This window comes from Arachis hypogaea, chromosome 14 (assembly GCF_003086295.3).
Source record: "Arachis hypogaea cultivar Tifrunner chromosome 14, arahy.Tifrunner.gnm2.J5K5, whole genome shotgun sequence".
NCBI lineage: Eukaryota > Viridiplantae > Streptophyta > Magnoliopsida > Fabales > Fabaceae > Arachis > Arachis hypogaea.
This window is the reverse complement of record NC_092049.1, coordinates 97,353,641-97,425,729: the sequence shown is the minus strand read 5'-3', so window position 1 is coordinate 97,425,729 and position 72,089 is coordinate 97,353,641. Positions and strand designations below refer to the sequence as shown.

At 35.5% G+C, this 72,089-nt stretch overlaps 2 protein-coding genes across 5 annotated transcripts; both read right to left on the bottom strand.

Annotated features, from left to right (window-relative positions):
- Positions 1-15,247: 15,247 nt before the first annotated feature.
- On the bottom strand, positions 15,248-19,589 carry LOC112743538 (uncharacterized). 4 transcript variants are annotated; one of them, XR_003172016.3, is made up of 8 exons: positions 19,288-19,589; positions 19,098-19,153; positions 17,686-17,829; positions 16,954-17,027; positions 16,757-16,811; positions 16,619-16,681; positions 16,203-16,265; positions 15,248-15,599 (listed from the first exon to the last, which is right to left on the bottom strand). XR_003172016.3 is itself a non-coding variant. In XM_025792785.3 (8 exons), the coding sequence occupies exons 1-8, from the start codon at positions 19,334-19,336 to the stop codon at positions 15,521-15,523; spliced, it is 669 nt and encodes a 222-aa protein (XP_025648570.1). In that variant the 5' UTR covers positions 19,337-19,586; the 3' UTR covers positions 15,248-15,520. The 4 variants fall into 4 exon arrangements, 3 of the variants coding, with proteins under 3 accessions (XP_025648570.1, XP_025648571.1, XP_025648573.1); XM_025792785.3 differs by having other exon boundaries at positions 16,203-16,351; positions 19,288-19,586; XM_025792786.3 differs by having other exon boundaries at positions 16,224-16,351; positions 19,288-19,586.
- A 17,026-nt stretch (positions 19,590-36,615) lies between these two features.
- Positions 36,616-39,803, bottom strand: LOC112743537 (L-type lectin-domain containing receptor kinase IV.1). Its single transcript, XM_025792784.3, has 2 exons — positions 38,198-39,803; positions 36,616-37,650 (listed from the first exon to the last, which is right to left on the bottom strand). The coding sequence occupies exons 1-2, from the start codon at positions 39,582-39,584 to the stop codon at positions 36,971-36,973; spliced, it is 2,067 nt and encodes a 688-aa protein (XP_025648569.1). The 5' UTR covers positions 39,585-39,803; the 3' UTR covers positions 36,616-36,970.
- Positions 39,804-72,089: the final 32,286 nt, after the last annotated feature.

Genomic DNA, 72,089 nt, shown 5'->3' with positions numbered 1-72,089 from the left:
CCTCCCGACGGGAATCACGCTGAAAGCCCACAACGTTTCGAGTCTTCACTTTCTCTCCCTCTCCACGGCTGCGGTGCATCTCAGCTCTCATCCAAACAGCAAAGACACCAACCTCCTCCATCCAAGGCATGCTCACGGCGCTCCCTTATCGATAATCATCGGTCCTTAATGCCATTAGCGGTGCTACGATTCATCGTGGTGCAAGTTCTTCCTGAAAATGGTGCAATAATTCACTCTTCTTCTCATCAATTAACTGACCCTCTCCATCGAATCATTCAACCCGTGGCTCCCTCGTCGCTTCTCCCCGGTGCGTGCCGCCATTGGTCGTGACGTTCGTGATCGTGGTTCTCCCACAAAGACCATCACGCATAGCATTTCCTGCACAAAGAAGCTGCCGTCGCGATTCAAAGCTTTTGGCAAAGAGTAACGTCCATGGAGTTCTCAACCCCGGAAGGTAGATCGAATAGCACAATGATCAATTCAAACGAAAGGAATGAAGAATTGAGTGTGGGTGAAGTTGTTATTCAAGAAGGGTCTAAAGTATGTTGGATAGACTGGTTCTGCATTGTATGAAATTTAATGACAATGTGTGATGTGAAGGCTTATTATTCATGCTAATTAGATGTTTCTTGCGATAAAGTATACTTGACTCCCATGTGTGTTTGCACTATTTTTTTTATATGTTTTATTGGAGTGACCCATTATATAGTGATGATCTTAAGTTGATAAAAAATTTTTCGGTGTCTTTAATTGAAGGCCGACGAAATTACTGACGTCATTGTGATGAGAAAGGATGAGTTGGACTTGAGACACGAGGTTTGAATTATTTGTTATTATTTGTCATCGCATTATAGTTACTGTGTTAATGCTAGTTTTAATTTGCATTTGGTTTTGTGAATTGACATTATAGTTGCCGGATCATAGTGGGATCAGTGAAGAGAAAATCCCAGTCATAGGAATGAGTTTTGATTCGTTGCCTCTGGCACAAAAAATTTTATGCAAATTATACAGAGAAAGTTGGGTTCGTAACTAAAATCAGAAACACGAATTTCGACAAGACGTGGAAGGAATCAAAGATTATCGGGAGTCTCAGGTGAAGGCAGCAACTCGGGCAAATAGAATTACAGCCACGAGATGCAGAGCAAGGATGTATGTCATGTTGGACAGGGAGAAGGAAATTTGGGTTGTGTCTAGATTAGAATTGAGGCATTCTCACCCTTGTTCGGCTAAGAAAGTTGTCCACTATCATGAGTACAGGAAGTTGACCATGCATGCTAAGTACGTCATTACGGATAATGACGAGGTTGGCATAAGACCCAACAAGACGTATCTAGCATTGGCAAACGAGGTTGGTGGGTCTTCAAACCTGAGTTATTCAGAAAAAGATGTCAGAAATTACATCACAAGCAAACTTCGATGTGCCGATGACAATGCGGACTTTAAGGAGATGATGAATTATTTCATTCAAATGAAGGAGATCAATCCCAACTTCTTTTATGCCATAGATGTTGATGATGCAAATAAGTTCAAGAGCGCACTCTGGGTAGATGCAAGGTGCAGGGATTCGTATGAATATTACGGAGATGTAGTGTCGTTCGACACCACTTACAAAAGAAACAGGTCTGTTTTTACTTATGTGTCAATCGTAAAAGCAGTTATTTTTTTAATTTGTTATTGGGTCTATCATTTGTTGTTGGTGTTTTCGCAGGCATGGTCTACCATTTGCATCCTTTGTCGGTGTAAACCACCATAGAAAGTCTACTCTTCTTGGTTGTGCTTTACTTGGGAGCGAGGAGACCCCTAGTTTTGAGTGGATGTTCATCACTGACCAGTTCAAGGCCATGGCCGGTGCTATTAGGAAGGTCCTACCTGATACTGTCCACCAATGGTGCATCTGGCACATAATGAAGAAGTCACAATTCAAGGTTGGAGGTTGCACTAGGTACGGAGAATTGAATGCTAAGATGAATCACATTGTGCGGAATTCTCCTTCTACTGACTCTTTTGAAGCTAATTGGGCTGAATTCATCAAAGAATTTGACCTAGGTCAGAACAGATATTTAACAGGTCCGTTATCATTAACTTAACTCCCGTATATTGGTTGCATATTGCATATTTATTCACTATTAGTAATTCCACCGGTTTAAATTGGTTGTTGTGTTTTTTTAGGAGTGTAGTTGATATTTCTTTTTTACATAGTCAGTGGATGTTCTTTTCAATACACAAGCAGGTGGTTTCTTCCTTAGGAAATTTGATGTTTTTGTATTTGTTTTATCAGTTCTTTGGAAGCGGTCATCATGTTGTGTCTAAGCGACACTCTTATGCTCTGTTTTTTTATGTAGACATTTATGCCAATCAACGAAAATGGGTGCCAATATTCTTCAAGAGTGAATTTTGGGCTGGTATGAGGAGTATACAGCGGAGTGAAAGTATGCACGCATTTTGCTGGGGGTTCCTGCATTGCAAAAGTGGTTTGGTCCAGTTCGTCCATGAATACGACAATGTGCTTGGAAACAAGGAGCAGAAGGAGCTGGAAGATGATGTTGTGGACGCGAAAGGAGTCATCCCATGTATAGAGAGCACAGGCATTGAGAGACAATTTCAGCGGGAATACACCAGTAATATGTTCAGGAATTTTTAGCTGGAGGTAAGAAAAAAACCGATTGCGCGGTTCGGTCAAGTGAACAACAGGGAGATTCAATTTCTGTTAAAGTAGACAAGCAGAAGATAGTTTGGGAGAAGACTGTTTACCGTACTTTCACAGTATATTTTGACCCATTGAGTCAAGAGGTTCGGTGCGAGTACAACAAGTTTGAATCTACTGGTATATTTTGTTGCCACACCCTTACTGTGTGGTCATACTACAGAGTTGACAGAGTACTGAGCTGCTATGTTCTTCCTCGATTGAGTAAGAACGTCTTGCGCAAGCACACCTACATTAAGAGTGGGCATGATGTGGCTCAGACCAATGAAGGCCACAACCTGTTCAGGCGTTTTTGTTTAGAGTTCTATAACGTTGCTCAGGAGTTTGTTAATTGTGATGAGGAAGCAACCATCTTGCGATCTATCCTTTGGGACGCAAAGTCTAAGCTGACTGATTACCATGCCAGCATGCATTCGACTATTTTTTCTGCTACTCAGATTACCATGCCCACATAGAGCATAGGCGGTGTTGTTGTACATGACATACAAGGACCCTCAAGAGTTAAAACTAAAGGGCGGCCAAAGAGTAAGAGACTTGAAGTAGAGTTGGACAAGTCAATTAAGAAATTGATGCAAAAAAGGAAGAGAAAATCGCATCCGATATGTGCTAGAAGTGAGGTCTATTTCAATTTTATTTTTTTGGGATGGTGTTGTTGATTCACATAGGTTGTTCTTGTTTTTGTTTTTGTGTTGTGCATTTTGTAGGATGTTGTTGACCTTCAGACAGATAATGATTATGATGGTTCTGTAGAGAGAGGATTTGAGACCTCTGATACTTAGAATGCATCAAAGGTGGCGGATTCATGTCCCTGTTGAACTCTTTTGAGCATAGATAGTTATCCTTTCGTTTGGTTGTACATTTTTTCCTGTGGGTGATTTCTCATACTTAGCTAGATTTTGTGGTTCTTTTGACACAAATTAATAACCTCTTTCGTTTTTGCTTTGTCACTTGCATTGGTTCTGTTATGACACATTCAATAAAAGGCATAAAAGGACGACTGTGGATATCTTTTATCTAATTATTAGTTACTTTAGGTTGTGAGACTGTCATTGTTCTTAAGATCATGAAGTGCTACTTATTTGTTGCCAAAAACAAATGAATTATATCCTCCATGAAACCTGCTGAAGAATATTTAAGAAAATAAAAGTCATTCACTTCTCAATGAAGTACATGAATTCGCGAATGAGTAACACATAAAACTCGGAAAACATACCTAGAACCATCCAATTCGCAATGAAAAGAAACATCCAAATGCCTATCAAAAGCACCATCCACTTAAAAACTTGGATAAAGTCATCGGTGCCAATACAAAGGAACCTGCTGAGTATATTAATTATGATAGAAGGTCATGCAATTCTTAAAGTACCAGCAACTTCACAATTACAGCAATAGAAAATAAGGATAAAAAAAATAAACTTCCATTTAGTTAACATCATGCCGCTTAATGGAACGAAGTGCCACCTAAATGTAGTCATAAACAAATGGGGTATATATACCAAGCAGAGTAGACTGAATAGCATAATAAGGCAATGCATTACTTAATGAACTAGAGACATCCACAATGTGATAGGTAATTACTTGACTATCGCAAATTCTTAACACATGAAACCTGTTGAGAAATATCTAAAAAAATAAAAGCGATTCACTTTTCAATGAAGTACATGTATCCATAAATGCATTGCACGTGACAACTCAAAAAACATATCCAGAACCATCCAATTCGCAATGAAAAGAAACATCCTATTGCCTATCAGATGCACCATCCACTTAAAAGTTTTGCATAAAGTCACCAGCAACTTCACAATTTCAGCAATAGGAAATCATAAATCTGCAGTAAAACAGGATTTCTCAGACTCACACAAAATTGATGTAAGGCAGAAAATGCCATGTAAACGTCCACAACTCTAATATAGGGAAACTATAGAAATAGTACGGCAAGTGTACATTTTCATAATTTTTACCTAGGCATCTGTCTTCTTCCGTTGTCTTTCCCCCTTGCTTGGCTTTCTCATGGGTAACCCCGCACGCTGCAGCATGGTCTTCATGCTCGGTGCTGTGAAGGGTAATCTCACCGCCTTAGTCTTGTTTCTTGGCTGGTTGCGACGCACAGGATGTCTGTCCAATGCCTCTAGAGCCTTTCTAATGAGTGAATTATGAGGATCCATCATTATGTCTAGTATAATTTCCCTCCAGAACTCTTGCAGAATGCCCTGAATGACAAAATTGTGTGTGAGCGGGAAATTTTAGAAGCGAGAAAGAAATAAATCGAAAAGAGGTGCAAGTTAATTGTGATAGGATTTTTAAATTCACCTTGTCCCAAAATTGCAAGGGTTTATCTAGGCTCCAATACTGCATGAACTTGACCACGTATACACCACAATCATAGCAACATGTATAAATAGGAATATTATTTTTAACCATGAGACTAAGTATCATTATCAAGTGAATTGCTAGTAAGATTATTGATAGGTGGCAGACGCAGGGATAGAAACGAGTCAGGCCATTCTCCGTAGGCTCGTATGCGGGTATCGACACTTTAGCTATGTCTTCAAAAATTCTCTCCTGAAAACCAACTACACTTTAGCAATACTACATTTTTAACGACTAAGGATGTTGATGCACTAATTGGGTGATATATGCTTACCGCATAAGCATGTATTTTCGACCTGTCATTCATTATGCTATCCAGAATACATACTATCCAATACCCACAACCTCTTTTGAGGAATCTCAAAGGCATACAACCACCAATGACGATCGATACAGACGGAAAAAAATCACTACGTTGTAAACAAAAATATCAAAATAGTGACATGCAAGTATTAGTTCGTCTAATGGCATCAAACATCTAAAATAATAGGCAAGAACCATACAATTTTTTGTATAGTAAGGCAATGCCATGCTTAATGAACCAGAGACATCCACAATTTCATCACTAAATACAGATAGTCGCAAAATTCTTAACACATGGAGCCTGTTGCGGAATATCTAAGGAAACAAAAGCCAATCACATCTCAATTAAGTACACACAATCCCAAGTGCCTAAGACATGAAAACTCATAAACATATACAGAACCATCCAATTGGCAATGAAAAGAAACATCATAATGCCTATGATAAGCAACATCCAAGTAAAAACCACTGCGTTGTAAACAAAAATATCAAAAACAGTAACATGCAAGCATTAGTTCGTTCAATGGCATTAAACACCTAGAATAAGAGGCAAGAACCATACAGTGTTTAATATAATAAGGCAATGCAATGCTTAATGCACTAGAGACATCCACAATTTCATCATAATTACAGATAGTCGCAAAATTCTTAACACATAAAACCTATTGCAGAATATCTAAGGAAACAAAAGCCAATCACATCTCAATTAAGTACACGCAATGGCAAGTGCCTAAGACATGAAAACTCAGAAACATACACAGAACTATCCAATTGGCAATGAAAAGAAACATCCTAATGACTATCATAAGCAACATCCATGTAAAAAATCACTGCGTGGTAAACAACCGTATCTAAACAGTACCATGCACGCATTAGTTCGTTCCTATTTCCGTAGAATAAGAGGCAAGAACCATACAGTTTTTAGTCAACTAGCGCATCGAGTTACCCATTTTCTCATGGAAGCTACTACCTTGTCAAAATATCTGGAATCAGCACGAAGTGAGGACCTAGCCCCACATAACTCACGGTAGGGACCTCCCTGAAAGAATCCAGGTTCCTCTTTTGCAACATCGTTTCCTGTTAAAACAGCACTATTTTGTTTCATTACACAAATCTTAAACACTGAAAATCCACAAAATCATGCATACCAAAATTTCTGGAGGAATACAGTAGAAGTCATCCTTAAACCGTAATGATTCCGAGTCATTAAAGGTTAAACACATCCACTGAACGATCTGCATGGTCAATTTTAATTGAGTTAGGGTCATCTTTATGAGAGATAATATTGGTTAAGAACTCTGTTCATTCTAGCAAAGTGTTAGTATGATCTACTTACGTTACTGTTGTCCCAGCAACAGGGCAGCAGTGTGCACAGGTCCTCTCGGAGCAGTACTAGATGTAGCCTTCCTTCGTACGACGCCTTGGCCTACTCTTCCCCCAACGACGCATTGACAGCCCATTTTCACACTTGCTCCTTATCATCCTTGTCGAGCTTTCGCCCCTTTAGAAACTGATGCACCTTTATAGGAGTATACTGGGAAGGGTTCTTTTCCATCCGAGTCATTTCTGGTGAAATCTGGTGGCTCGGTGGAATAGGTGTCCTGCAAGATGGAGTGGTTGGCATCACAGTCTGCAGTGGCTCTGTGTACTACAGTTGGTCAAGGTATTTTCAAATTCTTTCACTTTCCGGGTCTCGTATCGACAAGAAATCAGGATTACTGTGTCAAAATCAACCAATGTTAGAAAAAAGTAAATTTTGTATGCATACATTTCCTAATTCCCTTATGAGCAAAATAGACCCAAAATGAAAGAGTTTTGCTGAGGAAACTTGCTCGTCGAACTCCCATTCTTGATGTTGCACTAGTGCTACGGAGAGTGTGCCTGCATCGAAAACTCTGGAGTCAGTTGTTTTGTGGGGTGTGTTTTCCTGATTGAGGTTGTCGTCGGGGGGTCTCGGTACTTGTTTTTTGTTGGTCAACTCCCCTGTTAAACAATCGGCGCGTCCTCTTAGCAAAAGGCTCATTGTCCTCATCATCACCTGTGCTCATTGGGATATCTTTTTCTTCATATGGTTTTGTGTTGGACCTACGTGATCGGTCCTTTTTAACCCCCACTTTTGTTGGTAGCTGCCCTGCTTAGCTATTTTATGCATATCGAATATGTTATTTAAAGAAACATCCAATTATATTGAAATCAACCTTCTGAAATTAGTTAAGATAGTCCAGAGTTTAATCCATACACAACCATTAACGTATACTCACTTTCGGGCTAGTTTTTTATCTCTCCGCACGCCGTGAATGTTTTCTAGTTGGATGCGGATTTGTTGTGCTTCCAGTTGGTCGTCTTTCCATTGCTTCCTGCTCGCTCTCTCCACTGATGGAGCTTCCTTGTTTAAAAAAATAGCGTGAATCAAATTAACAATAACGAAGTCAATTTTTTAACACGATAAGTCGTTAATATGTGCTTACTGATAAACTCTAATTTTGTGGTTTATCTTGTGTTGAATTTAGGGGATTTTATCAACTTTTCTCACATTTATTCAATGAAATAGCATGCTTTTGCAATTCTCCCGAATTTGTGCTTAAGAGTGAAAACATGCTTTTTAAGCCTTTAAATTGCTAATTTTAATTCACTTTAATTCCATTCGATGCCTTGATATGTTTGTTGAGTGATTTCAGGCTCATAAGGTAAGGATTGGATGGAAGAAGTGAAGAGAAAAGCATGCAAAGTGGAGAATTCATGAATAAATGTGGATTTGCTGAACTCAAGGGAACGTGCACGCATCATCCATGCGTACGCGTGAGGAGAAAATCTGCCAGCGATGCACATGCGTGACGTTGGTCACTTGACCTCATTAAAGTGAAGACGTTGGGGGCGACTTCTGAGCCTTCCAGGCCCAAGTCCAACTCATTTCTGAGGCTATTTAATGCAGAATTCAAGAGGGAATAAATGGGGAGCAATTAGATTAGCTTAGGACCATGCTTTAGGTAGTTTTCTAGAGAGAATCAGGGTAGAATTAGGTCAAACTCTCTTAGATTTAGATTTTATTTCTTGTTTTCATTTAGTTTTCTTTGCAATTTCTTGTTCCTATATCTTTGTTCTTCTTGTTAATTTCCCTTTCATGTCACTTTTATGTTTATGAGCACTCTTGTTGATTTTAATTTCCTTTAATGCAATTTGAGGTTTATTGTTTCTTTGATGTTTGTTTGAGTTGTTGTTATTATTCTCTTGCGATTGGTAGTTTTAGATTTTATTATTACACTTTTATGATGCTTTCCTTTAATGCCTTCCAAGTGTTTGACAAAATGCTTACTTAGATGTTAGAGTAGTTTTTGAGAGTTCTTGGTTTGGAAAGAGAAATTAGGTGCTCTTGAGACATTAATACCCAACTTATGTTGGTGATCTAGAGTTGTTAGTTAATATTGTTTCTATTGACTTTAATCTCTTGCTAATTCAATTATTAAGTTGATTAGGACTTTTGGATTGAGATTAACTAGTCCTATTTGACTTTCTTCCTATGTTGAAGATAACATTGTACATTCTTCTGATGTTGAAGATGACTTAATAGGATTAGCTCTTGTTAATCATTGTATGATACTATGATAATTAATGACTAGGATAGAAAACTTATATTCTCAATCCTTGCTATGAATGCCTCTTTTTAGTATTTGTTATCTTTAATTGTTTGCTTTATTTTCTTGTCATTTATTTTCTTGCCCTTTTATCAACCCAAATCGTGAAACTCATAACCAATAATTGAGCACTCGATTGTAATTTCCAGGGAGAACGACCCGGGACTAATACTCTCGGTTACTTTTATTGGGATGGACTTGTGACAACCAAAACTAAATTTTGATTGAGTATTATCTGTCGATTTGGAACTATACTTGCAACGAGTTTATTTCTCTTTCACCGAGAAAAAATTCTTAACCGACGGTAACGCTCTTTCACTTACCCTTGGTGCTACCGAAGCTTTTCATCAACGCTTTTGTGGTGCTTTCTTTGCTTTTTTTCTCCTTTCAGTTTGAGGTGTCCGGCCTTGCACGTTTTCACTTTTTTCCCTTTCTAGTCAAGAGGCGCCCCTGATTTAAGAAATTAAGAGAATAATTGATCTTAATCAAACGCCCAAGCATCACTAACAAAAAAACCAGAAACACAAAAAGAAAAGAACCCATTCACATCTTAAAGACACAGAGTCATCCCCAACTACCTAGCACATCTGAAATTGGAAAACATATTTAGAAACAACCATATAGCAAAGAAAATAAACATCATGGTTCCTCTCAGAAGCAGCATCCACTGACATACTGGCATAAATTAACTGATTACTAGAAAGAATTGAGTACCTCGGAAATAATATATTGTGCCTTCTTTTCTAGACTCTCAGAGGTCCACGCAGCGAGCCATGGCTCATGCTCATGACAGTTGTCGAGCTGACCGTATTGCAACTGCTGAAAATAGAGTACCTGCACAGAAGAAAACTGCTTGCTCAATTTACTAATAGTCATTGAATGCGTCCTACCAGCATGACGAACATGCAGCCCTCACAAGTTTTGTTCCCTTTGAGCTTATACTTCTCGACTGCCGTGTCGAACCACTTTAGAGTTGCAATGGCCAGTTGAATCTTCTGGGATCAAAAACATCCAACATGGGGCAAATGTGCCATGACGAAATTACCTGTTGAGTTGTGGGGTATAGGAACATTTTTTTACCACCAATAGGAAATATCTCCTGAACTCCATCCTATCTAATTATGTTTCCATATGACAGCTATAAATTAAATCCTGGAGTTCAGTTGTTGTCCGTCTTTGGAACCTCTTTTTGATGGCCACGTGGGACGGATTTTGGTCATCCAGGATTGGGAATGGATCGCCTACAACATGTCGATGCATTAGTGCATGGTAAGATATCTATACCCAATGATATTTGCCCGAATATGCCTATGACACACTAAGTAATTCGGAGAGTGAAACTTACCTTAAGATGGAATGCTGAAAACCCTCCCGATTAACTCGGCATTGAGGCGGATGTTGCTAACGTCGAGTATAAAATTTCTTGTCTTAACCTCATACGACTCGGGTAGGTGAACCATGATGGCCTGCTTCACCGACCGATTCGGAACAAGCCTCAAGAATCCAAATCCGATTTCATCAATCTCCACAAGCTTCTCAATGGCGTTGTTTTTAGTTAGCGTGCTCATCATGTCATGAATGTAGCTGGGCGAGCATTGCGACTCTAATAATTTTTGTCAATGGAAACACTAGCTGTAAGTCATAAATAGGATCATGTGGAATGACACATCGATAACGGTAAATATCATTGTCCCTTTTTTTCCATCTTGATTGGCTTTTCAGCAACACAATCCTGGTGCGTATTCACAAGAAACAGGTCCAAATCCTTTAATAAAACCTACATACAAAATCAGAAGCAACATAAAAAAAGTCCTCAATTATACATTGTTATTGCTGCTATACAAAACCCCAATCAACTACTACCATATAAAACCCAAATCAGAAGCAACATCTATCCATTCCTTAATTATACCCAAATCAGAAGCAACATCCAACAACTCGGATCAATGCTACTCAAACCCTACATCGATCAGCAACCTTTATTCAATACTAACCAAGTATCATCCGTTATTTGCTATTCACCCATCAAAAACATTCAAATGTAAGTTGGATTTGGTTTTAAAAAAAAAGAATGAGAAAGGTAATGATTAATAAATCAGAACATAGCCATGGAAATGGTAAATAGAAAAGTAGCTATCATAGTAAAAAATCCTTTGGAGAACTAAGATAAAAACTAATCTCAACCTACAATATGTTCAATTTGTAAAACTTACCTCAATGCTTATTATTTCATTTTGATTCATAAAAGAAATGTAAGACATGTATGATCAATTACTATAACCATAAAGTTGAATCAAAAGTTTGCTAAGAAGTACAAAACCATAACCTGAACTAAATTATCCATGTAAGAGTGCACATAGTTGATCAATTACCACACCTATTATTTGATCTTTAATTTTAAAAAAAAAAAACACCCCACCAATATCAGCAAGGTGTTTTTGTTGAACAATTAGAAAAAGAACAATGCACCTACTTACTAGCCAAACATACCTTGCAAATTAGAAAGCTACATAGACTTAGAGAGGAAATTAATGTATCTTGTGTTAACCTAATCACTGGGTGAATCCGATAGCACAATAAACAAAGAGTGACAGGGAATACTTGAGAACCAATTCATTCAAGATTCTTGTTCGAAATCATTTTATAAAAACATGCAGATTAAATTCAAAAGCAACATCTAACAATTCCTTAATTATACCTAAATCAAAGGCAACATCCAACAAGTATCATCCACGGTACTCAAATCCTACATCAATCAAAACAAACTATTAAATACTTACCAATTAGTTATGTGAAGGGAGGTTTTGAGGCTGGAGCAGGGGACGTCTACTGCGTTCGGCGGTGCAGAGTTGGGAGGCTTCAACAGAGCTGCCAAAACCGACATGCAGCAGCAGCAGCGCGCCCTTGGTGAGAAGGAGAAACACCTTGTTCCTCGCACCTGGGTGGAACGACGTTGCCGTGGCCGAGATTAGGGAAGCTCCGATTAACGCGCCAAGAAGCACGTCGATGAGATGGGAGCGTTGGGCGTTCTGGAGCGGTCTATGGAGGTCGACTGTTGCCCGCACGTGGTGGACAGAGGCGCGGCGTCCGATGAAGGGGAGGAGAAGTTTACCCGATGATCCTGGTACTCTGGCACGGCCGTGGATGGTTTTCAAATTCTGCTACGGTGAAACGGTGAAAGGAGAGGAGAAGGTTTGATGAGGGTTTGATTAGGGTGAATTTTGTTTATTTGGGTGAATTTTTGGATGTTGTTGAAGTGAGGTGGACTTCGGGGTCTCGGCCTAAGAGGAGTTGGCAAATTTTTGGCTTGACCCCCTCTTGGTTTCCTAGCATTATTGATAAATAAAAGGTTCCAATTAAAATGTTTCAATTTCTAAGGCACAAACAAATACATGGAGAGCTATATTACTAGACATTTGCAAATGAAATTAATGCTGACATGATCTTTCCTATAACATTATTTCTACTTTATGACGATTATTGACAAGCAAAGACAAAAAGAAAATAAATTAGGGTTTCGCTATTCTAAACTAATTAGTGAATGAGTTATCTATAGATAGTTGTGGTATTAGTGAAAACTTTTTTGGCACATTAGCAGCAAGGACCACACAGCGGCAGCAGAGATGACCAACCGGTAGGGTTGTATTAGGGTTTATTTTAAATAAATTGTAAAAAAATAATAGGGAGAGGGAATATGACAACCTATCTGAAAAAGAAGAAGAAGGCATCTCTAGCGACACAGGGAACAACAGTATCAGCAGTGGTAGGAGCAAGAAAAACGACAACGACAGTGTGATCAACACGACGAAAGGAGCACTAATCAAGTCCATGCAGTCTTTAATTTGGATGCTGTTGATGGTGGCTAATGGAAGGGTTATTGTATATATATCATGCTCTTTTTTAACCGTACATTAAAAACAAAAAAAGTATAATCCATATTTTATTATAAATATATCATGCTCTTTTTTATCCTTTTTCAGAAATTTATCTATTAGTAATTTTACATGCACTCCATGATTAGTAAAAATCTTGAATTCGGAATGCAATTTAGCAAGGTTCTGAGAATCGGACCGGTCAATAAACCGGTAGAAGTACTGGTTCAACGGTTTAATGGTTAACCGTGGTTAAACCGTGGTTGAACCGGTTTAATTAAATATTAAAATAAATATATTAAATTTTTTAACTTAGTGATCACTATCTCATTATTCCATCTTCAAAATAAAAAATTCCTAAATAATTTTACTCAGCAACAACTCAATAACAAATAAATTAATTCAGAATCAGCACAAATACCAGAAGTCAGAACAATAGTACTCCAAAAATCAGAACAATAACACAAAAATAACTCACAACATTATATGTAATCAACAATAATAGTCCAAAAGTCAGAACAAATACCAACAATCCAGCTCTCTTCACAACAACAATGAACAAGCATATAACCCAGAAAAAAACGATTCGCGATAAACATATCCAGAAAAACAGCAATCAACTCCCAGAAATCAAACTGAAGAAGCACTGGAGGAGCTTACCGTTGACGACGTCGAAGAAGCAAGCAACGAAAAACAGAGAGGCAACGATGGACAGAGAAACCCTAATCCCCAAATCAATTTGGTCACTCAACAGTGATCGAGGCGATCGTTCACCGCCGTTTATTGGATTTTTTTCCGCGACTGAGCGCCATCAATTCGAACCTTTCGTCTCGCCTGTAACCTAGTTTAGTTCGATCAATACCCTTTCTTCTTCACTGTCCAGTCGCCATCTCCAGTCCGCCACACTCCCAGAAGGCCAACACCGTCCTGTTCTGCAGAAGCCACCAGCGTCCAGTTCTTCTCTAGACTCCGCCGTCCTTTCTGTTCCGTCGTGATCGTCTCCCTCATCTCCGACGGTGCATGCGCTTCCTCTCCCAGAGATTGAAGCTGCGAGTTCCTTTGTCCCCCACTACGTGAGCTCTATCGTCGTCTTCTGCCTCTCGCCGCCTTCTCCTTCAGCGCGACTTTGGTGTGTGTTAGCAAGGATTTGGCTTTAGGGTTGGATTTTGGTGAGAGAGAGAGAGAGAAGGGAAAGAGGGTGGGGGGTGTCTGTCTCTGCCCGTTTGGGCTTTCTTTTCAGTTTCCCCAATTATTATTAATCAAAACGGTGCAGTTTTGATTAGAAATAGCTAACCGGCACTCCAAAAAATCGAACTGGTTCACCCGGTTCACCGGTTAACCACCGGTTTGACCGGTTTTTTGACCGGTTTTTTGCATATCGGTTTTTGGCATCAACCGGACCAGTAAAAGAGCCGGTTTCCGGTTAACCCGGTCGAACCGGCCGGTCCGGTCCGGTTCTCAGAACACTGCAATTTAGTCCATTAAAATTCACTTTCATTTTACTTGATTTAGTAACTAAGAATAAAGTATCATTTTTTGTCCTTCAAGATTTTTGTCCTATTTAAGTCCCAAACATTTCAAAATCGTCTCAATGTCGTCCTATCGTCAACTTTGTTAATAGATCACTAATGACAGGATAACATTGAGACGATTTTGAAATGTTAGGTACTTAAATATGATGATTTAAATATTAGGGACAACTCTGAAACTTACCCCAAACATTGAGGACAGAAACAATACTTTACTCGTATACAACTATCTTATTTAACTTAACATTTATAATTTCATATATATATATATATATATATATATATATATATATATATATATATATATATATATATATATATATATAGGTTTGATTTGGTAAAACTTTTTGAAGAACTACTTTTACTTGTAACTTTTAAAAGATAAAATTTTTTAAAAATCATCTAAGTAGAGCTTTTGAAGGAAGACTTATGCTTATTAAAATTAAAAAATCTAATATAATCTCATACATTTATTAATATCCAAATTTAATTTTTATATTAATATTTATTATAGTATTTTTAAATTTTAAAAACTATTTTACCAAACACACTTGTTACTTGTACTTATTAAAAGCTAGTTTTAATTTAATTTATCAAACATAGATATTATAATTGTTAAAACACTATCTTTTAAAAGCTAATTTTTATAAACTAATTAAAAAAAAATTACCAAAACAAATCTTATTATATCTAAAATTACTTATTTATTTCAGCAATAATCAATGCATACAAAATAAGAAACATTTAGGTGTTCAAACTTCATTCCCCATCTATAGGATATAAAATTTCAAAATAGCTGAATCTGAAAATAAAAAGGTAGTATAATCAACGTTGAAGTCACCAGGAAGAGGTAGTCGTATAAATTGGGGGATTCTAACATTTGATAATCTATTCATCCTTGATTTGTCATCATTATACAATAATATCAATAATGATAATAACAAGCTTGAATTTGTCATATTTTCATCACAACTTACATACAAAAATACAATCTTGTACTCTTGCATAGCCTTCCAGGTCGTCTTGTCAAATTGTCCAAACATTTAAGCAAGACTTAGTTGGATGCTGAACTTTTAAGTCTTTAACAATGTTATATATATGCCTTGAAACCTATTGCAACTCATACGATGGAAAACTGAAACCTGATCTCCCATCATTTGTGGATTTCAATTCAAGCTTCTGGAAAGGGCTGCAAAGAGTTCATGAATTTTTATATCACACTTTCATTTGTTGTAAGAGAATTAGGGTGCGTTTGTTTTAGCCATTTCTAACAAAAAACCAGCGTTTTGACAGAAAAAGAAAATAACTTTTTTACATGTTTGTATCAATTTTATTAAATAAAGAAGGATGTCATTGGTTTGCGTTTTTATTTTCTGTTATCATTTTCAATATTTTCTATTTTCAGGATTTTATTTAGGAAAAAAATAAAAACAATAAAATTTTATTTTCTGCTTTTACCTTCTATTTTCTCTTTTTTCTTAACAAAATCCAGAAAAAAAAAAACACTGAAAATGGAACCATAAATAAAAACGTGAACTAAATACACCGTAAAATTTCCAAGAAAAAAAAGTTTTCAGGATTTTTAGTTTATGATTAAGATCAATTTTTTTTTCAGCATTTTTTTAACTATATACAAAATTAACTTATAAAATCACTTTTTGAAACCAGAACCAAACATACCCTTAATTTACAGAAATAAGGAAGAATTCACATGTTTAACATAAACAAATAGAAGGATTAATATTTAATAAGAGCAGTGAAGGGCAAGCAGAACTGAGGCCACAAAATATACCAATAGGAAAAGGAAGAGAACCTGCTGTTGGGATCATAATAAAACCCGCTTATAGATCCATCACTGCAAGAGAAACAAACATAGTAAAAGCCAGCTATAGTTAACCCGCAGTCGGTTCCAACATTCACAAAATACTGCTCCTTCCATCTCTGCGACAAAAACCTCAATTAATGAATTTCGCAGAGGATTCATTGCAAAAACAAGTAGAGTTTTCCAAATTTTCATTTTAAAAATGCTATATGCATGCAAAAAATCAACCACTATGTATTTGTGTACAAATACATGTGTTTAATTCATTTTCAATGTTTATTTTGTATTTCAATATGTATTTATACAGGTGGCTAATTTAGAGGCTGATTTTTTGTATATACATAGCATGGTTGTTTCATTTTACACACAGCTAAAAATCAAGTTACCATGAATATGTAAGGATAGTTGCTTAGGTCCAAAGACTTGCCACCATCAACCTCTACTTGGCCCTGAAAAGATTGAAGGTCATTGATAACCAAACATATGCATATTATAGAAAACCATAGCAAATTATAGGTCATTACCATGAGGGGTGAAAATGATTGAAACTTAGTCCAGTGCCTTATATCATCTTCTGGTCTGGGAAAGTAGAAAAGGGGAAGAACAAACAAGCAAGCAAAAAAGCAAAAATTTGTCAATATAAATAGAGGTGTGTGGCATCATTTGTGTTATTCAAATTAGACTCATAGCTAAATTTAAAAGTTATTCCCTAATAACATACGTTGCTTCCCATTTGCCAGTGAAGAACGTATAATTTTTGGTATCCACAATCTCCCCTTCCCAGAATGTTACAACCTGATATGAGCCATTAAGACAACGTCAATACCAGAGCAATTTTTCTCTTTTGATAGCTGAATACACAACCAGGGCATATAAGGAAATATCTCACTAAAAGTGAATTTGGTTACAGAAACCTTAAGGTATATGATGGATGATTAGTAAGTGATAAAAGCAGACAGAAAACTAATGTCATTGCTCCAATATAAAATGAGACAAATGAAGCTTATTCAAGAAATCAACAAAAATTAAGACGACTGCCAGTAGGGGCGGAGGCTCTGACAGGAAAGGGAGTGTCATCCCCTCCCTTCTCTCTCTTTCTGAAATTTCAAGTTTTCTCACAATTTTTTAATTGCTCAATTATGTCCCCCCCCCTTTCTCTCTCTTCAAAATCTAAAAAATACTGTGTTTTGATTTTGGTGATTGACACTATGTTCTGATTTCATCTTTCGAACAAACATAATAATATCATGTCTTTGACTTGATTTTTGGATACAAGAACAGCAAGTATATGATAACAATTATTGCAGACTGAAGTCATAAATTAATAGATTATAAGTTTTGGCATAATAGTGATTAACATGATAAATAGCTCAAACTAAAGACGATGAATAGCATTTTCTTGATTTCTTATCCATTTTCACATTTTAGGAAGAACAAGGAATAAGCTGCATACTGGTGTGTCGGCCATAGGAACATTAAGAGCTTCCATGGTGCCACATAGATAGCCATGCTCAAGATCACATCCTTGTATACGAACATTTACTCTCCATGCTTCATCCTTTTGTAGGCTAGAAACGTTCTGTGTCCCAGAAAAGGCCTGTGAAACATAAACACTTGGAGTCAATACTGGGATTTCAAACTCATCTAGCGCGATATACCGGCTGAAATATGTGAAGTCTAATTCAAAGGTTTAGCTTAAGTTATTTTATCTAGGATACCACTGCTATACACTATCCAAGAACCACAAATAAGACTAACTAATAGGAAAATCTTCATCTTCTAGCCCCTATTCATTTGTACAAAATATAAATAGAGATGAAATGATGAATGGAAACAAACTTTCTAATTTCTGACAGATATAATCAGGGCATCTCATACATATTCTTTTGTCCAAGGACCTGCTTTGCAGCTCTTCCCATTTTTGTATTATATTGATATTTCATTCCCTAGAATTATTCATTTGTTCTAACAAGAAAAAACAAGTGAACTACGAACTGATTTATGGGCAAGAAATCATCTTACTGATTTGCTTTCTTCCTTCATCTAAGGAACCACCCAACATCCATGTGTTCTAAGAGTGTTATCCTCAACGATTTCCCCTTTGGGGAGACAGATTTTTTAGACTATGACCAGGTTTTCTTTATTAATATTCTTTAAGCAATATGGATCAGCAGTAAATACGGATTGATTTTCCAATAATATACTTAATCTCTCACAACGGTAGAAGAAAATAAAATAAAATTGAACATCATTTTAGAAGAAAAGAGAAATGAACATTTTATAGACAAGTACTGTACCATTTGTGTTTTCTCACTAGTTCCCTAGCAAGGTTTGAGAACTAATAACTCAACCAGATTGCGCCACAATCACAACTTAGAAATAAGGACACATATAGGCAACATACGTACATACATAAATACCTATCCTCAAATAGCATCTCCAATATCTATTTGGAAAGTAGAAAGTATGAACAAAATGAAAAACCGTGGCGAATCAATCAGACATATTTCCACCATGAATTGGAAATGTAACAAAAGCTTTAAAACACTAAATAAATACTCCCTCTTCTTCATTTATATCTGTCACTTTGGAATTTTGATACATTTATAATTCAATTATCTGTAAATAAATTATATCTAAATGCATTAAGTTTTGAATGTACTGAAATTTCAAAGTTACATATTAAGCCGCTTAAGTGTTTTCTATCTTCATTATCGAAAATTAAAAAAAAAAAAAGTGTGTTCTATCTCCACAACCCCCATTTTTTCAAAGGCTCAAACAAATGAAGCATCGAAGCCGAACATAAATCACAAAAAAACAAATTAATTAAAAAAAAAAAAAAACCGAAAAAGAAAGGAAACATACCTGGCCAATGCCTAGAAGTGTACAAGCTTGGAATGAAGTATGGCCAGAATTAGCGCCTAATCAAACAATCAAATTAAAAGGACGAACTATCAATTTTGGACAGTAATCTGCGAAAACTAACACATTCATAAATCGCAATTTGCGAAGCGAAAAAGAAAAAGAAGAAATAGGGTGAAGAAAAGTGGATTACCTGAAACCTGCGAAGGCGCGGAACTTTCAACCAATACTCTGACAGGCATCTCTCTAGTGCGTCAATGAATTTGTTGGAAGGTTTTAATTAGAAAAATGCAGAAATTGATTAATCTGGAGAGTGGAGGAGAGTTTTACGATCAAACACTGCTTAATTCTTCTCAATTCTCACTTCTTACTGTTAACTGTTTTAAGAAGGGCATTGAAATTACCGTGCAGCCCACAAGTCTTTTCCTTCCCCTTTTGGGTCAGGATCCCACTCCTATCTCCTAGCCCAACTTCAATTTTATTCATCTACAGACCTCCTTTTTATTTACCGAGTTATCTATTTAAAGATATATATTAAATCTATAAATTAAAACTTTTTTATTAAACATATAAAAAAATTAAGTTATCAATATATTTGTTTTATATTAGTTAAATTAAAATATTTAAATTTTTTATTAATATTAAATTTATCATATATCTTTAAAATATACGTTAATTAAATCTTCTATTTATATTAGAATAAATACTCAATTTATTTTTAAGGAATAATAGATTTTTATTCTCAAAAAGTCTTCAAAAATTATTTCTGTATAAATTGAACCTTACGTCATCTTAAAAGGGAATTAATTTACTTTAGAATATATTTTTGAGGACCAAATTGTCTTATAATAAAATTTAGGGTAAAATATATTTTTGAGTAAACATCCAATTCGATTCTTGTTCATTTTTACAAAGGACAAAGCAATTTCTATCTTAAAAAAAGGGACATTTCAAGTCTCAATCTTTTTATTTTGGGACAATACGATTTTTCTGTTAAAAAATTCATTAAATAATAACAAAAATTAGTTTTATGGGGTTTTATTTGTATTTTGTGGGGGTTTTAAATCTCCACAAACTATTAATAAGTTTGTTTTTTTTAAATTCTTTCATCAATGGTGGTAAAGTGAAGAAAAAGTAATTGTAGTACAAATATTTTTTAAAGAAAACAATAACATCGAATAAGAAATGAAAGAAGAGAACTTTAATGTTAATAATATTGGTATTGGTGATGATAACAGTAGAAGAGATAATGATAATGATAAAGTATGGTTACACAATAAAAATAATAGAGGTAGGAGTGATAATAATGAGGACAAAGAAGGTAGTGGTAGTAATTGGTTATATTGTTAAAAAGAATTTTGTAGGGGTTTAAAACCCCCTACAAAATACAAATAAAACCCCACAAAACTAATTTTAATTATTATTTAACAGATTTTTTAATAGAGGGATCGTATTGTCCCAAAATAATAAGATTGAGGGTCGAAGTGTCCCATTTTTTTGGACAAGGGTCGCTTTGTCCTTCATGAAAATAGACAAGAATTGGATTGAGTGTTTACTCTATATTTTTTGTCTTTAAAGTTTGTTAAAAATTCAAAAAATATCTCTAAATTTTATTTTATTTTAATTTTGTGTTAAAAGTTTTCAATTTATATTAAATATACTCCTGGGTCCCGATGACTAATTTTTAAAAAAATTTAGGACTAATTTAGCAACAATTTTATAGAAACAACTTTTAACACAAGCAAATTAGACATAATTGCTATGCATTATTATTGGATTGATAACGGATATATTTAACGCAAATCGAAAACTTTAAGAGGCAAAATTAAAACAAAATAAAATTTTGAGATATTTTTAAATTTTTTTATAAACATCAAAGACAATATACTTTACCCTAAAATTTATTAAGAACTTATTTATCCAACATATATATAAAAAAGGGTAAAGTATATTTTTTGTCCCTAAAGTTTGGCAAAAGTTTCAAAAATACCCCTAAATTTTATTTTGTTTAAATTTTGTCCCAAAAGTTTTCGATTTACATCAAATATACCCTTGACGGCTAAATTTTCAAAAAATCTAAGACCAATCTAACAATAATGCATGAAAATTATGCTTGATTTGCTTGTGTTGAGGGTTGTTCCTATGAAATTGTTGTTGAATTGGTCTTAAATTTTTTGAAAAGTTAGCTGTCAGATGTATATTTGATGCAAATTGAAAACTTATGGGACAAAATTGAAACAAAATAAAACTTAGAGATATTTTTAAAACTTTTGCCAAACTTTAGAGACAAAAAATATACTTTACCCTATAAAAAAACTGATTCAAAGTGACTTAAAAAATAATTTGTCTGATGAGAATAATTCTCAAAGAATTTTAGAAAATAAAAATTTATTGAAAAATAAAATATCCTATATAAAATTTTTAAAGACAAAAATAAATATTTACTCTGATTATTGTTTTTTCAATCCCACTAAGTAACCAACTACACGAGCAGCCAATTTTTTTTTCTTTTGAAGGAACGTGAATTCAAACTATCATAAGAAATATCTAAAATCTAAAAATATATATATATGAAATTTTTTAAACTTCCAAAATTTAAAAAGAAACATCTGAAATATACTAAAAAGAAATATCCAAAGCCTAAGAAAAAAGAAATATCCAAAATCATTTTAAAAATTTTAAAACCTAAAAAATGAAACATCCAAAAAATATTGGAAACAGAACATCCAAAAACTAAGCAAGAAATATCTAAAACTATTAAAAAATATCCAATACTAAAAAAGAAGAAACACCCAAAGCATAAGAAAAAGAAATATCCAAAACTTAGAAAGAAACATTCAAAACTAGTAAAAAGAATTATCCAAAACGAAGAACACAAAGCTTGTTGCATTTGAATGTGGCAGGACACGATGCCTAAGATGCAGGTTGTTGCATTCGAGAACGAAGGACTGCGGCGGTGATCGATAAATCTGCGCTCATGAGGTGAGGATAGTGGTGGTACTTGATGGCGCTACGTTCGTGAGGGAGAGGGCACTGCAGTGGTCGGTGGCGCAGCGAATCGTGTCGCAGGAATCATTGCGTGCGACTAAGGCTGGACGTAGATGGAACATCGCTACCGAGAGACGCCGTGGAGAGGGAGGACACAGGAGAGAGTGGCAAACGTGTGAAGGTGGAGAACGCATGGGCGAGTGGCACCCGCAATGGTGGGGGAGGTCGCGAGGGTGACTCACAAATGCGGGGGAGGAAGGATGATGCAGTGCCGAGTGACAAATGTGGTGGATGGAGAGGACATAGGGGATGAGGGAGGACACAGGGAGGACGCAGGTGGAGGGACAAGAATTATCGATTGAGGTCGCAACTTCAGAGAAGAGTGATTGGAGTGGGTGATTGATGAGCGGATAATTTTTACAATTTTTGGCATTGTTTTTACATAGTTTTTAGTATGATTTAATTACTTTTTATTAGTTTTTATTCAAAAATCATATTTCTGGACTTTACTATGAGTTTGTGTATTTTTCTGGGATTTCAGGTATTTTCTGGGTGAAATTGAGGGACATGAGCAAAAATATGATTCAGAGGCTGAAAAAGGACTGCAGATACTATTGGATTCTGACCCTCCTGCACTCAAAGTGGATTTTATGGAGCTACAAAGACCCAATTGGCGTGCTCTTAATTGCGTTGGAAAGTAGACATCTTGGGCTTTCCAGAAATATATAATAGTTTATACTTTGCTCGAGATTTGATGGCCCAAACTGGCGTCCAAAGCCAGCCTAAAACATCTTGGCATAAAACGCCCAAACTGGCACCATAATTGGAGTTAAACGCCCAAACTGGCACCAAAGCTGGCATTTAACTCTAGGAACAACCTATGCACGTGTAAAGCTCAATGCTCAACCCAAGAACATACCAAGTAGGCCCCGAAAGTGGATTTCTACACTATCTGCACTTAGTTATTCATTTTCTGTAAACCCTAGTTCCTAGTTTAGTATAAAAACTACTTTTAGAGATTTATTTTATATCTTTGATGATCTTTGGACGTTTAGTCCTTAGACCTTTGGCATGGAGGCTGGCCATTCGGCCATGCCTAGACCTTTTTCACTTATGTATTTTTTACGGTGGAGTTTCTACACCCCATAGATTAAGGTGTGGAGCTCTGCTATTCTTCATAAATTAATGCAATTACTACTGTTTTCTATTCAATTCACGCCTACTTCTTCTCCAAGATATACTCTCGTACTTAATTCAATTAAGTCAGAATGAAGGGGTGACCCGTGACAATCACCCAATCTTCGTTACTCGCTTGCCAAGATCGCATGCCTGACAACCACAAAGCGGTCTACATGATGTTCAACGTAGTCATTGGACGACAGCCGGAGTATATTCTCTTGGATATCTAATACATGGACCGAGTCCGTGAGATTAGTATCTTCGTGGTATAGGCTAGAATCATTGGCAGCATTCCTGGGATCCGGAAAGTCTAAACCTTGTCTGTGGTATTCCGAGTAGGATCCGGAAAGGAATGACTGTGACGAGCTTCAAACCTGCGAATGTTGGGCGCAAGTGACAGTGTGCAAAAGGATCAATGGATTCTATTCCAACGCTAGCGGGAACCGACAGATGATTAGCCATGCGGTAGCTGTACCTGGTATTTTTCATCCGAGACGAGAAATCCGACAGTTGATTAGCCGTGCAGAAACCGTAGAGGACCATTTTCACTGAGAGGATCTTACAACTTGCCATGGAAGGAAGTAACGCATGGTTGGAAGGAGGCAATAGGAAAGCAGAGGTTCAGAAGCAACAAAGCATCTCCAGACGCTTCTCTGAAATTCCCACCAATGAATTACATAAGTAACTTTTATTTTATTTTATGTTTTATTTATAATTTAATTATCAAAACCTCATAACCATTTGAATCCGCCTGACTGAGATTTACAAGATGACCATAGCTTGCTTCAAGCCGACGATCTCCGTGGGATCGACCCTTACTCATGTAAGGTTTATTACTTAGACGACCCAGTGCTGGTCAGTTGTGCGGAGATGTAAAAAGTGTGAATCACGATTTCCGTTCACCAAGTTTTTTGCGCTGTTGCCGGGGATTGTTCGAGTTTGGACAACTGACGGTTCATCTTGTTGCTTAGATTGGGTAATTTTATTTTATGTTTAAGCTTTTTATTTTTATTTTCGAAAAAACAAAAAAAATTAGTTTTAGAAAAATTCAAAAAAAAAAGTGTTCTTCAGAATTTTTAAGAATGAATTCTAGAGTTTCATGAGATATGGTGAAACCTGGCTGGCTGTTAAGCCATGTCTAATCTTTTGGACCGAGGTTTCCACCTTCCATTGTAAAAAGGACATGCTTATATGTGTTATGTTAAAGCTTGGCTGGCCACTTGGCCATGTCTAATTCTTTTGGACCGGAGCTTTAGAATCCATTGCATGAGCCTTTGGATTCTCATTCATAATTCTATGCTGAAGCTTGGCTGGCCATTGGCCATGTTTTGGACCGAAACTTTAGACTAACATTACAGGAATCCTGGAATTCTTATTAAAAATTTTGAATTTCTTTATTTTCTTTTTCTAAAATAATTTTTGAAAAAAAATACAAAAAAAATTAATAAATCATAAAAACCAGAAATTTTGTGTTTCTTGTTTAAGTCTAGTGTCAAATTTTAAGTTTGGTGTCAATTGCATGTTTTAATATCTCTTAAATTTTCGAAAATATATTCATTGTGTTCTTGTTTGATCTTCAAGTTGTTCTTGATGATTCTCTGTGTTTAATCTTGTGACTTTCTTGTTTTGTGTCTTTTCTTATTTTTCATATGCATTTTCAAATTCATAGTGTCTAAACATTAAAAATTTTTAAGTTTGGTGTCTTGCATGTGTTTCTTTTCTTAAAAATTTTCAAAAATATGTTCTTGATGTTCATCATTATCTTCAAAATGTTCTTGGTGTTCATCTTGACATTCAAAGTGTTCTTGCATGCATTATTTGTTTTGATCTTAATTCTTTATGTCTTGTGTCATTTTGGTGTTTTTCTCTCTCCTCATTAAAATTTCAAAAATAAAAAATAATATCTTTCCCTTATTTTGCTCTTAAATTTCAAAATTTTGGTTTGATTTAGTCAAAAAATTTTAAAATTTGATTGTTTCTTTTTATTCAAGTCAATATTTCAATTTAAAAATTCTATCTTTTCAAATCTTTTTCAAAAAAAAAATCAAATCTTTTTCATTTCTCTTCTTACTATTTTCGAAAATTTTAAAATTGATTTTCAAAATCTTTTCCTTATTCTTATTTCATATTTTCGAAATTAATTGCTAACATTTAATGTTTTGAGTCAAAAACTTTCAAGTTGTTACTTGCCTATTAAGAAAGGATCAATCTTTAAATTCTAGAATCATATCTTTTAGTTTCTTGTTAGTCAAGTAATCAACTTTAATTTCAAAAATCAAATCTTTTTAATTTCCTTTTCAAATCTTCTTCAAAATGATTTTCAATCATATCTTTTTCAAAATTTAATTTCAAAATCTTTTTCTAACTTCTTATCTTTTCAAAATTGATTTTCAAATCTTTTTCAATTAACTACTTGACTTTTTGTTTGATTTTAAAAGTTTTCTATTTCAATCATATCTTTTTCAAAACCGCCTAACTACTTTTCTCTCTCCAATTTTCGAAAACAACTAACCCCTTTTTCAAAATTCTTTTTTTAACTAATTGTTTTAAATTCTAATTTTATTTTATTTCTTTTAATAAATTCGAATTCTAACTAATAATTAAAATAAAAATAAAAATATTTTTCTTTTCTTTTGAATTAATTTTTGAAAACTCTCTCTCTCTCATCCCTTTCTTTTAACTAATTTATTTACTAACACTTCTCCTCTTCTTAAAAATTCGAACCCTCTCCCTCTCTTTGTGTTCGAATTCTCCTTCTTCTCCCTTCTTTATTCTATTCTTCTATTCTTCTACTCACATAAAGGAATCTCTATACTGTGACATAGAGGATTCCTATTCTTTCCTGTTCTCTTCTTTTTCATATGAGCAGGAACAAGGATAAGAACATTCTTGTTGAAGCTGATCCTGAACCTAAAAGGACTCTGAAGAGGAAGCTAAGAGAAGCTAAAACACAACACTCTGGAGAGGACCTAACAGAAATTTTTGAAAAAGAAGTAGTTATGGCAGCCGAAAATAACAACAATGGTGGAGATGCAAGGAAGATGCTTGGTGACTTTACTGCATCCACTTCTGACTTCTATGGAAGAAGCATCTCAATTCCTACAATTGGAGCAAACAACTTTGAGCTTAAGCCTCAATTAGTTTCTCTAATGCAGCAGAATTGCAAGTTTTATGAACTTCCATTGGAAGATCCTCATCAGTTTTTAGCTGAATTCTTGCAAACCTGTGACACTGTCAAGACCAATGGGGTTAATCCTGAGGTCTACAGACTTATGCTCTTTCCATTTGCTGTAAGAGACAGAGCTAGGACATGGTTGGACTCACAACCTAAAGAAAGCTTGAACTCTTGGGAAAAGCTGGTCAATGCCTTCTTGGCCAAATTCTTTCCACCTCAAAAGTTGAGCAAGCTTAGAGTGGAAGTCCAAACCTTCAGACAGAAGGAAGGTGAATCCCTATATGAAGCTTGGGAAAGATATAAGCAATTGATCAGAAGGTGTCCTTCTGACATGCTTTCAGAATGGAGCATCTTATGTATATTTTATGATGGTCTGTCTAAATTGTCTAAGATGTCATTGGACCACTCTGCTGGTGGATCTCTTCATCTGAAGAAGACGCCTGCAGAAGCCCAGGAACTCATTGAAATGGTTGCAAATAACCAATTCATGTACACTTCTGAAAGAAATCCTGTGAATAATGGGACAACTCAGAAGAAAGGAGTTTTTGAGATTGATACTTTGAATGTAATATTGACTCAGAATAAAATATTGACTCAGCAAGTCAATATGATTTCTCAAAGTCTGACTGAGATGCAAGCTGCATCCGGCAGTACTAAAGAAGCTTCCTCTGAAGAAGAAGCTTATGACCCTGAGAACCCTGCAATGGAAGAGGTGAATTACATGGGAAAATCCTATGGAAACACTTATAATCTTTCATGGAGGAATCATCCTAATTTCTCATGGAAGGATCAACAGAAGCCTTAACAAGGCTTCAATAATAATAATGGTGGAAGAAATAGGTTTGGCAATAGCAAGCCTTTCCCATCATCTTCTGAGCAACAGATAGAGAATTCTAAGCAGAGTCTCTCTGACTTAGCAATCATAATCTCTGATCTACGTAAGACCACTCACAGTTTCATGACTGAAACAAGGTCCTCCATTAGAAATTTGGAGGCACAAGTGGATCAACTGAGTAAAAGAGTTACTGAAATCCCTCCTAGTACTCTCCCAAGCAATACAAAAGAGAATCCAAAGAGAGAATGCAAGGCCATAAACACGTTCAACATGGCCGAACCTGTAGAGGAGGGAAAAGCAGTGATTTCCACTGAGGAAGACCTCAATGGACGTCCACTGGCCACTAAGGAGTTCCCTATTGAGGAACCAAAGGAATCTGAGGCTCATACAGAGACCATAGAGATTCCACTGAACTTACTGTTGCCATTCATGAGCTCGGATGAGTATTCTTCCTCTGAATAGGATGAAGATATTATTGAAGAGCAAGTTGCTCAGTATTTAGGAGCAATCATGAATCTGAATGCCAAGTTATTTGGTAATGAGACTTGGGAGGATGAACCTCCATTGCTCTTTAATGAACTGAATAACTTGGTTCAACAGAAATTACCTCTGAAGAAACCGGACCCCGGAAAGTTCTTAATACCTTGCATCATAGGCACCATGACCTTTAAGAAGGCTCTGTGTGACCTTGGTTCAAGTATAAACCTCATGCCACTCTCTGTAATGGAGAAACTAGGGATCTTTGAGGTACAAGCTGCAAGAATTTCACTAGAGATGGTAGACAATTCAAGGAAACAGGATTATGGACTTGTAGAGGATGTCTTAGTGAAGGTTGAAGGCTATTACATCCTTGCTGACTTCATAATCCTAGACACTGGGAAGGATGAAGATGAATGCATCATCCTTGGAAGACCCTTCATAGCCACAGCAAGAGCTGTGATTGATGTGGACAGAGGAGAGTTAGTCCTTCGATCAATTGAATGAGGACTACCTTGTGTTTAAGGCTCAAGGATCTTCTTCTGTAATCATGGAGAGGAAGCATGAGAAGCTTCTCTCAATACAGAGTCAAACAGAGCCCCCACACTCAACTTCTAAGTTTGGTGTTGGGAGGCTATCATCAAGCTCTGAGTCTCTGTGAAGCTCTCTAAAAGCTCACTGTCAAGCTATTGACATTAAAGAAGCGCTTGTTGGGAGGCAACCCAATGTTATTTAATTATATTTATTTATTTTTCATTGTTATTTTATGTTTTCTTTAGGTTGATGATCATGTGTGAAGTCATAAAAACTACTGGAAAATTAAAGCAAAATGAAAAACAGCATAAAAAACAACACACCCTGGAGGACAGGCTTACTGGCATTTAAACGCCAGTAAGGATAGCAGAATGGGCGTTTAACGCCCAGCCTGGCAGCATTCTGGGCGTTAAACGCCAGAATGGGCAGCACTCTGGGTGTTTAATGCCAGAAAAGAGTGTATGGCATCTGGCTGGCGTTAAACACCAGAAATGGGTAGCAGACTGGCGTTTAACGCCAGGAAAGGTAGCAGAGCTGGCGTTTAATGCCAGAATTGGCACAGAGAGGGCGTTTGAACGCCAGAATGATGCAGGGAGCAGAATTCCTTGACATCTCAGGATCTGTGAACCCCACAGGATCCCCACCTACCCTTCTCCTTCTTCTCTCCTCTTCACATATTTCCATAACACTCTTCCCCAAATACCCTTGACCAATCCCATCAATAACTCTTCCCCAAATACCCTTCACCTATCAAATCCTACCCTCTTCCCCATATCCTCTTTACCACTCACATCCATCCATCATAAACCCCACCTACCTCACCATTCAAATTCAAACCATTTCCCTCCTAAACCCACCCCTTCATGACCAAATCCCCTCTCTCTCCTACCTTATAAATACCCCTCCTCACTACCTTCCTTTTCACACATCATACACACTACTACCCCCTTGGCCGAAACCACTACTACCCTCCATCTCCTCCATTTCTTCTTCTTCTACTCCTTTCTTTCTTCTTTTGCTCGAGGACAAGCAAACCTTTTAAGTTTGGTGTGGAAAAAGCTATGCTTTTTATTTTTCCATAACCATTAATGGCACCTAAGGCTGGAGAAACCTCTAGAAAGAGGAAAGGAAAGGCAATTGCTTCCAACTCTGAGCCATGGGAGATGGAGAGATTCATCTCAAAAGCCCATCACTAAGAAAAGGATGGAGTAAACAAGAGAGCCCACTCATGGACCTCAACAAGAGCATAAGAAAATTCCTCATCAAGAAATCCCTGAGATGCCTCAAGGGATGCACTTTCCTCCAAAAAACTATTGGGAACAAATCAACACCTCCTTAGGAGAATCGAGTTCCAACATGAGGCAACTAAGGATGGAGCACCAAGAGCACTCCATTATCCTCAATGAAATTAGAGAGGACCAAAGAGCCATGAGGGAGGAGCAACAAAGGCAAGGAAGAGACATAGAGGAGCTCAAGCACTCCATAAGATTTCAAGAGGAAGAACTAGCCACCATCACTAAGGTAGACCTGTTCTTTAATTTCCTTGTTCTTATTTCTCTATTTTTCGAATTCTATGCTTTATGTTTTGTTTATATTTGTGTCTTTATTACATGATCATTAGTGTCTAGTGTCTATGTCTTAAAGCTATGAATGTCCTATGAATCCTTCACCTTTCTTAAATGAAAAATATTTTTAATTGCAAAAGAACAAGAGGTACATGGATTTCAAATTTTATCTTGAAATTAGCTTAATTATTTTGATGTAATGGCAATACTTTTTGTTTTCTGAATGAATGCTAGAACAGTGCATATTTTTGAATTTGTTGTTTATGAATGTTAAAATTGTTGGCTCTTGAAAGAATAAAGAAAAAAGAGAAATGCTATTGATAATCTGAAAAATCATAAAATTGATTCTTGAAGCAAGAAAAAGCAGTGAATAGACAAAGCTTGCGAAAAAAATTATGAAAAAAAAGAAAGAAAAAGAAAAAGCAAGCAGAAAAAGCCAATAGCCCTTTAAACCAAAAGGCAAGGGTAAAAAGGATCCAAGGCTTTGAGCATTAATGGATAGGAGGGCCCAAAGGAATAAAATCCTGGCCTAAGCGGCTAAATCAAGCTGTCCTTAACCATGTGCTTGTGGCGTGAAGGTGTCAAGTGAAAAGCTTGAGACTGAGCGGTTAAAGTCGTGGTCCAAAGCTAAAAGAGTGTGCTTAAGAACTCTGGGCACCTCTAACTGGGGACTCTAGCAAAGTTGAGTCACAATCTGAAAAGGTTCACCCAGTTATGTGTCTGTGGCATTTATGTATCCGGTGGTAATACTGGAAAACAAAATGCTTAGGGTCACGGCTAAGACTCATAAAGTAGTTGTGTTCAAGAATCAACATACTGAACTAGGAGAATAAATAACACTATCTGAATTCTGAGTTCCTATGGATGCCAATCATTTTGAACTTCAAAGGATAAAGTGAGATGCCAAAACTGTTCAGAAGCAAAAAAGCTACAAGTCCCGCTCATCTAATTGAAGCTAATCTTCATTGATATTTTTGGAATTTATTGTATTTTCTCTTTTTTTTATCCTATTTTGTTTTTAGTTGCTTGGGGACAAGCAACAATTTAAGTTTGGTGTTGTGATGAATGGATAATTTATACCCTTTTTGGCATTGTTTTTACATAGTTTTTAGTATGATTTAATTAATTTTTATTATATTTTTATTATTTTTTATTCAAAAATCACATTTCTGGACTTCTTTATGAGTTTGTGTATTTTTCTGTGATTTCAGGTATTTTCTGGCTGAAATTGAGGGACATGAGCAAAAATCTGATTCAGAGGCTGAAAAAAGACTGTAGATGCTGTTGGATTCTGACCCTCCTGCACTCGAAGTGGATTTTCTGGAGCTACCGAAGCCCCATTGGCGCGCTCTCAATTGCCCGAGATTTGATGGCCCAAACTGGCGTCCAAAGCCAGCCTAAAACATCTTGGCGTAAAACGCCCAAACTGGCACCAGAATTGGAGTTAAATGCCCAAACTGGCACCAAAGCTGGCGTTTAACTCCAGGAACAACCTATGCTCATGTAAAGCTCAATGCTCAGCCCAAGCACACACCAAGTAGGCTCCGGAAGTGGATTTCTGCACTATCTGCCCTTAGTTACTCATTTTCTGTAAACCTTAGTTACTAGTTTAGTATAAAAACTACTTTTAGAGATTTATTTTATATCTTTGATCATCTCTGGACGTTTAGTCCTTAGACCTTTGGCATGGAGGTTGGCCATTCGGCCATGCCTAGACCTTTTTTACTTATGTATTTTTTACGGTGGAGTTTCTACACCCCATAGATTAAGGTGTGGAGCTCTGCTGTTCTTCATGAATTAATGCAATTACTACTATTTTCTATTCAATTCACGCCTACTTCTTCTCCAAGATATACTCTCGTACTTAATTCAGTTAAGTCAGAATGAAGGGGTGACCCGTGACAATCACCCAATCTTCGTTACTCACTTAGCCAAGATCGCGTGCCTGACAACCACAAAGCGGTCTACATGATGTTCAACGTAGTCATTGGACGACAGCCGGAGTATATTCTCTTGGATATCTAATACACAGACCGAGTCCGTGAGATCAGTATCTTCATGGTATAGGCTATAATCATTGGCAGCATTCCTGGGATCCGGAAAGTCTAAACCTTGTCTGTGGTATTTCGAGTAGGATCCGGGAAGGAATGACTATGACGAGCTTCAAACCTGCGAATGTTGGGCGCAAGTGATAGTGTGCAAAAGGATCAATGGATTCTATTCCGACGCTAGCAAGAACCGACAGATGATTAGCCATGCGGTAGCTGTACCTGGTATTTTTCATCCGAGACGAGAAATCCGACAGTTGATTAGCCGTGCAGAAACCGTAGAGGATCATTTTCACTGAGAGGATCTTACAGCTTGCCATGGAAGGAAGTAACGCATGATTGGAAGGAGGCAATAGGAAAGCAGAGGTTCAAAAGCAACAAAGCATCTCCAGACGCTTATCTAAAATTCTCACCAATGAATTACATAAGTAACTTTTATTTTATTTTATGTTTTATTTATATTTTAATTATCAAAACCTCATAACCATTTGAATCTGCCTGATTGAGATTTACAAGATGGCCATAGCTTGCTTCAAACCAACAATCTCCGTGGGATTGACCCTTACTCACGTAAGGTTTATTACTTGGACGACCCAGTGCACTTGCTGGTCAGTTGTGCAGAGATATGAAAAGTGTGAATTACAATTTTCGTGCACCAGTGGTCAAAGTAGGGGTTGATTTTAGGTGGCACGTATTTCTTAACCTAATCCTAATTTTTTTAATTTCAAAATCTGAATTTTTTAAAGGTTATTCAAGTTGGCTGCACCTATAGTTAGTTGTAACATCCCAACTCTCGGCGGGTCTGGACAACTACCCATTGTTAGGCGTTACCATTTAGTTATCTCCAAAAATTCTAGACTCTGTATTATGTATATAGATATGAGCTTGTCGCAATTTTGTTATCGTGTAACTTAGTTGAATTTTATAAGTTTATTAATAACACCGTATGATCAAATAACAGAATACAAGGTAAAATAGTTATCATACATATAATGTCTGAAGGTTTAGTTCATACAGTGAATAGATGACACAAAGGTTTCATATCAAGTACTCAACACATATGACTCAAAAGTTAGTACTTAGTAGACCTATAATACACATACACACACACACGCATGCACACGCGTGCGTGCGCAGACTCACACACATATTCTATTACCTAGCCTAACAAATAAACAGTAAAGTCCTATTCCTAAGAAAATACAACAAGAAGAGAAAAACATATTCTAGAACGTATAAGTAGACTATCTAATGACTGTCTTCGAGATCTAAGCCTCAGGCAACCATCCTTTTGTTGGAATCATCACGAATAATCCTCGACCCATCTGTCGCAGCTTCGCCACTTGACAGGGAATCGGAGCCTTCATTAGTTGCTGACTGGTCCTTCCAAGCTAGGTCCTCCTCAAGATCCTCCTCCTCAGATTAACTATCAATGTATCCATCAGTACTCATTGCAGCGAATGCCTTTCTCAAAGGATGGAACTGAGTTTCTAGCAGATCATCCAGTATGGGATCGGGATAAGGCTCTGGTGGGACCTCTGGCTGTGGTTCTACGTGTGGTTCTGCTGGATGAAACTCTTCATGATAGTACTACAGAGGAGAAGCATAATGCGTACGTCCAAGATGTAAGTCAGCAAGTGGAAAGTCGCCTGGATAGTCTGGGTTGAACTCCGGACTAAATAGCGAATCAATAAAGGGACAATCGCGGAATATGTATATCCAGGTACACGGTTCTCCCCAGACGATAGTGCCCTCCCACATAATGTCCTATAAGAAAACACATGCCGCATCTCAACAAACAGAATTCTCGTGGCAGCGATCATTCTTGGAGGATTCATCTGTAGAAAAGGGGAGGAAAAGATTGAGAACCTAAAGTTCCAAGTAGGGTACTAACCTAAAAGAGGTAAACAATCCTATATCAGACCTGGGGAATGGCTCTAACATTTATCAGATCATTGTGAGATTTGGTAGGGTTATCCCTAGGTTCACTATCGATTAGCTATTCGTAAATCATAGTTCCAACTTTCCGTTAATTCTTTTCTAATCTACCTCAATAACTAATAGCAATAACAAGGAACAAATATAGAATAATCGTAGAACTCTAAAAAATAAAGAACCAGCAGCTAATACACACAGAGTATAGAAATAGAGAACAAACAGATCACTCAGCCACAGAAAAAATACTTACAAGTACAGAGAAAATACAACAAATAATATGATGCATTTTGCCCTAAGCAAGCCATAAACTCACGCGTCGGTTGACTACCTGCACCCGACATTACCTAGGACTAAGTCCGAATATGGTTCAATAATTGAGTATAGTCAGGTATATGGTCATCATGGTCAAAACCATATACAGTCAGGACACTGGGCCGTCGTTGTGAAACTCGACACCACTATATGCATCTCAAGTTAAGGAACAACATCATCATAAAGTGGGCATCCCCACATCATTCAACACCGGCTAGGTGGAATAACACTTTTGTTCTGTCAGGTGGTCATAAACATCTTGAAAATTGCTTTCATTCATCATATCAATTTTCTAAGACAACCTTCTGTCCTTATTCTTTTTCTATAGTCATTTTGTTCTTAATTTCTCACTTTCATTGTTTTAATCTTAGATTTTTATAAAAAAAAAAATCATTATTCCCCTGTTTCACATAATTATTCATTTAGTATTTTCCTTTTGTGCATAATGACTATTTTACTCCTATTTTATAGTTTCAGAAGTTTCTTTTCCTAATTTTTGAATGTTTCTTTTCTAATAATATTGGATGTATCATTTTGCTAGATTTTGTATTTTAAAATAAATTTTAGAATTTTTAAGATGATTTAATTTTGAAATTTTGGTTTTTTTTTAAATAATTTTGAATTTTGAAAATAAATATTTAAATAAATTTTTTTTATTTTTAAAATAATTTCAGATGTTTTTTATATTAGGTTTTGGATGTTTCTCGTGATAATTTAAATTGGCGTTCCTCTAAAAAAAATTTAAAAAATCTTTGGAAATCTCATTTTTTGCTAGGTCAAAAGAAAAAAAAATAATTTTTAGTTAGTTCTAGTTAGTTATAGCAGAATTGTTAGTACAATCTCCCACACGTTAATGAATACCAACTTATTGATGAACTGAAGTTTGAATAAAAGTGATTTTATAGAATTGATTTTGGGTAGAAGTAAGTTTGTGTCAACATGATTTATGTTTGGCAATGCTATACCAAAATTAATTTTAATAAAATAAATATTATTTGGATAATATTAATTAAAATCACTTTTAGATAGATAATTACTTTTGACATGATATTAAATTATAATGTTATCTTTTTGTACATATTTAATTTTTCTTTTATACTTTTTTTCTTATACGTTTTTTATATAGTATATTTTTAATACTCTTAATACTTTTTTTAGTATGCTATAATTTTAACTATTATTATTATTTATGGTTAATTTTTTGTTTAATTTATTTTATCTAATGGGATCAATAAATTCTATTATAAAAAGATAATAATAAATATAATACACAAAAATTACAATTATAAAAATATATAATGTCAAATAAAAAATTAATAAAAAATATAAATAATAAATAATAAAAAAATTCATATAAAGAAAAATAATAAAAATTTTATAAATAATGGAATAATATGTATAAAGAATAAAGTTGATAAAAAAAATAAATATTAAATATAATGGTTAAAAGTCCATTAAGACAAGAGAGGAGCTAAAAATTATTGCTTTTTGTAAACCTAATTTTATAAATAAAATCACTTCTGCATTTATACCAACAATTGAAAGTTTCAAGAAGCTATAACTCTTGCATAATCTAATTGATCATTACTATTGTGGGTCCAAGTAGGGATAATAACAAAGTGAAACTCATGTGGTGTGTTCCTTTAACTTGTCAAAAATCAATAGGTAGGCTTGAAAATTGAGAATGCAAACAAAATGCATCTTGCTTTACTATATGGACTTTAGCCAGCAGGCGCCCAACATGTTTTTGGCTATATAAGTTATAGTCGTATCTAACATCCTAACCTAACTTAAATGGCAAAGACCAAAAAAAAAAAAAGATAATATTAAATGGCTAGACCAAAAAAAAAAAAAAAACCTGGCTAAATTTATAATTGAGTAATTCTTCCTGCTTTTAATTCCTCTTTGTTATTGTCAATCGGTTATCAGGTTAAGAATTTTATTTTTTATTTAATTAGATTGATAACAGTTCTTTTTTTGAATTTTTTCTAGAAAAAAATCTTTTGTAAAGGACCAACCTATTAATCTTCCAACTCGTCAAAAGGTAGGACATGTAGAATATTCATACTACCTTTTTAGGCCAGCTTTGGCAAGGCAAGATGTGCGGGCATGCCTGTTTGCCACACTTATTTTTACGAAAATTCTGCAAATTAGTAAAATTTGAGTTTTTATTTGTGCAAAATATTATGAGTGATATATGTGTTTTTAATTTGAATATTGGAGTGAGAAATATTATTTGTGGGATAGAATTATTTATATGTATGATGTTCTGATGAAAGGACTTTTTGTTAGAAAGTCTAAGACGGTAGATGCTAGAAGATTCATTTAGCATTAGTTGAAGAAAATCTGACAATAATATATTTTCATCGAGAAATTTTTTATTGGATAGAATCCGATGATAATATAATTCACCGTTGGATTTATATATGGGATTCAATGGTAATAGCAAATTTTTCGTAGTGAGATGAGATTTTGCCAAATAAAAAATTTCTGTCGCTATATATTTTCCAATTTTATCCTTTTTTATCTTCGTCATCCCAACAAATTTGTTCCCAAAAGTCGAATACAAACAACAATGTCGAAATTATATGGCTAATTACATCGTACTATTGTAATTTGTACTGCCAAATACATCCTAGAATAAGAAATCCCATGAGTAGATGACAAATTTATATGTAACAAGCAATAACTCTATAATGCTACAAACCAATCTGTCTCAAATGCTGGAAAAGTGCTTGATCAGTTGATACTCAAAATTTGGCACAATAATGAAGAAGACTCTACAATGAAATAGAACATGTCCATCTAATATGCCTTGAATCAAATCAACGACCACCAGAGAGAAGTGAAGCAGCAACTGAAGTAGTAGTTGTAGTAGTATCACGGGAAAATGCCTTACTAGTAGAAGAGGAGGGATAAGACAATTGAAACTCTTGAAAATCCTCTACATAGTGCCCAAATGTTAATCCTGTTGAAGACAAACTAAGCAAATGTAAATCAGGAAGAGGAAAATCCCCTTCTAAGTACTGAACAACTTGCCGCATGCTTGGCCTAGCCATAGGCTCAGAATGTGAACATAACAAACCAAGTTTCAACACAAGTTCAACCTCTTCTGCTCTATAATCTGTGCCGAAATTTGGATCCTTTGCCTCAAGAATCTCACCATTTTTCCAACAACTATAAACCCAATCAACCAGTATTGAGTTCTCGGATTCATCTACTAGCTCTATTGGCCTCCTTCCACAGGCAACTTCAAGAAGAAATGCGCCGAAAGCATATACGTCGGACATTGTAGTGGCCTTACCGGTTCTAGTGTTCTCAGGTGCAAGGTATCCAAGTGTTCCGACAACATGTGTGGTTTGAGGATCACTTCCATGGTCATACAACCTTGCAAGACCAAAGTCACCTAACCTGCCATTCAATTCTGCATCTAGTAATACATTGCTCGCTTTTATGTCTCTATGGACCACTACTTGCTCCCATTCTTCGTGTAGATAGAACAGACCTGAACCGCATCACAAATCCAGAAAATTTTTAATTTGGTGGGGGTTAATGCTACATTGCAATTTGCAAATATAAGATAATTCTCAAAATATGAGAGGTTTCCCTCAAATTAAATTCACAAAATATTTTTATTTTATTTTATACAAATTATTCTCTAAAGATTATTTTTAATATCATGAAGTATTTTTAATAGGTGGCTATGTCCATAAAGACCTCTTCATATAAATATGATATTATGAACCATTAGATGATTCAATCAAATATGTTGAAAATAACCACCTTTTCAATATACCAAATTAACAGAAAAGGATCTACCTTTAGGACTATATTCAACAACCGTACCTACTTATATTACTCTTCCTTTACTTTTGATATAGTCATTACATATAGAAGTAGACATAGCATCTCTCAGTTATAGAGAGGTGTTGCTCAATCAAGAGAATATGTTAGTACACATAAAATGTGAGACACACATATTGACATATATCAGTTCAATCCAACATTTTTGGAACTTTGAGTCGTAGTTGAAAAAATTTATTTTAACAAACCTGAAGCAACTCCTTTGATGATTATGAACCTTTGGTTCCAATTGAGGGTGACTCTTGGTTGGTTATACAGATACTTGTCTAAGCTTCCCTTGGGCATGTAGTCATAGACAAGAAGCAACTCCCCTTTACGACGGCAGTATCCGAGGAGAGGAACCAGATTACGGTGGCGGAGGCGGCCGATACTAACAATCTCTGCCACAAATTCCCTCATCCCCTGCCTAGATTCATGGGACACCCTCTTCACAGCAACCTCAACCTTAGAAGCTGGCATCACACCTTTGTAGACCCTTCCAAATCCACCACTTCCCAAAAGCTCCTTCTCCTTGAACCCCTTTGTTGCAAAGTAAAGATCTTTGTACTTAAACCTGTGAGGACCGTATTCCATTTCCCAATCTTCAACCAACTCTGAAAACTTCTTCTTTCTTCTTATGAAATAAATCACCGCTAGAATCACCACGAACACCACAGTGAGTGAAATCATAGGTACCCCAATAGTGAGAGCCTTTGATTCCTTTCTTTCACCTAGCCTTGGAAGCTTTGGGAGTTGAGAAATAAGAAGCGGTTGAGCTTGGCCATTGATCTTAAAGCTCCAACCAAGAACATAATGGGAAGTTAAAACTGAACCGGTTGAGGAAGAGAATCCAACATACATGGTATTGTTTAGAATCGGTGAAAGATCTTTGGTCAATGATAATAAGGGCTTTTGCGGCTTTTCAACGTTGGTTGGTGCTAAAGTAACATCAATTTGCTTCTTCACACCATCGTATTCCACCCAAACTTGCATAGGGTAGCCACTGATAAGGCTCAAATTCTTGAAACCGGAATTACTATAATACCCTGCAGGTTGTGACTGTGCTGATTTCAAATCATTTATATCGATTCCAACATGGTTATCGTTGATATCAAAGAACTCTGTGCTGAGAATGGTGTCAAGTTCCACACCAAACACATGATTGGTTGCGTTTCCATTGTTCGTTTTGTTGAAGAGGCCGAGGTACTGGCTTGGTAGAGAATTCGGAAGCCCTCTCTGCGGCGCAATCACGAAAACAATCCCATGGCCACTCAGAGCTGAGTATTGAGACCGTATTGCAAAAACAAAAGTAGTTGAGAAAGAAAAAACTTCTTCGTTATTGAAACCGGAAGTGGTGTTCTTAAAAGTAACGGAATATGGATAGAACGCGTGACCTTTCTCTTGTTTTGTGTCGTTTGTAAGTTTTAAAAGACCGTTGGTTGTTATCCCCGCGATGCCATCCAGGGTCAAGTTTGAAGACTGGAAGCCATTGTTATAGATGAAGTTGGTGTTATAATCTTCATTTGCTACTACTGCCATTTCCACCTGCAAAAACAGCACTGCAAGAAGCTTTAGAGACATGGCTATACTGTGCATTATTGCAAATTGTGCACTGTGGTTGTTCTTATGGTCATGGTCAATGGATTTTGTCTTGAGAATATATAAAGACGTAAATCATACACATATTTAAATTTGAAGCACGAATTTTAGTTTAAATATTTTACTTGGAGACGAAACGTTTCAAATATATCCTCTCCAGGTTGTAGGTTGAAACTGAGCGATGTATCAATATCATTGATTCATTGTCATTTTCCCAAAAAAAAAATTTGGAATGCGTCATTATTATTATTATTAAAGAGAAAGATAAGCCAATGAGTTATAGTTCAAATGACATAGTCTCTCCATACTCTTAACTCAATTAAGAGGTTGCGGGTTCGAGTATGCTATCTTTGGTAAAAAAAAAAAAAAAAGAGAGAGAAAGATAAACAGGTAGTTGATCTTTTGGCCCTCAAAAATTTAAACTTAAAATATATTTTTAAATTTTTAAAAATTTAAATGTATGTGAGCCAAAAGGTGAAAGATCTATTTATCCTTTTTTTTGGAATTTAAATTCTCTAAATTTTAAATTTTTATTTAAAGAAATGAAATGTAATCTCGTTGAATGATTTTTTTCTTATATTTTTTTTATTTCACCTAAAATGTAATCTCGTCGAAGATTTTTTTTTTAATGTAGAATTTTAGATCCATCACTTCATTTCTTTTATTTTTGGTGTGATCCGTGATCTGTCACTTTCTATCTTATTATTTGCTGTTCTAATTTTTTACGAGTGCTGTAAATATAGGGCGCCTTAAAATACTATTCATAAAATTAATTATCTTTTGTTTTATTTATTTATTCTCTCTATTCTATGATTATTTTACTAACATTTTCTTCTTTATTTTTTCAATAATAATATTAAATATAAATATAATTTGTTTAGTAAATAATTATATAAAAACAAATAGAATTTTAAAAGTGAAAAATTATTTGAAAGCAAATGGAACAGTTTTTTCTAATTTTTTTAGTTAATTAGTCCTCAAGATAAGGGATTTTTTTAATATATTTTTTAATTTTTTTATTTACTAAAATAGGTATTTAGAATTAATTTATATTTTTAGGTTTCATTATTTATCTTGTTTATCGTATAAACAAATTAAAAAGGTGTTCCATCATGCATATCTTGTCCATCGAATATTGCCTCTACATTCTGGTATTGGCGGATGGCTTCCAAGTTCAAAGACGACAGATGGGGAGGGTACTCTTGTGTTCCAGAACCGGAATCTCCATGGACTGTTCATGTACCTCTTCGAATATCATCATCACTGTCCCCACCAATATCGACCGGCTCCTCATCCAAATCATCATCACACAGCGCATTCTCAACTCGATCCGGTCCGGCCTCAAATCCAAAATCAGGCACAACAGGAGGCACACTTGCATGAACAGCCCCAACACATTCGGGCTCAGGAATCAGAATTGCCGCTGCTACCACAGGCATCGATGTCGAGGATTCGGTGCCAATGCCCCGGAGCTCTCCACACCATCTTCCAACTTCGCAAGCAGCTCAGGTATCCTCACCTCCGGAAAACTATGCCTGCAGTGAAACAAGACCTGCAGGTCTTTATCCGACCCTATCACAAAGATCTCATATCTCACACCAGTTGACACAACGGCAACGAAAATCTTGTAAAACAACTTTTTTACCCACTTCGTCCCACATGTACCGAGCTTCCGTAATATGCTGAGCTTAATCTCTGCCAACGTACTCGAAGATCGGATAAAAATACTAAGCGGTTCTCTATCTGTGAATTTCACACCATGTCTTTTGCTCTTTTGAATTTTTTCAGAGCCACAAAACTATCCTCCCCTCCATTTGTAAATAACACTCTACCTCTCCACATTTGGCCCCTCCATGATTTATATAGACAGCCCCATTCACACATACTAAACGTAAACCGCTATAGGTTCCAGCGGTTTATGCACGCAAACCAACGCACATAAACCGCTACTGGCAGTAGCAGTTTATGCCCAACTCAGTTCAAACAAAAACGGCAACAGGTACTAGCGATTTCTGTGCTGCCAAGTTTGCTCTTATTCCGCGGCTGGCAATAGCGGATTCTGTTCACTTGTAAACCACTATTGGCAGTAGCGGTTTATATAAATACGTGAAACAATGTATTTGTATTTTCGTTTTAGAAACAATATATTTACGTAATTTTAAAGGTGAAACAATGTATTTAAGTGAATTGCCCGTAAAAGTGACAAGTAATAAGACCAAAAATATAAATTGATTCTAAATTATCTATTTTAATAAATAAAAAAATTAAATTATTTATTTAAAAAAATCCCAAGATAGGATACATTGAAATCTTCCGGTATTTGGCTACTTGCCATCCATCATGTGATTTAAATGAGACAAATTGATAATTTAATATTGCTATAATAATATTCTAGCGACAGTAGTGGCAAATGGAAAAAATCAAATGGGAACATGAGAATTTCTGGTTATGGAAGTTTCAAATTTCAAAGTCTGGTGGTTGCATTCAAATAATGTGTTCCTGTATGGGAAGAGTGGACCCAGAAAAAAGAAAAGCTATTATCTTTTGTATTATTTCATAATTGTTAGCACTGTAATTTTGCAAGTTATTATCGATTGAACGGTGATAAACGGTGGATGTTACAATACACTGATCTTTGGAGTTTTGAAACTCCTTTACATTATTAATATTGTAATATATATTGGTACAATTTTTTAACAAGTATTCTCTTAATAGAATTTTTATTATATGTTGATAATATCATCAAACAATTAAGGCTAATAAATTATATTTTTTTAAAAAGTTAATATTTAAAAAATTAACACTAACATAAAATTATATTTTTAAATAAAAATCATAAAATAATAATAAAATATTAATCTCCCATCTTTATTTATTAAGCAACATTTTTTTAATTAATATTTTATTAGTGTTAATTTTTTTATTGAAATAAAATAAAAAAATTATTGTTTTTCAGAACAATTTTTTTATTTTACCTTTTAAGATTTATTTTATTTTAGAATTTTATAAACTCATTCCAGTACGATCTAAATCGTACTGGTATATTTTAATTTTTATTTAATCTAATTTTATTTACATAATTTAAAATTTAAAATTATAAAATTTTTAAATTAAAAGTTAAATAAATATAATTTCATTAATAACTTAATTTAATTTAATAAAAATAAACGTATTAATTATTATATTCATATGATTAATTATATTTATTCGATTTAAAAAAAATAACTATATAAAATTGTTAATTATAAATTAAAAAATTAATATACTCATTATTTTTAATACGATTACGTTTACAATATTTCCTAATAGTTTGGTGAATCAACCGTGTATAAAGTTTTTAATTATTTAATAAATCAATACTCCATAAATTTTTATTTTAAATTAGTTTTTTGCAGTTAAAATTTTTATTATTTTTTTATATTTATTCTACCTCTTCTGCTTTAAATTAAAAAATTCTTTATATTTATTTTATCTCATAGCTCTCTTTCTTAAATCTCACTTCTAACCAAATCTATTACCGTTGTTCACCACCGTCACTGGTGTCTTGTTCAACATTGCATCTCCTTGTCATTTTCTATTCGTATTATTTTTATAAATTAATAGTTTAATTTAATAAAAATAAACGTATCCGTATTATATTTATTATCTTAAACAAAAATTATCTCTAACTATATTTTTAGGTAAGATTTATTAATATTATTAATTTAATAAAAATAAACGTACTCTAATATTATTAATTTGAAAGATAACATATATCTATCTCTTTAGTTGAGATATTTAAAAACCATGTTTAACAGCTTTAAAAAAAATAATATGAGAACGTTTATTTAAAATAAGATGAATATATTTATTTGAAATTTAAAAATTTTAAATAAATTTATTCATATTAATTTAAAATAATACGAATATGTTTGTTTAAATAAAAAATTTAGAATAATAAGAATATTATTTTCTTTTAATTCTTTTAAATTTTTATTTTTATCATAATTTAATATCAATCTAAAAATAAAATAAATTTAAATTAAAACAAAAAATTTAACCCAAATAGAATTTATTGCTGATTCTTTTCTCTTTTCTTAGTAATTAAATGATGATTCTTCTCTTTCTTCTTAATTAAGGAATGAAAGGTACCAGACCTGAATAGAGAAGAAGGGAGAAAGAAGAGTAGAGAGAGTTTTGTGATTGAATCTGAGATTAAACTTGTAAATTGAACAATTGTTACAGTGCTAGAGTGTTCTGCTATATATATATATATATATATATATATATATATATATATATATATATATATATATATATATTGGTACAGAACAGAGAATGAAGGTTATAATATAACTATCTAAAGCCAGCCTGGCATACTCAACAGACTTCTCTAACAGACTAACTTACTAAAATGCTGTGCAACTAATCTGAAAGGCTATGCAACTGCTTTCAACTGAATTCTAACTCCTTTGAGTACATTACTCTATCATGCTCCCTGCTTTCAACTTCTTTTGATTCTTCCACTTGATTTGAATGTTTGTTGCTGCAACTAGAATCCTCTGCATAACCCCTTCTTTCTAATTCTCCTGTCTTCTGTCTTCCTTCTTCACTACTCGGCCCATTTTCTTCTATATTCAACAATGATCGAAATTGCAGAAAGGCAGCACTAGGTAGTGCTTTTGTGAGCACATTTGCTATCTGCATTGAACCAGGGATGTGGCTAACAGCTACTGCTTTCTTTGTTACATAGTCTCTGACAAAGTGGAGGTCAGTCTCAAAATGCTTTGATTTTGAGTGCAGGATGGGATTTGCAGCTAGCAGAACTGCACTGAGGTTGTCACAATACATTAGGGGTGGAGCTGACAAATCTACCTTTAGTTCCATCATCAAGTTTTTGAGCCATATTAACTCAGCTACCAGGTCAGCTAAGGCTCTATATTCAGCCTCAGTGCTGGATCTTGCCACAACTGTCTGCTTCTTTGCACTCCAAGAGATGAGATTTTTGCCTAGGAAGACACAGAAACTCCCTGTAAATTTTCTATGATCTGGATCACCACCCCAGTCTGAATCACTGTATGCAGTGATTTGCATGGACTTGCTCCTATGCAGATGCAGTCCATAGTTGCAAGTCCCACTAATGTATCTCAGGATTCTTTTTACTAGCTTCCAATGGTCAACGAGAGGATTGTGGAGGAACTGTGAAACTTTGCTTACAGCATAGGCTAGTTCGGGTCTTGTAATAGTCAGGTATTGCAAACTTCCAACTACTGACCGATACAGTTTGGAATTTTCAAAATTCGCTCCTCCAAATTTTGAGATCCTGACTAATGAGGGGAGAGGGTTTTGGCAGGGCTTGCATCCATCCATTCCAGCCTTAAAGAGTAGATCCTTTGTATACTTTTCCTGAGTAAGTAGCAGTCCATCATCGCTCGTTTTAGAGACTTGTATTCCCAGAAAGTAATGCAGGTCACCCAAATCCTTGAGTGTAAACTTGCTGTTTAATTGTTCAATCACCTGATTTATCTCAGTGTTTGAGCTTCCAGTGATGATGATGTCATCGACATACACCAAAACAAAGAGACTAGTCCCTTTGGTGAATCTTGAGAAGACTGAAACATCTAATTTGGTAGCATTGAATCCTAAGTGGTTGAGTGCTGTGCACAGCTTGTGGTACCAGGCCCTGGGGGCTTGTTTGAGGCCGTATAGTACTTTTGTAAGCTTGCAGACCAGGCTGCTATCTCCAACTACATATCCTTGGAGCTGCCTCATGTAAACATCTTCACTCAACTCACCATGAAGAAAGGCATTGTTGACATCAAGCTGCCTGATGCTCCATTCATTTGCCAATGCCACTGTTAGGATTACTCTAATTGAGTTTGGCTTCACTACTGGACTTAAAGTTTCATTGAAGTCAAAGCCAGGTCTTTGAGAGAACCCCTGTGCTACCAATCTGGCCTTATATTTCTGCAACGAGCCATCAGCATTGTACTTGGCTCTGAATACCCACTTGCTTCCAATAGCCTCTCTCCCTTGTGGCAGTGGCACCAGCTTCCATGTTGAATTCCTCATCAGTGCTTCATATTCATTGTCCATGGCTCTCTTCCATTCAAGGAGAGCTAATGCCTCTTTGACACTTCTAGGTTCAGCTGTGGCTTGTAGTGCTTTAGGTTTGAAAATTCCATGTTTACTCCTTGTGATCATGGGATGTATGTTGCTGGTGGTGGATTGAGCAGTGTTATCTGTAAAGGGTGGTAAGTCAACCTCCAAGTCAGAGATGGGAATTGGAATTGGAATACTAGATAGAGCTACAGGTTGTGACATAGGTTGATGTATTTGGTTTTCAGGTTGTGGTATGTGGTGTGTAGGTGATGTTGATTGGCTGATTGAGTGTTGTATGTATGAGGTAGGTTGCAGTGTTGTGTTGGTAGGTGATATAGTTGGATTTGTATTTGGGCTGGCATTTGATGTGGTTATGTGGGGAGGTGTTTGATGTGTAGAAGGATAGGGTCCTTGGGACATGAATTTTGGTAAAAGAGGTATTCTTGGTAAGGCATGATTGGTGAATTCTGAGCTGTCCTTTTTTGAGTTGCTGCTAAGAAAATTTCCTTCTTTAAAAGGGAATCTGCTTTCATCAAAGACTACATCTCTTGTCACTATTATCTTGCCACTTTGTGTAAGGCATTTATAGCCCTTGTGCACCAAACTGTATCCTATGAAGACTGATGGAGCAGAGCGAAAGTCCAGTTTATGTTTGTTGTAAGGCCTTAGGTGAGAAAAACAAAGACATCCAAAGACTCTTAAAGTGTCATATTTAGGCTTCTTTCCAAAGAGCTTCTCCATAGGTGAGAGGTTGTCAAGAGTTGGTGTAGGGAGCTGGTTGATTAAGTTTGCTGCTGAAGAGAAAGCTTCCCCCCAGTACTTTGTGGACATGCCAGCTCCAGCAAGCATTGCAAGTCCTTTTTCCACTACATGCCTGTTCTTTCTCTCAACATTACCATTTTGTTGATGTACATAAGGGCATGAAAACCTGTGCATAACTCCCTGTGCCTGCAGTTCTTTAGATAAACTAGTGTATTCAGCAGCATTATCAGTTTGTAGCATTTTTAGCTTAGTATTTAATTACAACTCAACCATACGTTGGAAAGAAATAAACACTGATTTGAGCTGAGACCTTGCTTTAATAAGATACAACCAGGAGAATTTGAAAAATGCATCAATGAACAGAACAAAATAGAAGTTTCCATTAGTGTTCGGGGTGGGGGCAGGACCCCAGATGTCAGAGTACACTAATTCAAGAGGTGCTGTGTATACAGAATCAGAAACAGGAAAAGGCAATTGGTGAGACTTGCCTACACAACAAGCTTCACATACTGATTTATTGGAATTAAAATTGACATTACAAGACTTAAGGACAGTGGATACTGCACTATTTGAGGCATGCCCTAACCTATTGTGCCAAAGCAAGAAGTTGTCCTTGCTGCACAATGTTGAGACACAGGCAAACTTGATTGATGGTTTGAAGTGCAGAAATTGATACATTCCATTTTTGACTACTCCCTGGATAACTACTTCACTGATTTCCTGGGATTTCACACAACATTTGTCAGAATGGAACTCAAAATAGGCAGAATTGTCACAGCAAAATTGATATACACTCAACAGGTTTTTGGTAATATCAGGCACATGTAGTAACTTTTGTAAAATGAATTCTTTATTGCTCAAATCAGATTTAAAGAGAGATTTTTCAACAAGGTTGATTCGCAAACCTGAACCATTTCCTACGATCACTTGATCTGATCCTTCATAGGCCTGTTCTTCCATCAGATTTTGTTGATCTGAGGTCATATGGTGGGTTGCTCCAGAGTCCAAATACCAGTTTAAATCATGAATAGTTGCTGGAGTTGCAAGTAGAGCATGTGGTGGTTGGGAGGAGGATTTGCTGGCTTGTGATTCTTGTGAGTTGTGCATTTCAGACCTATACTCAGGCCTCGAGTAAGCTCCATAATTGTTGTCCCTTTCATATCTGTACCAGCAGTTCTTGGCAGTGTGGCCAATCTTATCACAGACTTGGCACACATGTCTCTAACCATTCTGCATGAATCTTGAATTTTCATTGGGACCTCTTTGAGTGAATTTTGAGTTATCATTGTACTGTAAAGTGGATCTTGAGCTATTCTGAAAATTGCCACCATTCTGAAAATTGTTGTTTTGGAAATTACTGTTCTGGAAGTTGTTCCTCTGAAAATTGCTGTTCTGAAATTGTCCTCCTTTGCCTGATCTTCCTCCTCTGAATCCTCCTCTTGTGTGAGCAAGATTAGCCTGGACTAGCGCTTCTGGTCTTCTAAACCTTTCAAGCATGCTTTCGTGTGTTAGTAGGAGTGCTTCTAGTTCACCGACTGTGATGCTAACCGGTCTTGCAACCACTGATGTAATTACAGATCCATACTCTTCTGTTAGGCCATTTAGAATTGCATTCACATGATCGCTTTCTCTCATCGGTTCTCCAATGGACGCCAATGCATCTATGGTGCTCTTCAACGTAAGTACATATTCATTGACAGAACTTTCAATCTTGATGGTGCTCAATTTGTGCTTCAATTGTATGGCTTTTGCTCTGATTTGAGAAGTAAAATGATCATCAAGGCGTCTCCATACCTCATACGCATATACACATCCTACCATTCTGGTGGTGAAGGGCTTTGTCATTGAGGCTAGGAGCCACAACTTCAGCAGAGCATCCTGTCTCTTCCACGCCGAGAATTCTGGATTCAATTCACCATTTTCTTTGAATCTTACTGGTATTCCATCTCCCGTTATGTGATTCAGCAAGTTGTGTCCTTCGATGGTGGACTCAGCCTGATCTTTCTACTGTAGAAAATTATCCTCGTCAAGCTTCATCGAGATCGGAGCGGATGTGAAGCTTGGTCGCAGCGCAGCTTGTTCTTCAGCCATGATTGCAGGTTCAAGCTCTGATACCATGAAAGGTACCAGGCCTGAATAGAGAAGAAGGGAGAAAGAAGAGTAGAGAGAGTTTTGTGATTGAATCTGAGATTAAACTTGTAAATTGAACAATTGTTACAATGCTAGAGTGTTCTGCTATATATATATATATATATATATATATATATATATATATATATATTGTTACAGAACAGAAAATGAAGGTTATAACTATCTAAAGCCAGCCTGGCATACTCAACAGACTTCTCTAACAGACTAACTAACTGATATGCTGTGCAATTAATCTGAAAGGCTATGCAACTGCTTTCAACTGAATTCTAACTCCTTTGAGTACATTACTCTATCAAGGAACACTAAAATTCCAAACAAATTTTTTCTCTTATTTTTAATTAAAAAGTACTAAAATTCCAAACCATTTTAGAGTATCAAATCACGTCCCGTGACACATTACGAGTCAGTTGAACAATTATGTTAGTTTCTGTAAGTCATCATACATAGATTTAGAATTAATTTAACTTTATTATGTGTCATGATATATAAATATTTATTATGTAATAAATGTGTTTATTATATATCATAGATAGAAAATTTATTTGTGATATAATATAGCATTTATGAATGTATTATATTCCAATAAATTTGGTATATAGGAAAATAAATTTTATATGCATGTTAATTTTTTTTTTTGCAATTTTTTTTATTTCCTAAGGATAAATTGCATTAATATGGTTGCATAGTACTAAAGTAAATAAAAATGAAGTAATTTTTGGTTTTTGAAGCTTTTAGCACTTAATAAATCTGTCTTTGATTTTTAAAAATAATCAAATTGATCGTAAATTTACAAATAGTAAATTTCGTTTGTTTCTAATTCAATTATTATTAATACAATACTAATATAAAACTTTAAAGTGTCAGCATAATATATCTAATAATAAATTAACATAGTTAAAAATTTAGTATGATCAAATAAATATTTTAAATAAATTAATTAAACTCGTTTTGGTTAATTAATTTAAAATATTTATTCGATCATACTAAAGAAGCCACTTTACATTATCATTGGAGACGGAATCAAATTAGACATTATCTCAAATAAAAACTTTATTTATAAGTCACAAATTATAGAATTCAATTTGATGATAAAAATTAAAGTTGCGAGAATCGAACCGGTCAATAAATCAGTAGGGTGACTAGTTCAATAGTTCAGAGGTTTAATTGGGATTTAATCGGGGTTCAACCGGTTTAATTAAATATATAATAAAATTATAAAAAATTTAATATATAATTTTAAATATTTGAATTTAATAATTTTTTAGCTAAAAAATTTTAAAATTTTATAGTTTTTCATAATTTATGATTAAAAATTCATAAATAATCAACAAATATATATATATATATATAGCATAAATAAAAATTCCAGCATAAACACAATGCAGCAGAGTCAAACCATAAACATCTCAAAATCAGGAAAATTTCAGCAATTCAGCACAATGCAATGAAGCATGTACCATAGGACCATCAACAATTTAGAATCAGACAATCAGCAACTAGAGTTACCAATCCAAAATCAGAACAAATTCGCATAAACAACTCAATGTAGAATTATGGCAATGTTTTTATTTTGAATCAATAACAGCAAAACAACAATTCATCAAAATAACAAGTACAACAGATTGGATTTAAAAATCAATCTCAGCAAAATTAATAAATTAAACAATTGAATTTATAACTCATCAAAGACAGAATTCATCAAATTTTAGAATCATCAATAATATCTCAAAATTCTAAAAATTCAAAATCATCAATAATTTCAGAATCATCAAATAAAAATTCCAAAAATTAATATCTCAAAACTCAGAGAAGCAGAGAAGCAGAAACGTAAAAGAGACATGGAGATAAACTGTGAGACATCACACCTAAAAGAGAAGTAGAAACGACGTCGACGAGCAAGGGAGAAGCAGAAACGACGAGGAGGGGAGAAGCAAAAACGACGCAGGGGAGGAAGGGAGAAGCAGCGACGACCCACGACGAGGAGTGGAGATGCGGCGACGACGACCCACGGCGAGAAGCAGCGAGCAGCGACAGAGAGACAAAGAGCGCGACAGAGAGAGAGAAGGGTTCAGCGATGACAAATGATGCGGGGCTCTGGGGGCTGGGTGACTGTGGGTGGCTGTGGGTGGCTAGGGTTCTTCCTCTTCTTTCAATCTCAAGCTTTCTTCAGTTTGAGAGAGGAGACGTCGAGAGGGGTGAGAGTGGGAGTGGGAGTGGGAGCGAGTTGGGGGTCCTGGGTGTCTTGGGTAGCCATTTAGGGGTTTTTTTTTTTAAATAAAGTATAAAACAACGCCGTTTGGATGGAGTATTCAAACCAAAAACCTGCTAAAAAATCGGATGGTTCTACCGGTTTACCGGTTAACCGCCGGTTCGACTGGTTTTTTCACCAGTTTTTTGCCAAGCGGTTTCTGGACTTACCCGGACCGGCTAGGTGATCTATTTTCGGTTAATCCGGTTGAACCGGCCAGTCTGGTTTGATTTTCAGAACCATGATAAAAGTAGAGTTAAATTTTAAAATGAATTTTGAGATTAACATCCTGCACTAAATTTTTTTTTTTGAAATAAAAAGCTCAACACAATAAGATGGAGTATCAACGTCTCAATAGAAAAGTATTAAACAGATAAAATAAACGAATTCCTAATTATCTTCGATAAAAGCCATCAACAACCCAAAAGATCAAATATCACTTCACTCTTTGTAACTCTTAATCGACCTGTTAACTACTCCTACAACACCTGATTCTTGATTCTTGAAAATTCTGTCATTTCTTTTCAACCAAGTGCTCAAAATGATAACAATGAAACCAAACTCACCAATATTCTATTAATTTGACTGCATGATTCACCTCCTGAACTACGTAAATTTACTGTCATTCAACTCTATATCCACCAGTTCGATAATGCTGTTAATACATTAGCGCCTTTTCTTTCTTCCAACTGCACAACCTCATTGAAGACACCCATGTAGCAAAGAGGAACCTGACATATTTCCGATAAAAAACTCAACTCTTCTCACACAACAAACTTCTCTTCCCTTGTATGCGCACCATACACCAAGTAAACAGCACAAATAAAAATTATTGTTTGTCAATTTCTCTTCTATACACAACCATCTCTCCCCTTTGTAACAATTACTCAACCTAAACATCATAACATCCCACATTATTAATAAACCTCCAGAAGCACCTTTCGATCCCACAAATTCCAAACTCACCGCATCATTACCCCAAAATTGCACTACATCAAACTTAGAAATCACCTCCTTCTTTTCTCTATCAATCCTAACATATTCACATTAGTTTTACGCTTAAATTTTTTACCATTTTTCATTTTTCAATACCCCATAAACCCCTCATATTCCACGAACTAAAATCATTTAAAAACTTTATTACACACCTTATTTCGGTTTTTGGGGTGGCACCTTCTTGCTTTCTCTTTCTGTTTTGCATGCCTTCTTTTTTTGTGCTAATACTTCATTCTAAGCTTGGAAAATAGCCATAATGTCCTCATCCTCGTCATATAAAATAGCTCCTGATTCGACAAACAGATCCCAAGCAGCCCTATTTTTAGCCATATCTTTAACAAGAAATTAAGAATTAAAATATTTTATCAAAACACTTTGTATTTAAACATGTGAAAAAAATAGAATTAAAATTAATGCATTCAAAGATATTGAGAAATTTGAATTTGTATAAAAAAAAAGAGGAAAAAACTAGTGAATGGACTACTTTGGTGTATGACATTCAATTTCAGAGACTAAAATGAGTCACTTAATAAAAAGTGAGGGACTAATTTGGTACAACTAAAATCATGATATAGCAGATGCACTATAAGATAAACGTTAAATACCGTTGGATTTAACGCCAGACATTAGCGGCGGGTTTACCGACGAATATATCGGCAAATTTGGTAATAAATTCGCCGAGTAAAAAAGTTACCGTCGGATTTGATTTTTTTACGGTATATTCGCAATAATTGGAGGAAAAAAAAAGAAAAATTTGGCGTGAATATTACCATCTGATTTATTTAACGGTAATCCTAATTAGTGCATTGCTACATTTTGGTCACTCGCAAAGCATTATCGTCGGATTTATCCGCCGGTAAATACGGCGGTAATCTTGTCCTGAATTCAAATTGCCAACCCTCTCCCCCTTCATTTTCGAATTACACACTCTCTCTAACCTACTCCCTTCTCTCTCCCCCAAATCACCTCTGGAAGCCTCCTCCGGCAGCGTCAGCCACCACCAACAGCGTCGAAAGACCGCGTGGACTCGGTTGGCGCTCCTTGCGTCGTGTTAGTCACTTTGTTGCCTCCATTTTTGTCACTCCCGCCGCTGCTCCTTGTGCCACCGGAGCTGCCTCCTTCCTCCCTCCAGGTAGTTAGATTCTCCTCCTCCCTCTCCCTTTTTACTTCATTTTTTGCTGCAAATTTTTTAACTTCTTGTAACGTTTTTCAAAGTTTACTTCATTCATGTGTTGTTTTTTTTTTCTTTGCTTGGGATTAGAAAGGAATGTTATTTCAGTATGAGGCCAAGCTTAATGCTTTTCGTGAGTTCCTTATTTGGCGCTTCTCAATTTGGGTATATTAGCCTACTCCGGGGATTGCTCTCATGAATCTCAGGTACAGAATGTAACGACCTAATTTCTAACCCGTCATGACCAAGGCTAGTAGCCAGACGCTACTATTTAGCTGACTTTAGAGACTTTACACCATATATTAAGTGTATACATATGAGCCTATAGCGTTAGTCGAGAATTGTGTATCTAGTCGCGCATATTAGAATAATTGTAAGTTAAGCAGTTAATACAAGAAACGGAAAAGCATAGCAAAGCATAATCATAACATACATGAAACGCCCATAGGCTTAATTCATTACAAGACTCAAGTTCGTACTTAATTACTTATTATAATATGTACATACTTCATTTTAATGCTTACAGGCCTCGACTCACAAGAGCCACCCTAGTCTGAAATCCAATTTACTTATTAAATAAATACAAAAGAGCTAGCCCTCTAAAAAGACTATCAAGAGTGAGGGCAAGGACCTCTACTACTACTGCTGCTGCTGCTGCTGATACTAGATATCCGAAAACTGCTGAGTAAATATGCTAAAGCGAGGGAATCACTATGACGTGCCAGTGATATTGCTGCTGCTCGCGTCCTATGTGTAGTCTTCCTCCTCGGTCTCAAAAGAACTAGAGTACAGATCCGCCATCATCTAATCAATCCATGCCTCTGAGCTATACTCTGTTGAAGGTGCGGAACCAGAGCTTTCGGGAATCCCTGGCCCATCAAATCCTGGCTCGGCTACAGGGGATAGTGGTGGAGCGTCGGACATAGGTATATCGAGAACCACTTGATCCTCTTCGGGGTTGAACCATGGTGGATACTTGGGTACGTCAACGATCAGGGACTCCGGTATTGGCTCTGCCATGTTTAGAGGGTAAGGAGAAAAAGGATATTGGCCTCTACCGGGGTGAAGCTCGAATAGCAACGTATCATAGGGCATGTCAGGGTCAATCTCTTGGCTGAGCAGAGGGTGAGAGAAAGGACGGTTGAGAAGATAGTAGGTGTGTATACGCGGATGATGTGAGGATTAATGTTGGTTTAGAATTTTTCAATAGAATTATATTGCAAACATAGTCCAAGCCAACAATTAACTCTCAATCAAAGTTTAAAAGATTGTCACAATACAAACTAAAATAACCGGGAGTGTTAATCTCGGGTCGTTCTCCCTAGGAATTGCAATCGAATTTTCAATTATTGGCTATGAGGAAATCGGAGATTTTGGTTGAAATAAACAAAAAATATAAATTGCAAGAAATTAAATGAGCATGCAAGGAATTAAACTAAAGGCAATTAAAACAAAGGAGAGGAAAATTCAAATACTAAAAAGAGACTTGGCAAGGGATGAGAGTTAAGATTTTCTATCCTAGTCATTGACCACAAACATGGTAATTATGAAGAGTTAATCCCACTTAGTCAACCCTAACATCGAGGATAAGTCAAATAGGCTTTATTGATTTCAATCCACATATCCTAACCAACTCACTAATTAACTTAGTGAAAGAGTAGAGTTAGTGGAAACCAAATCAACTAACAACCCTAAATTACCAATCAATATTTGACATCAATGACTCAAGGTCACCTAAGTCCTCAATCCCAAGCCAAGAGTGTGAAAAACTACTCAACAACTAAAAGAGGCATTTTATTAAACACTTGGCATGCATAAAAGGAAAAACATGGTAAATTACATGAATAATAAAATCTAAGCTACCAATTGTAAGAAAATGATAACTAAAACAAGCATCAAAGAAACATAAAACATCAAATCACATTAAATGGAATAAAAATTAACAAGAGTTCATGAACATAAAAGCAACAAAATAGATGAAATTAACAAGTAAACTAAGAAAACTAAGATTCTAAAACAAGAAATTGTAATTGAAACTAAATCAAAGCAAGATCAAAACCTAAATCTATGGAAAAAACTAAATCTAAAACCCTAAATTCTAGAGACAAGAGAGAGTTTCTCTCTCTAGAAATCTAACCTAACACATAACAAAAACCTATCATAATTGCTTTCTCTTGATCCTTCTTGAGTTTGACTTCAAATACTTCAGAAATGAATTGGATTAGACCCAAAAACGCCCTGAAATCGCAACCCATGTGTTCACTTAAGTGAAGTCACGTGCTGGCAGGCGTGCATACGCATGAGGCATGCATACACATGAATTAGCAAATTTCCAAAACATGCGTACGCACGATAGTGTGCGTACGCACAACTTGATATTCATGCACGCATAAAGCGTGTGTACACATGACCCTGAAATGCTCCAAACTTAATTTTTTCATGAATTCTTCACTTTGTATGCTTTTTCTTCACTTCTATAATATATCATTGCCTTCTAAGCCTAAAATCACTTCAACAAACACATCAAGACATTGAATGGGATTAAAGTGAATTAAATTTAGCAAATTAAGATCCTAAAAAGCATGTTTTTAATCTTAAGCATAATTTAGAAAGAATTCAAAAAACCATGCTATTATAGTGAATAAATGTGGGATAAGTTGATAAAATCTACTCATTTCAATACAAAATAAACCATCAATTTGTGGTTTATCAGCGGACAACCCCAAAACAGTGCGCTCCCCATCGCGCGGTCCACACGTAGCTGCCGTATGCCGGGTACTCAAAGAAGACCACGTCAGTCCCCATCTGCGGACATGGAAAAAAGGGGGTGAGAACCTAAGGTTCCCAGTAGGGTACTATACGAAAAATCTAAAGGGATTTACAGCCTAAGTCTAATCGTTTATAAGGTTACAACAGTAATCAATCATACAAACAAATGCAATCACAAGTATATATATAAATTAGTATAACAGTCACATATACAAGTAAGCAGATACAAGCAAAGAAATGCAACAACCAAGTATGATGCATGTCTAGTCTGCAGGTCATGAGCTCATGCGTTGGTTGGCTACCTGCAACCCGACGTTACCCGGCGCAAGTCCGGATATGGCTAGGTCGGTCACGCACTGGTGCCCGAAATACAGTCGCGGCACTAATAAAGTATGGCCCAAAAATACAAGTGCTCCCAGTGAGTAACAGTCTATATAGTGGGCGTTCCCACGTTTATATAGTCTCTGGCCTGGTGGGATGGAAGTCCGCTCTGCCAGGTACCTCGTAACACTTTGGAGTTTACAGTTTCTTCTTCCGTAGGGTATCTCAACAAAATTCATTTCTAAGGGACTTCTCTATTCTTTTATAAAAATTTGTGCCCAATTCTTTCTTAAAATATGTCAACTTTATCACATTTTACCATTTTGCCCCTTTTATTTAACTTCTCTTTTTACTATTTTTATTAGGTTTTTAATGACACTTTCACTACTAATGTTATTATTTTACCATTGTATTTTCATATTTTTTTAATAGACCTTTTCTCCTTCATTGAGTTAATCAATTTTAATTTGTGCCTTATGCCTAAAAATTTCATTTTTACTCTAAGTGCTATAGTTTTACCGTTTAACTTTTTTAGCATCAAAATTCTATCGGATTAATCCTAATAGTTTTCTATAACCAAAATTACTCCTAATATTTTTATTAAATGCTAATTTTTATCACTAAGGACTTAAAAGCCAATTTACCCTTTATTAATTTATTTACTTGCTCTATGACTGTTTTTTATCGTTTTATCTCTAACTTTTACTAAAACTTTTATTTAAGCCTAAAACTTTATTTTAAATATAAGTTTTGACCCAAATAATTTATATAATTATTATTCAACCTCTAAATCTATTAAATTCAAAATTTTACTTTCAGAATATTACTTATATCTTGTTTATATTATGTTTTTAATCTCTTTTTTATCCGAAAATGACCATAACGGCCGTTTTATTTTTACCTACTTGTTTTATAGGATCAAAACTATTTTTCTAACTAATTTTTAACTCTTATCATAATTTTCATGCTTTTAGTAACTGAAAATTTAAGAGGTACAGTTTTTATATTTTTCTTCACTTTTGTGACGTTTAAAGCTTGAAACTTAAACCCCAAGTGCTTTCATGTTTTTGGCTATTACCATACAAAATCCAGAGGTAATATAATAGTATATTACATAAATTTAGTAAGCCAAAATAGTGGTAACTCACATAATTTCTAGAATTTCAAAACAAGCACAAATTCACTACAAAATGGTTCATATAAGTACCAAAAACAAGCATAAACATATTCTAACTAATCCTAACTATTACCTCTTATGTAATTCAGTTATTAAAGCTTTATCACACTAGAAAACATGCACACAAGGATAGAAACACAGCTGGTGGTGGTGAGTTTTCTTTTTTCTTTTTTCTTTTTTTTGTCTAAAGTGTCACAAAACGTTGAAATTCAACCACTTTGAGCTCGAAACTCCCTAACTCCTTAAGCGTTCTCCATGGGTGCTTCAAGAGGATTTCTCTATACATGGAGGAGAATAAGAATTCATCATGGCTACTGTTTTAAAAAATAGAAAAGGAAATGAGAAAGAACAAGAGTTTACCTAGCTGCAATTTCGGTATAAACACAAGAATTAGCAAAAACGGACAAGAGTTTGTACTTGTATGGTTTGAGTCTTTGAATAACACTTGAAGAATAGTGTATGAATAGTGAGATAGGGGGCTGAAAATGCAGGTAATAGGCGCAGAAGTTTCTCTGTTTCTCCTTTCTCACTCACAGTTTTTATCTCTCTCTTTATGGTAAAATGTTATTGAATTTTTGTTTACTAATTGTCTTAAATAAAATCTGAAGTCTAACCTAATTAAATGTGGTAAAGATGGCTGAAAAAATTAGAAAGGAATGGGTTGATAATAAGAGAGAAGGGATGTGATTTTGATGAAATACAGTTAGCGTCATAATGATGTGTTTATCCGTAGTTAACTGCGGTTAATTACTCGTAGTTAAAAACACAGCAGAAAATGGTGAGAATATGAGATAATATCATCCCAGAGACTGAGAAAGGGGGCCGAGTTACTTGGATAGCAAGCAAGAGGATTCGGAGCCTCTAAGAGTCGTTTGTGAAATATTAGGCAGAAATTCGGTTCGAATAACTTTTATCAGGCGGTAAAACAATTAACAGATAATATTTATTATTAAAGAAGTAAATAATGAAGGGATAGCTTATATAAATCTAGAAACATATTTACATGGATAAAAATTACTTTTACCATATGGTTCTGAGGTTTTTGGTTACTAGAGTTTTTCTTGTTGCACACAAAATTGTCACTAAAAATGTTTTTGCGGCTCAAATGTTTTTGGTGTGGTAACTAAGCCAATGATAAAATAGTATTTAATATCCACTAATCAAATTTAACTTAGAGAAATTAATTACCTTCATAAAACTAAAATTGACCTTGTAAATCTTTTTTTCTATTTAATTTTTATTTTTTTAAATAATAAAAAAAATTTATTTACCGAAAATCTGGTTCTTACACAAGAATTAGCACGCAACCGAATCCAAAGTCCAAACAAAAAGTATCATAAAATTACCAGTTAACACATACATGTACTTTCATTTGTGTGCATTTTCTCTGATACTTTTTTCAATTTGCTCTGACAAGATGTTCATGCTAGCAAACTTCTTATAATGCTTATTTAATGATAATTTTGTTCACAGTTAGAACTGGTTTGGAGGGACTAGAAGTTACTGTAGCTCAGAAAGTTTGGTATTGTACAATCTTTTTCTGCTTTTCGAAGATGGGATGATACTGAGAAGGTATAGATTTTTTTTATAGTCTTTTTGGGACCTCACTACAATCTTGTTTTGTAAACCAGCATATGGGTATTGGAATGAATCTAATTAATTTATGTTTTTTTCAGAGGTCATTAGCACATCGTATATGGATCTTGCTACAACGCATAGAAGGAATTTACAGAGCTACTTCATTTGGAAACTTGTTAATTTTTCTTTGTACTGGGAACCCGAATATGAGTCGCGCAGTTAGCTTTGAGTATATGAACCGACAATTAATTTGGAATGAATTTTCGATACCATTTCTTGTCTCTTAATTTTTTTCTCCATTTTTGGTTGGATATTGCATGTTAAATCATAAGTGTGATTTTTTCTTTTGATTTCTATTTGAGAATTGAGACAAATTAATGTGAAAGATGTGGATTGCTTGCTGATTGGACCATATTAAATCAATCAAAGGGGTGCCGTTTTCTACTTTTCAATTTTTCATATGATATAACTCTGCTTTCTTAAGAATATTAGAAAGTTTTCACAAGTTAAATGTCTAGTTTTTGTTCAGTTTTTTAGGTGCCACGTGAAAACTGAGTTGAAGATTTTGAACAGATCCTTCTTTTATTTATTTTTTTGAGTTACTTTATAATTTTGTCAAGAAATTGTTGAAATGTTTTTCTTTTGTGCTACAAATTGTAACTTAGAAAAATAAGTAGTAGAAAAGAACAATAGTTTTTAAATATTCTGTTGTTCGTATGTGGATAAGCGATTCTATAATATTTTTTTAAGAAATAATACTTTTTATTAAGACTTATGTTATTTATCTTTGCATGTTAAATTTATTTTATTCAAAATTTGAGATGTAAAATTTATGTTAGAATTTTTTGTTGTTAAAATTATTATTTGAAATTGGATCAGATTGTTTTAAAAAAAATGAAAATTTAAGTTTATTAGCAAAATTACTGTGGGTTAAATTCGCCGGTAGTTATTAATTTAATTATTAGTAAATAATAGATTGATATCGGATTTATCCCCTATTTTAATTATTTGTAAATAATATATTACCGTTGGATTTATTGGCAAAATTTTTCAACGGTAATTAGCGGCGAACGAAAAAATTTGTCGGTAAATAATTACCGGTGAGGTTTATATCGACGATAAATTCGCTAGTAAAATCCGATGATATCCAACGAATTTCTTGTAGTGATGACACGTGAACGAATACTATTGTGACACATGGCACAAAGTGATACATGTCAAAATCATCCACGTCAACATGCTACGTATCACGTATCACTGGTCAATATATCATTATACCATTACATGTGTCCAAATCATGGAGTAATACGTGTCACTAACAGTCCACATCATCAAGCTATGCCATCACACCGTTAACAAAAAATGGATCAAGGACTAATATAATGTATTTTTGTCAATCTCAGAAACATAATTGATACAATCGAAATCTTAAAAACAATTTTAATGAACAATAATACCGATCAAAGACTATTTTAAGATTTAACTCGATAAAAATTTTATGTTGACTCTTAATAACAAAAGCAAGCTTAAGTTGACTACTTTGAGAATCTTTTGAAGAGTTTCTATTATTAATTCATTAAAAATTTAATTAATTTATGTTTTAAAGATATATTTTAAAAATATAATAATAAATTTTTTAAATATGTTTGATATATTATTTAATATATTAAAATTATAAAAATATTTATTTTTTAATAATTTTTATAAAATATTATAATATTTTTACCGTATTTTTTAATTCACAAATAGTTAGCAAAACTCATTAATTAATTAATTATAAGAGTACGCAAATTAAGAAACTAAGAATATAACTTCGGTCCCAGTCAAAAACAAGTAAAAGAAAGGAAAATATATATTATGTAGTTCCATCAAACGTCACCATGGCGGCTTGACGGTGAATGAATATTCAATCGATGATGGGTTGCTCACTTGCTCTTCCTTTGATTATTCTTTATTTTTATTTTCTTCCACTTCCTCTTCCATTAATTATTTTTTTTCGTGGCTGTTATATCCGAATGTTGGCGGTGCGGTTTGGTTCGGTTATTGAAAAAAAAGTTATTCGATTCAATTTTATATTTATTTTTCGGTTCGATTTGGTTCGATTTTTTTTATCAACACCAACCAAACTAAACTAAACCAATTAAAATCAGTTTGGTTCGGTTCGATTTTTCGATTTTTTAAATAATTCAAAAAAATATCCCGATCTAAACTTCTATCCAGTATCCATACCCTAAAATCAAATACCAGAACAGAACCCAAATCAAGAACAAATAATAAAAAACCAAAATAACAGATTATCAGTAATCACAACCAAAGAAGTAATCAGATCCAGAATCCTAAGCAAAACTCAAAACAAAACATACAATCAAAATAAAGAAGTAATCAGATCCAAAATCCTAAGCAAAACTCAGAACAGAACATACAATCAAAATAAAGAAGTAATCAGATCCAAAACCCTAAACAAAACTCACAACCAAGAACAAATAATCAGTAATCAAAACTAAAAATCAAAATAACAAATCAGAACGGATACAAGTATCAGATCAGAATCCAAAAACGAAACAACAACAAATAGTCAGATCCAACAAATTTAGAACTGCGATTCAGAGATGCGAAGAGCCAGCGAACTATTATTGAAAACGACGGTGTGGAGGACGACACTGGGAGGACAACGGGAGGAAGACGATGGGAGCAGATGGCGGCTTCTGTGCATGGAGGAGACGGCAGCTTCTGTGCGTGGAGGAAGGGCGGCGCCGAGGAGAGGGAATCGCGATGAGGAAGAGAAGGAGAGAAAGGCCACCGCGAGGGTGCTGTCCGGTGATGTCAGGGGATTAGAGGACGACGGCGTGTGAAGGTGGGATGTGGAAGTGGAAAAAGAGAGTGGAGAGTGGGGAAGATGAGAGATTTAGGGTTCCTGAGCGGCGCTGTATGTTGCTGGAAGGGGGTGGGGTTTGGTTTTTATATAGGGTTTTTTGGTAAGCCGGTTCGGTTCGGTTTGGTTAGGATTTTTTAAATTAAAACCAAAAATCGAACCGAACTGCAAAATATCATTTTTTCGGTTTTTTTGGTTTTTGATTTGTTCGGTTATCAGTTTTTTCGACTCGGTTGATCGATTTTGTTCGGATTGGATCGGTTTTAAACACTCCTAATATGCAAATAAGTCTAACATTTATGTTCTATGATTCTTTCTTTATTTGGATATTCAACCAACCAGTGAGCTTAAGAAGATAAGGTTGTGTAATTGTCCGCAATTTTATCCAAATCAGTGTGGCTCAAGTTTTGAGATTGTTAATATTTAGCAAGAAGAACTGAAGGGTTAGATAAGTGTTTGTTCATTACTATAACCCCCTCCCCACCAAAATGTTAGTGATGTAGGTTTTTCACGTTACCTTTCGCTCCCTTTTAAATGATAGTTATCATAACCGAATTGGTAATTGATTCGGTCATACAATTAGATCATTGAATTATTAGTTCAATTAGTAAGTCATTAATTTATTTGATTAATCTGATTATAATTAAATAAAAATATAAAATTATAAAAATAAAATTAAAAATTAAATACATATTTTTAAAAATATATTAATAACATTCAAATATCAATTTTTAGATATAATTTATAGTACAAAAAGAGATAATAAATTAGTCATTAGTATAAAATATTTTTGTAATTTAAACCAATAAGAGAAAAAACAAAAGATAACACAATTAATATCAATATATCAATATGTTTGTATACTATGTGTTATTACTTGTTTGGTATCTATGTCAATCTATGTTTAAAAGGATAAAAAAATCCATTCGTAATTTATTATATATTTAATTTTTTTCACTTATAATGTTGAGAAGTAAGCTGCCGCAGGGATAAAAAGGTGCGCGGGTGCATCGTGAACCCGCGCAGATCTAGTGCAGTCTGGAGTGCGAACCGATCGATTTTCAACGGATTTGACCACTGTTGGTCCGTTTTATTACAGATCCGATCTAATTTACTAACCGAACTGGTCAGACTATCGATTTATTAGTTTTTCAATCGAACCGATCGGTCCGATCTGATTCTAATAACTATACAGTCTATAATAATAATAATAATAATAATAATAATAATAATAATAATAATAATAATAATAATAATAATAGGTTAGGTCTCTTGAAAATTTTTTTTGTAAGAAAAAACCTAATGTTTCATGGGACTTTTTTTAGTGAAAAAAATAATTGGATGAATAGTTTCACCAAATTAATAAAGAATATGTATAATGTTTTGTTGATATTTTTCATAAAAAAAGATAAAGTATATTTTTGTTAAAATCTTTAATTTTATTTTTGAAATTTTTTATTTACATCAAATATATTCTTAACAATTAAATTTTTAAAAAGTTAGAACTTATCAAACAATAATGGTAACTATATCTATTTTACTTAGACTAAATTTTTAAAGTGATGATCTAAATTGAGCCTTTGCACCAATTTTACCCTCTAGATTCCAATTGCACTAATTTGCTCCCCATATTAATCACCGTGTTACATACAAATTTCTTAGTCCATTTTCGACGTGAGCAAGCAAGTGGGATGCTGATGTGGTATAGCCACTACTATGTTGTCAATAATAATGGCTAGCTGACATGGTTCGCAATGTATAATTCCTCAATTTAGTCCCTATCCCTATTTATGAATCCTAAAGCTTTTTCATTTTATTCTGCTTCTCTTCTTTTTTGTCTTCTACTTCTATCATAGTTCTATAAATTCAATTCTTTTTTACCCACTCTATTCTATTTATTAATTGCTTTTTTTCTCCACAACAATCAAACCCGACTAAAGGATAAATAAAAAAAACACATGAAAAAAAAACACAGGTCAAATTTCTCACCACCATATTGATAAACTCCAATTTTATGGTTTATATTGTATAGAATTTAGGAAATTTTGTCAATATTTTTCACACTTATTCATAGAAATTGTATGGTTTTGTGTTTTCTTCCTAATTCTACTTCATGATAGAAAATATGTTTCTTTTGCCTTAAAAATACCATATTTTGATCATCTTCTATTACCATTCGATGCCATGATATGTTTGCTGAGTGATTTCAGAGTTTGTAGGGCAAGAATGACTTAGAAGAGAGAAAGGAAGCATGCAAAGGTGGGAGGAACATGAAAAATGGGGTTTTGAAGAATCGGCTGCGACGCGCACGCGTAGCTCACGCGCACGCGTGGGTGCAAGGAGCTAGGCATGGCGTGCGAAGAGTGACGCATCCGCGTGGATCGGGAAACTCAGGCGACGCGTACGCGTGACCCACGCATACGCATGACATGCAACACGTGACCTCATTAATGAAATCGTGGCTGGCAATTTCTGAGGAGCTCCAGGCCCAAATTCAGCTGGATTCTGCATGGAAAAGACCCAGAAACTCTAGGGGGAAAGGGAGAATCATTCATTACACACTTAGACATAATTTTGGCTAATTTTTTATTTTTGTTCTTCTAGAGAGAGAAACCCTTATTCCTCTCTAGATCTAGTTTGATTTGATCTTTCCTTGTTGAATTCTGAATTGGGTTTTGTTGATTTCTAGTGTTGATGACTTAATTTGAATTCTCTAGTATAATTTTGTTAAGATCTTGTGTTAGATTTATGTTTTCTTGTTATTTTTCTATTTTCTATTCATCTTATGAACTTTGTGGACCTTGAGTTTCTAATGATACATTGAGGTTTTCCATGATTAATAGTGTTGTTTGAGTGGTTTTTCATTGATAATTGTTAGTGGGTACTTTTAATTTCCAATTTATTTGCAATTTGAATATGTCTTTTATTAATGCATACCATGTGTTTGATGAAATATTTCCCTTGATTATGGAGTAGTTTTCCTTACTCTTGGCCTAGGCTAAGGGAATTGGGTAAACTTGAGTCATTGGGTATAATTGATTTGGTGATTTGAGAACCTTTAGTGGTCAAGTTGATACCCATTGACACTAATCCACTACTAAGTCAATTGGTAGTTGGATTGGGACTTATGAGTTGAGATTGATCAAGCCACTTGACGTACCTCAAGCTTAGGAGTAAATATTACGTACTTAAAACTCTTGGAGGTAGACTTAGTGAGTTTGGTTCCTCATAATTGTCAAGATATGGTTATTAGACAAGGATGGTGACCCCAATTCCTATGCCTAACCAAGGGCTCCTTTTATTATTTATATTTTGAAACCCAAAAATTTCAATTGCTTAATTCTAGTTATAGCCCATTGCTTAGTTCGAGAATAGAATTATATTATATGCTCTTTTGTTAGTTTGAAATTGCTCATACCTTGCCTTGGTTACTTGATTTAGTTCCTTACACTTTAAGATTTCTTGCATGTTAAGTCTAGTAGTTTAATTTCTTGATCATGACTCCAAACCCCAGAATTCTAACTAATGTTGATGCACATGTTTGCCCATTCTTTGTGAGACGACCCGAGGTTTGAATACTTTGGTTTACTTTTATTGGGGTTGAATTTTGTGACAACCAATTCTTTAAAATTTGATTGAGAGTTATTAGTTGGTTTGGAACTATGCTTACAACGAAGTTCTATTTCTATTAAGAGAAATTCTAGACCGACAATAATCCTTGTATCACATATACATCCCATTTCATTATTATTCCATTAGCATTCCTCACAGCTAACACAATTAGTCTATGGCCACCAACAACACCATCAAAGACAACAACATCCACACATGAATAAATGAATATGAACGAATAAAAACACACGATAACAATTAATGTTACTGGTGCACGAATTGTGAATCACACTTTTCACAACTCGTACCACTAACCAGCAAGTGCACTGGGTCGTCCAAGTAATACCTTACGTGAGTAAGGGTCGAATCCCACGGAGATTGTTGGTTTGAAGCAATCTATGGTTATCTTGTAAATCTTAGTCAGGAAGTCAATTATGTTTATCAATTGAATTGTGAGTAACCAGTAGAGCATAAATTAAAAGTTACTTGTTGTGCAGTAATGGAGAATATGTTGGAGTTTTGGAGATGCTTTGTCTTCTGAATCTCTGCTTTCCTCTGTCTTCTGATTCACGCACGCACGTCCTCCTATGGCAAGCTGTGTGTTGGTGGATCACCGTTGTCAATGGCTACCTTCCATCCTTCCAGTGAAAACTACGCTCACGCGCTCTGTCACAGCACGGCTAATCACCGGTTGGTTCTCGATCCGGTTGGAATATGATTTACTATCCTTTTGCGTCTGTCACTAACGCCCAGCCTTCAAGAGTTTGAAGCTCGTCACAGTCATTCAATCCTTGAATCCTACTCGGAATACCACAGACAAGGTTTAGACTTTCCGGATTCTCATGAATGCTGCCATCAGTTCTAGCTTATACCACGGAGATTCTGATTAAGGAATCTCAGAGATACTCATTCAATCGGATATAGAACGGAGGTGGTTATCAGGCACACGTTCATGGTTTGAGGAAGGTGATGAATGTCACTGATCATCACCTTCATCACAGTTAAGCGCGAATGAACATCTTAGATAGGAACAAGCTTGTTTGAATGGAAAACAGAAATACTTGCATTAATTCATCGAGACACATCAGAGCTCCTCACCCCCAACAATGGGGTTTAGAGACTCATGCCGTCAGAGAATACAAAGTTTAGATCTGAAATGTCATGAGATACAAAAAATAAGTCTCTAAAAGTTGTTTAAATACTAAACTAGTAGCCTAGGGTTACAAAATATGAGTGGACTATGATGGATGATGCAGAGGTCCACTTCTGGGGCCCACTTGGTGTGTGCTGGGGCTGAGATTTGAGTGAGTCACGTGCAGAGGCCATTTGTAGAGTTGAACGCCAGTTTTTATGCCAGTTTGGGCGTTCAACTCCAGTTTTTGATCCTTTTCTGGCGCTGGACGCCAGAATTGGGCAGAGTACTGGCGTTGAACGCCAGTTTACGTCATCTATCCTTGTGCAAAGTATGGACTATTATATATTGCTGGAAAGCCCTGGATGTCTAATTTTCAATGCAATTGGAAGCATGCCATTTCGAGTTTTGTAGCTCCAGAAAATCCAATTTGAGTGCAGGGAGGTCAGAATCCAACAGCATTAGCAGTCCTTTTTCAGCATGAATCAAATTTTTGCTCAGCTCCTTCAATTTCAGCCAGAAAAATACCTGAAATTATAAAAAAACACACAACTCATAGTAAAGTCCAGAAATATGAATTTTTCCTAAAAACTACTAGAAATAGACTAAAAACTAACTAAAACATACTCTAAACTATATGAAATTATCCCCAAAAAGCGTATAAAATATCCGCTCATCACAACACCAAACTTAAACTGTTGCTTGTCCTCAAGCAACTAGAAAAATAAAATAGAAGACTAATAGGTTGAGAAGCAATAATATCTCAGAGTTTTTGAATGAAGCTCAGATTCTAATTAGATGAGCGGGACTAGTAGCTTTTTGCTTCTGAACAGTTTTGGCATCTCACTTTATCCATTGAAGCTCAGAGTGATTGGCATCTATAGGAACTCAGAATTCAGATAGTGTTATTGATTCTCTTAGTTCAGTGTGATGATTCTTGAACACAGCTTCTTTATGAGTCTTGGCCGTGGCCCTAAGCACTTTGTTTTCCAGTATCACTACCGGATACATAAATGCCACAGACACATAACTGGGTGAACCTTTTCAGATTGTGACTCAGCTTTGCTAAAGTCCCCAATTAGAGGTGTCCAGAGTTCTTAAGCACACTCTTCTTTTTGCTTTGGACCTTGACTTTAACCGCTCAGTCTCAAGTTTTCACTTGACACCTGCACGCCACAAGCACATGGTTAGGGACAGCTTGGTTTAGCCGCTTAGACCAGGATTTCAGTCTTTTAGGCCCTCCTATCCACTGATGCTCAAAGCCTTGGGATCCTTTTTAATTGCCCTTGCCTTTTGGTTTTAAGGGTTATTGGCTTTTTCTGCTTGCTTTTTTTTTTCTTTTTTTTTCTGCAAGCTTTGTTCTTTGCTGCTTTTTCTTGCTTCAAGAATCATTTTTATGATTTTCAGATTATCAATAACATGTCTCATGTTCATCATTCTTTCAAGAACCAACATATTTAACAGTCTTAAACAACAAATTCAAAAGACATATGCACTGTTCAAGCATTCATTCAGAAGACAGAAAGCATTGCCACCACATTTAACCAATTAGAATTTGTTTTATTTAAACTCGAAATTTTATTGCTTCTTATTCAAAAGATCTACTATTTTATTCATGTTTAATGATGATGAGAAAAATAAACTATAGCTTAATTGGAGATAAAATCAAATAGATACTAATTACTATTATATGACTTCTAAGGTAGACTTTTTATAAGGACACTGTCACAGAGTTAAGGCAGAAATTGGAAATTAACAACCTTTATTCTGGGGGTATGGGGGTTCCTCTGATCCTTGGGAGGCTTGGTATTACAGAAGACTTTTGGCGCTTCAGTTCCCTTAAGTCACGTCCCTGCTCCTCTTGTTCTTTAAACATCTGGGTCAGCATTTGACTGTGTTCCTTCTGTTGTTTTATTATTTGCTCCATAGCTTCCTGTATCTTGGTGACAGACTTCTCAAGATATTCCCAATATTCCGCTTGAGGAATCTCTGGGAGGAATTCCTGTGCTCTCTTCTTGATAAGATCCTCCTGTGCTTGTTGTCTCTCCATTGATGCTTTGGTGATTGACTTTTCAATTAGGATATATTCAGTTATTCCCATCTTGACTCCAGCGTCCTTGCAGAGCAGAGAAATCACGCTTGGATAAGCCAACCTGGCCTCTCTTGAATTTTTGTTAGCAATCTTATAGAGCTCTGTTGAAATCAGCTAAAGAACCTCCACTTCCTTTCCCATCATGATGCAATGAATCATCACTGCTCTTTTAACTGTGACTTCAGAACGGTTGCTGGTGGGCAACAGAGAACGCCCAATGAAGTCCAGCCATCCTCTGGCAACTGGTTTGAGATCCTCCCTCTTGAGTTGATTTGGGACGCCCTTTGTGTTGGTGGTCCACCTGGCTCCAGGGATACAGATGTCCTCTAGAATCTTATCCAGGCCAATGTCTGCTCTCATCATCCTTCTGTTGAAGGAGTCTGGATCATCCTTTAGCTGAGGTAGCTTTAGTATCTCTCTGATCTTGTCAGGGGTGGTATGAACAATTTTTCCCCTGACCATGGTCCGAAATTTGTAGCAGGCAGTTCCAGATAGTCTTTGCTTGTCAGTCTGCCACATATTAGCATAGAACTCCTGGACCATGTTCCTTCCTACTTTCGTTTCAGGATTAGCTAGGACTTCCCAGTTCCTGATTCGAATTTGCTCCTGGATCTCCGGATATTCATCTTCTTTCAGATCGAATCTCACTTCCGGGATCACTGATCTCAGACCCATTACTTTAAGATAATGGTCTGAATGTTCTTTAGATAAGAACTTCCCTTGATTCCAATGTGGTTTTGGAACGCTCTCTTTCTTGCCCCTTGGAGTGTATTGTTTCCCTTTGAGAGCCATAATCTTAGTAGTGATCTCAGATAAACACACCAAACTTAGAGGTTTGCTTGTCCTCAAGCAAAAGAAAAGAAAGGAGAGGGATAGAAGGAGATTGAGTAGCACTTGTTGATGAAGGAGGGGGGGGGGGGCGAACCCAATTTAAAGGGGTGGGGGGTGGGTTTCGAAAATTGGAAGAGATAAAAAAGATTGAGTTGAAAAAGATAAGATAGAAGATAGAGTTTAATTTTGAAAAGATATGATAGATTTTTGAAAAAGATAACTCTGAATTTTGAAAAAGATAATATGGATATTTGAAAAAGATATGGATTAGTTGAAAAGATTTTTGAGTGAAAAAGATAGATTTGTTTTCAGAAAAGATTTTGAAAAGAGTTGGATTGAATTTGGAAAGATGGATTTTTTTGAAATTAAGGATTTTAGAAATCAGGGTTCTTGATATGTTCATGTAAAAATCATGCATTGAAGCATAAAATTTGAAATTAAAATGGAAATACGTGTGGGTTTACTGGATTTGGCTCCTCCCTGTCCTCCTGGCGTTTGAACGCCCAAACACTGCCTGTTTTGGGCGTTCAGCGCCCAAATGCTGATCTCTTGGGCGTTCAGCGCCCAGTTGCTGCCATTACTAGCGTTCAACGCCCAGTGGGTGGCCATTTCTGGCGTTGAACGCCCAAATGCTGCCATTACTGGCGTTCAGCGCCCAGTGGATGCCCATTTTGGGCGCTGAACGCCCAAAATGCCCCTTTACTGGCGTTTTCTTGCCATTGAGCTCTTTTACTCTGTTTTGTGTGCCGAGGTCTTCTGTAAATGATTATTTACCTTGTTGTCAATGAACTCTATATAAAAAATAAAGATAGAAATAGGGCAAAATGCTTAGAGGATTGTTGCCCCATGGCTGGGTTGCCTCCCAGCAAGCGCTTCTTTATTGTCTTTAGCTGGACCTTGCTGAGCTTTTAATCTAGCTTCAGCCTTGAGCATTCTTGCTCAGTGTTGCCTTCAAGATAATGCTTGATTCTCTGTCCATTGACAATGAACTTCTTATCAGAATCAATATCTTGAAGCTCCACATAACCATATGGTGACACACTTGTAATCACGTATGGTCCCCTCCACCGGGATTTCAGTTTCCCGGGGAATAGCCTGAGTCTAGAGTTAAACAATAGGACTTTTTGTCCTGGTTCAAAGATTCTAGATGACAGCTTTCTGTCATGCCATTTTTTTTATTTTTCTTTATAAAGCTTGGCATTTTCGAAAGCTGTGAATCTGAATTCCTCTAGCTCATTTAGCTGGAGCAATCGTTTTTCTCCAGCTAATTTGGCATCAAAGTTTAGGAATCTGGTTGCCCAGTAGGCCTTATGTTCCAGTTCCACGGGCAGGTGACATGCCTTACCATACACCAGTTGGTATGGAGAGGTCCCTATAGGGGTCTTGAATGCTGTTCTGTAGGCCCACAGTGCATCATCCAAGCTCCGTGCCCAATCCTTTCTACGGGTATTTACTGTCCATTCCAGGATTCTCTTTAATTCTCGATTAGAGACTTCAGCTTGCCCATTGGTTTGTGGATGATATGGAGTGGCCACCTTGTGGCGAATTCCATACCGAACCATGGCAGAGTAAAGCTGTTTATTGCAGAAGTGAGTGCCCCCATCACTGATTAGTACTCTAGGGACACCAAACCTGCTAAAAATATGTTTCTGGAGGAACTTCAGCACTGTTTTAGTATCATTGTTGGGTGTGGCAATAGCCTCAACCCATTTTGATACATAATCCACTGCCACCAGAATATAAGTGTTTGAGTATGATGGTGGGAAAGGTCCCATGAAGTCAATTCCCCATACATCAAACAACTCTATTTCCAAGATCCCTTGTTGAGGCATGGCGTAACCATGAGGCAGGTTACCAGCTCTTTGGCAACTGTCACAATTACGTACAAACTCTCGGGAATCTTTATAGAGTGTGGGCCAATAGAAGCCACATTGGAGGACCTTGGTGGCTGTTCGCTCACCTCCGAAATGGCCTCCATATTGAGATCCGTGGCAATGCCATAGGATTCTCTGTGCTTCCTCTCTGGGGACACACCTACGGATAATTCCGTCTGCACATCTCTTAAAGAGATAGGGTTCATCCCACAAGTAGTACTTTGCATCAGTAACTAATTTCTTCTTTTGTATTCTATTGTACTCCTTGGGTATGAACCTTGCAGCTTTATAGTTTGCAATATCGGCAAACCATGGTGCTTCCTGAATGGCAAATAGATGCTCATCAGGGAACGTCTCAGAGATCTCAAGAAAGGGGAGGGACGTCCCTTCCACTGGCTCTATCCGGGACAGATGATCAGCCACTTAGTTCTCTGTCCCTTTTCTGTCTCTTATTTCTATATCAAACTCTTGCAGAAGCAATACCCATCTGATGAGCCTGGGTTTTGAATCCTGCTTTGTGAGTAGATATTTAAGAGCAGCATGGTCAGTATACACAATCACTTTTGATCCTACTAAGTATGATCTGAACTTGTCAATGGCGTAAACCACTGCAAGTAGTTCTTTTTCTGTGGTTGTGTAATTTTTCTGGGCATCATTTAGAACGCGACTGGCATAATAAATGACATGCAGAAGCTTGTCATGCCTCTGTACCAATACTGCACCAATGGCATGATCACTGGCATCACACATTAACTCAAATGGCAATGTCCAGTCTGGTGCAGAAATGACTGGTGCTGTGACCAGCTTAGCTTTCAGCGTTTCAAACGCCTGCAGG

Bases quoted from the DNA above. Each gene is read 5' to 3' on its own strand.
- LOC112743538 (XM_025792785.3), bottom strand. From the start codon at position 19,336: ATGCCTGTCAGAGTATTGGTTGAAAGTTCCGCGCCTTCGCAGGTTTCA. The intron at 17,830-19,097 runs GTATGTTTCCTT...TATGTTTCACAG, and splicing joins CACTTCTAGGCATTGGCCAG to GCCTTTTCTGGGACACAGAA. The intron at 17,028-17,685 runs GTATGCAGCTTA...GGCTCATATCAG, and splicing joins TTCCTATGGCCGACACACCA to GTTGTAACATTCTGGGAAGG.
- LOC112743537 (XM_025792784.3), bottom strand. From the start codon at position 39,584: ATGCACAGTATAGCCATGTCTCTAAAGCTTCTTGCAGTGCTGTTTTTG. The intron at 37,651-38,197 runs GTTTGTTAAAAT...GATGCGGTTCAG, and splicing joins CATCAAAGGAGTTGCTTCAG to GTCTGTTCTATCTACACGAA.